Raw genomic sequence first — 54,685 nt, 5'->3', positions numbered from 1 at the left:
AATGCTGGAAGAACTCACACAATTAGCGGTAATTATGAGCATGTGCAACTCCTAGCAAGAATATACATAATTGCTCAGCTACAAGCATATTATTTATTTCACGCAAATGTCCACAGCTTACTAGTAGACATCTAAGGCTTACGAAGGCATCTGGTGGTAACATAAAGCATTGGTACGCTCTGTCTGGATGGCCAGCAAGGACATCAAGCACATATCGATGTCCAATATATGTACTATCAAACATTAGACGCCTAATTGGTAGTTCATCATCCGTGGAATAATTTTCTTAAAGAATAGATGGAGTGATCTTAGTAATAGCACCATCAACTTGAAGCTGTAAGTCTATCATGTCAAATAAAACATCAAGGAGTACTCCTCACAAGTAATTAGACATGATTGCATAATTACAGATATTTGAATTCATTAATAAATTTAAATTGGAACGACATAAATAATAACGCTTTAACAAAATAAAGCAAACTAAAACATACAACATAAAATAAACTATGTGAAGCAAAACAACTTAAATCAAACCTGCTTCAAGCAAACTCATACCGTTGTCGATAACCCAAATTTAGAAATAGTATGATAAGCTAAGCAAACTATAACCAAGCTTTTGTCACGTAAAAACATGGATGCGTGCTAACAACATATTATATCCATTCGACAAGAGCATTCCCTTCCCAAATCATGAGTATTGCTTTGTTATCATTATTTTCTTTAAGTGCGTCCTAAACAGTTAGGAGAGCTTGTGTTGTCAAGTTCTTTAATTGTCCTAACTTTGCCAAACAATCTGTCATGGTGTACAGATCATTGTGTTGAATTGTTTCTTTAAATAAAATTGCATTTTTATTTAACTCAACTAATAAGTGATTCAAATTTTATAAGTCTCTCTTCTTCTTGGGACATCTTGCTGACCTGGTTAATTTTTCACTATATCTTTTTAAACATAGCATATGACTTCCATTTATATCCACACTTGATGGTTCATCATCTACAACATCAGCTAGATTGTAGTAGGGAGTTCCTTTCATTTCAGAACTCACACCATTAGCAACTAGGAACTCATCTTCAAAGTGTGGGGTTTCATCATCGTCAAAGTTTATCATGGGTTGGGTCACCTTACTAGATATTGTACCAATTCATATTGCAATGTTCTCAACACAAATCTTCTTGAAAATGTTATATTGAGGAAAGTGTTGTCTTTGAAATCGAGTTAGCTTTTGGTTAATCTACAATTATAAATTTGGTTAAGTTAGGAATATGAAATTTCTAATTTACGTATATTATTAAATAGAAAAAAATAATGCTTGACCAATTTCCTCTCACAACTCATTTGTCGCTACAGGGATGTGTAACTCCTCATCCCAACCCAAACTACTATGATTTGTTAGTTGATAAAGTGTTCTAAAGTCAACTTTCATTCTTTTAAATCACATCATTACGAAAGATTTTGTATAGTTTGAGCCTATATAACGATATAACACAACCACTAAGCTTGCCCATTGTTCCTTGTGCATATTCCCATTAACATATTGTTCTAATAGCAGCTCTCATAGTACGACGTTATAATCTTCTAGACACTTAGGATTTCGAGTTGTGCTTTTAGTTTGGCTAGAGTAAATAGATATGTCATCACCATCACGATGTGGGTTACTAGAGTTAGCATGTCCAATACCTTTGCCTTCTAGAAAATTTTTGCATTTATGTTAAACATTAACGATAAAATTATTTCTATGAAGTTTAAAATATGTCAAACCAAGTGCATTAATTTTTAACTTTCTTTTAAGAACTTTTACCAACCTTATATAGATAGATATCATTTGATGACTCGTTGTTGCTCACACATGCTACATGCATATCGATAAAACCTACATTTATATTACAAGAACACTCATTTATTCACACAGTGATATGGCATATGATCAAGAAAACACTCAATTAACCACATAAAAAGTCAATAAAAAAATTATCCTAAGCCAAAAAAACTTAATCCTATGCCAAAAAATTAATAAGCAATTGCGAGCAAATGAGAGAGTTTTCCACTGGAATAAAAAAAAAACTGAAATAAAGGGCCATCATAGAGAGGCATTGCAAAACCAAATTAAAAAAGCTCTTAAAGCCCAAAAAAAGTTTATTAATGTAAGAAAAACCAATGAGCCTTCAATTTAAATCGTCTAACTCAACCCAAAAAAATAGTTGTTACAACAAAAAATTCACGAGCTAAACCAAGTATTTAGTTGCTTGATTTACCCCACCCTTAAACATGCATTTGAACATGCTTATATAAAGCAAGAAAGCAAGAATTCTAGCAAGACTCATAAAATGTCCTTCAACTTAAAATTATATTATTAATCAATTGAATAGTAAATAAACATGAGGGAAGATAAAAGAAGTTACTAAAAAATATACATAACAATTGGATATAATGGTGAATATTTTCATACTACATATCATAAAATTATGATATCAAATTATGAAAACAAGTGGCAGCATAGTACCAAGAGCTTAGTTTACCATTATTTTAGGTATCGTTGAGCACAAGAATATGAAAAAAAAAAAAAAACTTTCGGTGGTCGGGGCTACATGCGCGACATTTAGAGGGATCCAATGAGAATGCTTTCGAAGTGGGTAGGGCATGGAATGAGGGTGAAGCTGCATCTTCCATCCATATAAGGAGTTTGCACGAGCTTCGAGACACGGGTGCCATGGGAGAGAACTTTGAGCAACCATAAATTGTGTTAAATCTGTTGAAGCATGGGATTAGAATTTATCTGGATTTATCGGGATTTATGTCGTAAATTCGTAAATCCCAGATTTGTGGATTTGCGGGATTTATAGTCACGAGGAAACACATTTTGCTAGATTCATGTTAAATCTTACTTAAAACTGATGCCAAATCCGATGCCAAACACCCCCTAAGTCAGCCGACTAAGCATGGGACATTTATATTTTTGTGGGCTTAAAAATGATAAAACTATATGGTATTTTACAAAGAATTATGATATATTATTATAAATGTTTTAATTTTTTTCAAATTATCACATAATTATTTTATTTTATTTTTTGAGTGTTAAAATTTTGGGGAGACAAAAATCAATTTTTATGTATTAGCTTGCATGAAAATTCAACACAAAGATTTTTATTTACATGAAACAAAATGAATGCAAGATTTAGCCCAAATAATATTTATTATCTTGAATTTAAATTTACATAAGTTCAACCTTTTATGCAATCGAAGAATAAGGGAGTGTACTATTAAAAACTACATAGTTGGGAGTGTATTCTAAAATGGTGGTTGAGGGTGTTGGAGATGATAATGTTAATGAAGGATAACAAACATTAGTTGTCAATATTAATAAAGGGCAACAATGATAATAGTAAAATGCTTATAATGTCAATCAACTATGGATGTTGAGTGATGTTGGGTAACATGCGACCATTGTTGTGTCTTGAAGGGAGTTTATGTGTGAAATACCTTAAGAAAATAAAGTTAAATTTTTAAACATCGATGTATCTTTTTATGTGACACTTGATCCTGATATAAGTATTTTATGACGGGTGTTAAAAAGAGAGAGGTTTGTTCAGATTCTCCCTATCTATTACACTCTAGATTGACTTTAGGGGTTCAAAATGGAATTTGACAGGGAGATCACACGCCATCCTATTCAAAAAATATGAGAAGATACATGAAGTCCTGGTGCTTTCAAGTCTTCATCCAAAATTCCTCCAGAAGATAAAAAAGTTGTTTCTTCTTCCTCAAAGAAAATAAAAATAGATGACAAAGTGATTGCCAGGGTACAATGATATTTGTAGAGAAACTATACGTCCCTTGATGATCGATATTATTCATTTTGATTCAGATAGTGGGAGTCGACCCTTGAAGTTACCCATTCTTAAAAAGATATCGAAACATGTTTGCATCAAAGCGGTATCATGCTAATGAAATTGTGAGTTATCTTAATCTTCTTCTTTTCTCCTTTTTCATCATATTTATTAGCATACTTTTGTTTTTACCACAGATGATCCAAAAGGAAAACTTGGAATCCTGATTTGAATCAGTACTGGATGATTGAAATGTTGAAATTGTCAAAATTAAATATATAAAATGAGACTATGAGCGAATATTGAAGATGAATATTGAAGAAACATCGGGCTTGGAGAGCCATTTGGAGGAATAGAGAGCTGAGCTAGCGAGGATGTCCATCTCTCATTCTCTTCAAAATTGATAAGTTGATCTTTCGTGTCATGAGCTGATTGAAGCTTGTGCAAAAAAAATTTAACACAAAAAACTTTGAAGACTATTGCAGTAGAGAAGAGCATCGTTTAGGCTAACAAAGAAAATTTGAAGAAAGAGAATAAAAATTTACAATATCGCCTTTCAAAGAGGGAGATATCCATATCATATATAGAAGCTCGTATTAAAGCCATATCATTAAAGGCTATTAAAAAATTCAAGAAGCCTTCAGCTTACATTCGAGAAATCCAATATCACGTTAGAAAAGCTTATGATAAATTAGTTGACGTTAAGTGAAAGATCTAGAACATCAAAGTCTTGTGGAAGGTTTTGCTTGTGGTTTCCTGAAAGGAGTTCACTTGGTATAGTACACGACTAAGGTTTCTATTGAAGGGCTGACCCCTAAACAGACATCCAAGGATTCTCCTTCATATTTTTGTGATGATGGCCTTGAGAGTGATATGAGAAAAACAACTTCAAGTGATATTGAAGAAGTTGAGATTATAATTTTTTTGTTACGGAATACTTTTGATCATCTCTTATTATCTTAAAGATTTTTTTATGAGAATGATATATTCTTAAAGTATTGAATACTTATCTTTATATATGAACTCATTTCAAAGTTCTTTATGCATTGCTTAGATATGTTTTTTAATTTATTGTTTTAGAGAAATTTATTAAGCATTTAGCCTTATATGATTATGATATGTAAATCTTATGAAGCTTTTTAGCCTTATTAGATTTTTTCGATATTTGTACCTTTTGAGAATTTTAGTATTCTAAGATTTTTAAATGTACCTATACCTTTTGATACTTTAGCCTTTGAAGGTATTTAATATGCTGCGTCTTTTGAGACTTTTAACTTTCGAAGGTCTTTGAATGATGAGTGGTGATCACGTTAACCACTTACTTTCATGTAGTTTTTCTAGTGGGGACCATGTCAGCTACTAGCTCCCTTTGAGGCTACCTCATAGGCAGGCCTTCATGAGGTTATTTGATAAAGCATCTCTCACTTGTATTAAAAATATAAAGAAAATTCACAAAAGATATTTGATCTATTCAAGATTATTTTTTAGAGCTTGATCGATGACATTAACATGTGTAAAAGTGGTCAAAAGTATCCACCAAGGATATTTGATCTATCCATAGTTATTTGTTAGAGCGTTGCTCGATGATGTAAACCTATGTGGGAGAGATTGGAAGAATCCACCATGGATGTTTGAACTATCAAATACTATTTGTCAGAATATTGCTCGATGATGTTAATATGTGTGGAAGAGGCTAATTGAAACCTCTGATTGTTATTGACATTGAATATGGTGGGGGGGGGGGGGGTGGGGGGTAATTGTTGTGTGTTTATTAAATGTGTAGATTAGATATTTTGTTTTATAATGTTATTGCCTTTTCGAGGTCAAAATTGAGACCGTGCCCAAGAAGTCTAGCTAGGGACTGCATAGAGCTTGAAATTTACTTGAAGAATCATTGCATTTGTTGGGAGCTTTATGAAAAATGATTGTCAATAACATTGTCTTGGACATTGAAAATATTGGAGGAAATTTCCTTAACTGCAATCACATTAGAAGTTGCAGCTAAGGTTACCCCTAGTCCAAATTTTATTCCATGAAATTGATGCAACATTGATTGATGCTTGAGGGGTGATAGAAAATTGCATAAGATTGCCCCCCCAGCTAGGAATTATTTCCTACAGACGGCCTAAACTGTTACGACCAGGAATATTCATGACGATAGAGATATATAAAGTTTAGCGTCCTAGCTTTGTACGAAGATACATCACATAAATAAAAAAAAAGAGTGGGGTGTGATATTCATAAGACACACAAATATTTTTATGTGAGAAATCCTAAAAAGGGAAACAATAATGAGGCTTGACTAAGTTTGAATGATTATACTAGTGTTGATGGTTGATTACAATTAATATCCCTCCTTAGAGGAGAGTACTAAGTCAATATAGCAAATACACATTGTATAGAGTGCATTGCATGACATCACTTCTTAAGAAAGTGTTCAATTATTTATTTGGTAAGTATGGTCGTAGTCGACAGGCAATAGTGGTCAGAAAGACCATAGTCAACGTGTAATGGTGGTCAAAATGACTATAGTCGAAGGGAGAAGATGGTCATAAGGTCCATAGTGGGTAGGTGACGGTGATAAGAAGGATCGTAGTCAACGGGCGATGGTTGTCGGAAGAATTGCAGTCGGCGGGCTACGATGATCAGAAGGATTGTAGCCGGCAGGCGTTAGAAGGACTGTAGTTGATGGACGATGGCGATAAGAAGAACCGTAGTTTGCGGGTGACAATATTTGGGAGGAGATCTAGTGTTGGTAGCATCCGGGGCAAGTTCTAGCAATAGTTGGAGAACGAGCGAAAGTCTAGTTACAATCGGTGGTCAGAAAGAACTCTTACAATAACAATGTTAAATTGAGAATGAAAAAAGCTCTCGAGTTTTCTCTCACCTTATCCTTCTCCATGTGAAGAATGGATGACTATTTATAATTTTTTGGGAGTGACGCCTATATATTATGGAGAAAATCAAGGGCATGTTGGGCGTGTTTTATTGGATGGCTAAAATTAGTTTTATTGATTATAAATCATTTATTGAGCATTTGAGTGTTTTAATGATGTTAGAATTGAGTGATATTGGGCTCGTTGGATTTGTCTCTCTGAGCCGCTCGATTCAACTATAATTGTGTCATGTTTGAATATCAATTGGTCATTTAGTTAATGCTTTGAAGCTTCCAAGAATGCTTTAATCTTTTGATTTTAGGCTCGTTTGGGCTCAAATTAGAATGAATTTGGTATCATTAAGTTCATTTCGTTGGTATGTTTAATTTGACTATAAGTTTGATGATTCTAAATTTAATTTTCAAAGTTACAGATTCATATTTGCATCGAGATTCATGCCCGATCAAGATAATTTTTGGTGATATATCAATAGTAGACAAACAAAAAATCTAATAGTTTGATTATTATTTGGAGCATATGTTTTGTATATATATATTGAAATGTTAGATTTCAGAACATAAATTTTATGTAAGTGATAACAGATTCAAGAACTACAATAACAATATTCAAATATTTTCCTTCTAAATTAGGTAGCACTAGGAATTGATAATGATTAGGTGCAAGCTTGAACTTTTTTTTTTTGCTTCACGGGACAATTCACAGCCAAAATTTTTTTTAATTCAATGTCAAATTTGAAAAAGTATATGATAAATTTTAGGGTTTTCTAAAAAATGTAGATGAACTTTATATTTTTTTTACCAAAAAAAAAAAAAAAACTTTCTATTTTTTTTGATAAAAATTAAATTAGTTTTTCATAAAATATGAGTTTTATAAAATAAGTTATCTAAATACACATTAATAAAATAATAATAATAAAAAACAGAAAAAAAAAATGGTTGCGCAAAATTTACAGAAAACTGCCGCGACCAGGCGGGCTTCAAAGACTCCGGGCCACTCGCAGATCTCCGATAAAATTGGTCTCCTAACCTTCAAAACGCCCAAAGAAACCCTAGCTTCCCTCTCTTACCATTAATGCCTATCCCCATCTCCTCCTCTTTCTCTGCACCACATATAAATCCACCCTCCTTCAATGTCCGTCACCTCCTCGTCCGACGACGCCGACGATTGCACCACCGACTCGAACCTCGAACGCGTCGAAATCGTCCTCCCCAGCGGCGACTTCTATACCGGCCAATGGTCTGATGGCGTCCCCCATGGCCTCGGAAAGTACCTCTGGACCGACGGATGTATGTACGAAGGTGAGTGGTGGCACGGGCGCACCATGGGCCGCGGCAAATTCTCATGGCCGTCCGGCGCCACCTATGAAGGCTTGTTCAAATCCGGGTTCATGGACGGTTATGGTACGTACACTGGTGCCTGTGGCCAGACTTACCGCGGCTCTTGGTCGCTTAATCTTAAACACGGTCAAGGTCACATATCGTTTGCGAATGGAGATTCGTATGATGGGGAGTGGCGTGCGGGGGTACAGGAAGGGAGGGGAAGATATGTTTGGAAATCGGGGAGTGAATATGTTGGAACTTGGCATGGTGGAACATTTCATGGAGTAGGATTGCTTACTTGGACGTCGGGGAATCAGTATGATGGCCTATGGGAGGATGGTGCTCCTCATGGAAGAGGCAACTTCAGGTAAAGAACTTAGTTCAAGTGTCTTTTTAGATTTTGAATGATTTCAGGGGAAACGAGAGGATTTCTTTCAACTTTCGGTCAAAAATCAATAGTTATCACCCAAAATTTACAATTTTTGATTGAAACTTAGCTGAAACTTTCGAGCATAAGCGAAGTTTTTTTAGAATATTGTCACGGTGGTCCTACTAGATTTTATATGGTATAATTTGGGCCCCAATTAGATATGTTTTTGCATATATTACATATTATTAAAATATATAATAATAAAGAATAAGTGAAATTAAAACTAAAATTGAATTGCAAAATCAAAGAAACAATTGAAATAAAAACTGTTGTGACATCTAAACCGAAATTTATTTTTAATACCTTGAGTCACATTAAAGAATTGACGATGAGTACTCTGCAATTCTTCATAAAGGACAAGACCATTTATATGAACTATAATATGCTTATATAAAATTGCAAAATAATTCTTTGTTCCATATAAGCTAGAAGTTGATTCTATAAAAATTAAAATATAAGTTTTCTTGCATTATAAGACAACACTTAAATTATTATTTTTTTGTAAGAAAAAATTGACCCTCTTGTTAATTATGGAGAATTATCATATTTTTTGTGAATATTTGTATTGTATTTTTTATCATTATTTCTATGAAGAAAAAATTATATATGTATGATCCAATGAGTAACAAGAGATAGTAAAAGATAAAAAAGTTTGATGGTTGTTACTATTACATTATTATTTTTCCATTTCTCTATCTCTTTCTTGTTGCAGGAGAAAGTGTATTGTGTAGCACTTCATAAATATTTGTTCTTGAGGTATTGAGTCAATTCAGACCGTCCAAATGTGAGGGAGTGGTAGAGTTGTTATTTTGAAGAACAATTCAAATGTTTTTTTTAATATTGAGGGAGTTTAAATTTGCATAATTACTCAATACTCTTTTATAATGATTAGATTCTCTATAACTATCATAATGAATTTACCTTGTGTAGTGACCCATCCATGTCAACTAATGTATTTTGGATGATTGAGATTAATACTATCCAAAGTTTTAAAATTATTCTAGTTTTGAAAAAAAGTTAATCTTAAACATTCAAAGTGGATTCGATAATTAGAATGGATAATTGCACTATGGTAAATAAAGAGTATTTGAATCCCTTTTACAATAACTACTAATTTATTTATTTTTCTCTTTAGGTGGGCTGATGGAAGTTTTTATATTGGGATATGGACTGGCATTGGTGTTGGGCAGCAGAAGGGAGTTTACTTCCCCTCATTGTCAGTATCCACTCCAGTGGCCCGTGATCCTCGTGAGGCGATTGCCAATGAACTTGTCGAGTGTCATATTTCTCCAGTTGAAACAATTTCAATCCTCCCCTCTGAGAAGACACTCAACTGGATAGGGGTTGAGGCAGATTTCTTACAAAGGCAGGCATTATGGAGATCAACGATGCCCATTAAGGTGATGCCAGGGCAGTATGGATCAGTAGATGCGTCCACAACAACTATGATGACGAGACAATCAGATGGATATGCGATGATAAATAGGATGACAGGGTTTGATAGGATGCTACTTTGGGAATCTGATGATGATGGGAATGAGAGGATCATACCAACAAGACAATGTGAAGGAAAGGAGTTTTTATCAGATGCAAATAAGATGATGAGCAGAGGTGGAGAGACATCAGTGGCATCGAGAACGAATAAAATTCCTCAGAGGATTAGGTGGGTTGCTAAGGATATGAAGAAACAAGGGGAAACTATCTCGAGAGGGCACAAGAATTATGAGCTCATGCTCAATCTTCAGTTAGGGATCAGGTACGCTTCATAGAGTGATGTTTCATTTTTCAAATAGATTTATAATTAAAATAAAGCTACATTAATTGCCATTAATTGATTTTTAAATTATCTTTCTAAAATTTTTAAATAGGTAGATGATTTATTAAAACATATAAAGACTTGTTGAATATAAAATTTTATTAGATATATTATTTGTTCTCAAACTAAGATATTTTATCCAAATATATCTGTTTTAATCCATCCTTACTTGTATTTGATGCGAGATCTTTTTGCTCATGTACAAGATATTTTATAAGGTGTTTGATATCGTCATTAGATTTTTTATTTTATTTTAATTATGAATATTTTTTTATATCATTAATTGCTGTTCTAATACTTCATGATGGAGAGTATTTATAAAATTACAAGGATTCCTATGACCCATTAGCCACCTATTAACTACCTAATGCCCATAACTTACGTATGGAGTATCATACCCAGAATAACCTACTAACCCAATCATAAAGAATCTATTATTATTATTGACCCTATTAATTTATTTTGGGAGTATAACATTCATCTAGTTGTTATATATCAGTTTGACACGAGAACAATGGTACCTAATTTTGGAGCCTAGCTTTGATGCTTGTGTTTGTCGATGAAACAGAGTGTTACGGAACCGGCCTAGGAGGGGCCGGCTGAATCGGTCTAGTTGGGACTGGTTCAAGTGTATCGCAGGCAGACTCCAAGCGGGCGGAACCTGGAAGGGGGTGGGGGTCTCATGGGGCACAATTACTATTTTTAAACAGTAATTAGGAGAGAAATTTGAATGAGATCTAGGGTGTGATTTGGGGCTCTAAGCTTTGGCAGAGATTGTGGAGAGTTTTCCTTCCTCTCGAATTGAAGGAAATTGTATCTTGTTTTGTTTCTTCTTGTTGCTATTTGAATCAAAGAGTTTTCTTAATTGGTGTTTCTTCTCTCACTACGAAGGTTCTTGCATTGTTCTTGCTGATTTCTCCTTGAAATCAACCATTTTTCTCACTGTTTTTGTCGATTCTTGGTTGATTTGCTTTCGAATTCAAGTATTACCCTTGTGGTTACTTGCGAACTTAAGTACATCCAATCACCGAGTTTCAACCTAGAGGTCAATTTTTCATAATATTGATGCAATGCTGCCAAAAATATTATTCACAGAAAATTGAGGCATGAACTAAGTTTGAGATGATAATTCAATCAGTTGAGCTTTGATGTTTGAACATTGATTATTTTGTATTTTTTTCTGAGATTGTTATAATTTTATAACTTGCTTTGTTCTTTGATATGTGGACATAGATATGCTGTTGGTAAGCAAGCTATTGATACCTCACTTGATTTGAAAGCTGCGGCGTTTGATCCGAAGGAAAAGGTTTGGACAAGATTTCCACCTGAAGGATCGAAACACACACCTCCTCACCAATGCTGTGACTTTCGGTGGAAAGATTATTGCCCTTTGGTTTTCAGGTCAGGATATATTAATTTGTTTTTCTTTGAACAAATTTTGCTAAAGAGTATCAATTGTTAATGCTGAATATGCTCCATTATCTCTTGGTTGTTCAGGACCCTTCGCAAACTCTTTAATCTTGACCCTGGTGATTATATGATCTCTATTTGTGGGAATGATGCCCTAAGGGAATTATCTTCCCCTGGTAAAAGTGGAAGTTTCTTTTACTTGACCAATGATGATAAATACATGATCAAGACAATGAAGAAGTCTGAAGTTAAGGTTAGCTCATTTTTCCCTTCCCTCAACCACCTATCTTTTCACGTGAAGGCATTTCTTTTACTGCTTAATTAAATCAATTTATGGTCCACAGGTTCTCCTCAGAATGCTTCCCGCTTATTATAACCATGTTCGTACATTTGAGAATACTCTAGTGACCAAGTTCTTTGGTCTACACTGTGTCAAGTTAACTGGCGCCATTCAAAAAAAGGTAGGGGCTAAATAAAAATGCTATATTTGATAAGCCATACCACATTTGTGTGTCTACAATTACAAAACTTGTGATGAATCTTAGTGCTTTATACCTTATTAATGTACCACGTGATTAGGTTCGCTTTATTATAATGGGAAACCTCTTCTGCACTGAGTACTCCATTCATAAGAGATTTGATTTGAAAGGATCCTCCTTAGGGCGCACAATTGATAAGCCAGAGGAAGAAATTGATGAGGCGACAATATTAAAAGATCTAGATCTTAACTTTATCTTTCGCTTGCAACGATCGTGGTTTCAGGAGTTCTGCAGGTAGCCAAATATTGAATATAACATCCTTTCATTGTTCCCAAGAAATTTCTTTCTCATTCTCGACTTGAATATTGTATGATTTTTTTCTAAGTCTTACTAAGAATATAATTGACATTGGTTTTTATTCTTCGTATGTCTTTTTGGTAGGCAATTAGCTAGAGACTGTGACTTCCTTGAGCAGGAAAGGATCATGGACTACAGTCTTTTAATCGGTGTGCACTTTAGAGATGTATCAATATCTCAAGGTGCGCAGTGCCATCTTCATAGGGTTAATTTGAATTTGAATAATTTATATTCATTTTACTAGTAAATTTTATGATTTTCTGTAATTTGTTTCACCTTGTTTGTAGAAACTCAAGAGAGCAAGAAAGAAGCAACACCTAGACTTTCAAAAATTGACATGGATCAGTTTCTTTGTGATCCAACTCGGTACACTCCTATAACTGAAGCTCAATTTTCATTAATTTCATTAGACTGTAGTTTTGATCATTTCTTTTCACATATAACAAAAATTTTGCATAAACTTTTCTATGAATAATGTTGAAAAACATAGGAGAAGAATAGTTCATTTCTCATATTTCAATGAATAGAAAAAGGTATAATATTATACTAAATTGTAAGTCTAAAATAGAAAGAAAGCTAAGGAATAAAATTAGCTCATAAACATCCCAATATATAGGGAAAATTATGTGTCAAATTAACATAATTATATGTAATAACTTGAGGAGAATGCTCCAGATAATTCCTTTCCTAATTAAGAGGCAAGCTTTTAGGCAGCACACCCTTGTCGAGCTGGAAGGCTAGTGAAAGTAGTAATTGTTGACCTGTACAACTGGCGTATGTGCAAATAGCTACAACTGACATGCTACTGGCTGGCTGGTTTCTTAAAATCTTTCTGTTTGAGTTGTGCATGACAACAATTGAAAATAAGGGTCCTGAGCAACCAAGATATAAATGATGTAGCATACTCAGCATTAACAACTGATACTCTTTTGCAAAATTTATTCAAAGAAAAACAAATTAATATATCCTCACCTGAAAACCAAAGTGCAGTAATGTTTCCACCGAAAGTCACAACATGGATGAGGAGGTGTGTGTTACGATCCTTCAGGTGGAAACCTTGTCCAAACTTTTTTCTTCGGATCAAACGCCGCAACTTTCAAATCAAGTGAGGTATCAATAGCTTGCTTACCAACAGCATATCTATGTCCACATATCAAAGAACAAAGCAAGTTATAAAATTATAACAATCTCAGAAAAAAATACAAAATAATCAATGTTCAAACATCAAAGCTCAATTGATTGAATTAGCATCTCAAACTTAGTTCATGCCTCAGTTTTCTGTGAATAATATTTTTGGCAGCATTGCATCAATATTATGAAAAATTGGCCTCTAGGTTGAAACTCGGTGATAGGAAGTACTTGAGTTCGCAAGTAACCACAATGGTAATACTCGAGTTCACAAGCAAACCAATCAAGAATTGGCAAAAACAGTGAGAAAAATGGCTGATTCCAAGGAGAAATCAGCATGAACAATGCAAGAATTTTCGTAGATGAGAGAAGAAACACCAATGAAACTCTTTGATTCAAATAACAACAAAGAGAAACAAAGCAAGATACAATTTCCTTCAAATCGAGAGGAAGGAAAACTCTCCACAATCTCTAGCAAAGCTTAGATCCCCAAATCATACCCTAGATCTCAAGAATTTCAGCAAAATTTCAAGATGCCCTAACCCTAACCTCCCCAAGACTAATTAAAGCTAAAGGAAGTTTACAAATACCTAAACATCCCCTCTCATTTAAATTTCCCTCCTAATTACTATTTAAAAACAGCAATTGGGACCCATGAGACCCCCACCCCCCTTCTAGGTTCCGCACGCTTGGAGTTCGCCTGCGATACACTTGAACCAGTCCTTACTGAACCGGTTCAGCCGGCCCCTCCAAAACTAGGTACCATTGTTCTCGTTTCAAACTAATATATAACAACTAGATAAATGTCATACTCTCAAGATAAATTAATAGGGTCAATAATAATAATAATGGGTTCTTTAGGATTGGGTTAGTAGGTTATAATGAGTATGATACTCCATACGTAAGTAATGGGCATTAGATAGTTAATAGGTGACTAATGGGTCATAGGAATCCTTGTAATTTTATAAATGCTCTCCATCATGAAGTATTAAAATATCAATCAATGAAATAAAATAGCAAGTTCTCTTATAATCCTAGTTCTTTCTCCCCACTCCCAATTTTTTAAGTTGTAGGTATCCTCAAATCTGATATTTATCATGCATATCAATGGCACTCGTGTTCAACTTTCATGTGCTCGGCCTCATCTCCCTCCTAATTGATGCTAGATCCATCCACATCTTCCCCGCTCCATCTCTTCAGCCTATTCCAAATACTGCTTATAATAAAAAATAAAAAAATAAATAAATAAGATCTCAACCTCATTAATTTCATTGTATTGTTTCCATCTTATTCATGGACAAACCCTTCATAGGCGCTCTTAGGTCCAATCCACCACCAAACCATGTCCAAATTTCACGCTCGTCATAACTTTTGGCCTATCATGATCTCGTCTGCACTCCTAACTAATGCATCACTCCATGAGCACTGAAGCCTCACTGTCAGTTCCAATGTGACGAAACCCATATCTATCTTCCCCATCTTGGGGGCTTCATGATTTGCTCATCCTCGAGCTATTCTACAAACGACTTACTTGATTTTCCATGTCCTAGCCTCCACCTCGCCCCTAACCGTGTCGATGACCCAAATGTATAAACCCCAAGCCACAATTACATTAGTTGGCCACTTGCGCATCTCTCGCACTGAATCTCATGACTTTTACCTCCCATCCCTTTGTTGACGCCCTTTTAAGATTCAACCAAACCTAACAGCACTTCATTTATATATGGTTTATTCGAACTTAAGGGCAAGTTTGATTTTGAAGGGGCGCATAGTTATAAGGTTAATAATGGGTGACTTTTGATTGGGTAAGTCAATCATTATAGTCATGATAATTCGTAAGTAAATAGTGGTATTAGGTAATTAATAGGTGTTTCATGAGTTCAAAGAAGTCTTTCTAATTCTATAAAAACTCTATGTTAAGGAGTATCGAGCATCAATCAATGAAATAAAAAAGCCTCTTCTCGTAAGATTATAGTTCCTTATTCACCCCTCCTAAGTTTTGGAGTTGCAAGCTTCCTCAAATTTCATTTATTGTGATCCTTGCAATTTGTTTGTATGATAAATATACACACAAAAGTGGGACCACATTAACATTCATAAATGTGGTCAAATTAAAATTTGACAATTAATGATATAAAAAAAATTTTTCATAACTAAAAAAGAAATCTTATGCCGATATCAAACACCTTATAAAATATCTTGTACATGAGCTAAAAGATCTCGTATCAAATACAAGTAAGGATGGATCAAAACAGATATATTTGGATAAAAGATCTTAGTTTGAGAACAAATAATATATCTAATAAAATTTATATTCAATAAGTCTTTATATTTAAACAAAACATTTTTTGTTTGAATTAAATATCTTATTTTTTAATAAAACATCCACTTATTCTAAAGTTTTAGAGAGATAATTTAAAAATCACTTGATGGTAATTAATGTAGCTTTATTTTAATTATAAATCTATTTGAAGAATGAAACATCACTCTATGAAGCATACTTGATCCCTACCCTAACTGAAGATTGAGCATGAGCTCATAATTCTTGTGCCCTCTCGAGATAGTTTCCCCTTGTTTCTTCATATTCTTAGCAACCCACCTAATTCTCTGGGGACTTTTATTCGTTCTCGATGCCACCGATGTCTCTCCACCTATGCTCGTCATCTTATTTGCATCTGATAAAAACTCCCTTACCTCATATTTTCTTGTTGATATGATCCCCTCATTCCCATCATCATCAGATTCCCAAAGCAGCATCCTATCAAACCCTGCCATCCTATTCATCATCGCATGTCCATCTGGTTGCCTCGTCATCATCGTTGTTGTGGACGCATCTACTAATCTATACCTCCCTGGCATCACCTTAATGGGCATCGTTGATCTCCATAGTGCCTGCCTTTGTAAGAAATCTGCCTCAACCCCTATCCAGTTGAGTGTCTTCTCAGAGGGGAGGATTGAAATTGTTTCAACTGGGGAAATATGACACTCGACAAGTTCATTGGCAATCGACTCACGAGGATCACGGGCCACTGGAGTGGATACTGACACTGAGGAGAAGTTAACCCCCTTCTGCTGCCTAACACCAATGCTTGTCCATATCCCAATATATAAACTCCCATCAGCCCACCTGAAGAAAAAAAAATGAATTATTAGTTCTTGTAAAAGAGATTCAGATACTATTTATTTACCATAGTGCAATTATCCATTCTAATTATCGAATTCACTTTGGATGGTTAAGATTTTAACTTTTTTCAAAACTAGAGTAATTTTAAAACTTTGGATAGTATTAATCTCAATCATCCAAAGCACATTGGATGACATGGATGGTTCACTGCACAAGGTAAATTCATTATGATAGTTATAGAAAATCTAATTCTTATAAAAAAGTATTAAGTAATTATGCAAATTTCAACTCCCTCAATATAAAAAAACATTTGAATTGTTTTTCAAAATAGCAACTCTACCACTCCCTCACATTTGGACTGTCTGAATTGGACTCAATACCTCGAGAACAAATATTTATAAAGTGCTACACAATACCCTTTCTCCTACAACAAGAAAGAGATAGAGAAATAGAAAAACAATAATGTAATAGTGACAACCATCAAACTTTTTTATCTTTTACTCTCTCGTATTACTCATTGGATCATACATATATAATTTTTTCGTCATAGAAATAGTCATGAGAAATACAATATACCTATTCACAAAAAGCATAATATTTTTCCATAATTAATAAGAGGACCAATTTTTTCTTACAAAAATTAATAATTTAAGTGTTGTCTTATAATGCAAGAAAACTTATATTTTAATTTTTTTAGAATCAACTTCTAGGTTATATGGAACAATGAATTATCTTGCAATTTTATATAAGCATATTATAGTTCATATAAATTGTCTTGTCCTTTATGAAGAATTGCCGTGTACTCCTCATCAATTCTTTAATGTGACTCAAGGTATTAAAAATAAATTTCTGTTTAGATGTCACAACAATTTTTATTTCAATTGTTTCTTTGATTTTGCAATTCAATTTTGGATTTAATTTCACTTATTCTTTATTATTATATATTTCTAAAAATATGCAAAAACATATTTAATTGGGGCCTAAATTATACCATATAAAATCTAGTAGGACTACCGTGACAATATTCTAAAAAAGCTTCGCTTATGCTCGAAAGGTTTAGCTAAGTTTCAATAAAAAATTATAAATTTGGGGTGATAACTATTGATTTTTGACCGAAAGTTGAAAGAAATCCTCTCGTTTCCCTTGAAATCATTCAAAACCGAAAACGACACTTGGACTGAAGCTCAATTTTCATTAATTTCATTAGACTGTAGTTTTGATCATTTCTTTTCACATATAACAAAAATTCTGCATAAACGTTTCTATGAATAATGTTGAAAACCATAGGAGAAGAATAGTTCATTTCTCATTTTTCAATGAATAGAAAAAGATATAATATTATACTAAATTGTAAGTCTAAAATAGAAAGAAAGCTAAGGAATAAAATTAGCTCATAAACATCCCAATATATAAGGAAAATTAGGTGTCAAATTAACATAATTATATGTAATAACTTGAGGAGAATGCACCAGATAATTCCTTTCCTAATTAAGAGGCAAGCTTTAAGGCAGCACACCCTTGTCGAGCTGGAAGGCTGGTGAAAGTAGTAGTTGTTGACCTGTACAACTCGCGTATGTGCAAATAGCTGCAGCTGACATGCTACTCGCTGGCTGGTTTCTTGAAATTTTTTTGCTTGAATTGTGCAGGACAACAATTGAAAATATTTTTGGAATTAATGGTGTGTTGATTGTAATTTCCAAAGGTGCTTCCTAATTTCTTAGAGCGATAGTTGAAATTTTCATGGCTCTTAATATTGATTTCAAGATTTTCCCCCCTCCCCTGCAAGCTCGGAATACATGTTGATTGTTCAAAGCTCAGAAATAATATTACCGAATTAATATTGATTGGGAGTTTTAGTAAGGATATCAACAGTTTGTTGTTTTGTTGGAGTGTATGTGTAGCTAATTTGGATAAATTCTTATTCAAAATTTCCCTATAAAGTGTACATCAATTCCGGTGTCCTTAGTCAGATTATGGTGGAGATAATTATTAGCAATGCTAATAAAACATGATTGTTACAACTCAATATCATTTGTCATGTAGTGAAATTTTTTAAATCTTCCATGAGATGTTTAAGCCACATACATATACAAATTCTATGGCCCATGATGCCGAATTTCACCTAACCACTGCTTTGAGCAACAATAAGTTATTTTTTGCTTCTCCACGTGATTAAATTTGTCCACATAAATGAGTAATAACTAAATATAAATTTATGATTAATTACAAATTCTACCTAATTTGTGTTAGTGAAGATTTATATATTTGTGTTGGTCCTTGAAGAATAGCCCTTTTCCTAGTGTCCATTTAAGATACCTTAGTATCCTATATACATCATCCAAGAGCTATTTTGTGGGATTGTAAATAAACGAATTAACAATACTGACAAGAAAAGAAATATTAGGTCTAATTTGGGGTATGTAGTTAACTTACGTACTAACAATTGGTACCCATCTTTGTCGATAGGAATTGAATATGTTACGGCTACTGCCTCCAGAGAGCTTGACGAGCCGGTCCGGCTGGGTTTGGAACAAGAGGGGGGGACCAGGGAGGGGCGGCCAAATAGCTGGATTCGTCTCCCCTTGTGGGGCTCAGCAAGTATTTAATTCATTATATTAGGAGAGGAATTTGGGGGGGGGATTAATTAGGAAAATATTTCCTAATTGAATTCAAATTTGAGAGGGAGTTTTGTAAGGAAAGAAATATGTTTTCGGGGGAAATAGGAGAGCCTATTTATAGTTGATTATAGGACTTGTTTTGATTATTATGTGATTTGATTTTTGTTGTAGTTTTCTTTATTTGAGGGCTTCCTAGTGGCGTCTAGATTGAGTGGGAGAGACTATCTACCTCTCTAATTGTAGATCGTTGTATCTTGCTTTGGTATTGAAGAATTAATACAAGATTCATTCATGGAATCTCAATTTACTGCTGTTTTTATTATTGTTTCTTGCTGATTTCACATTCAAGGTGTATCAAATTAGTATCAAAGCTGTGTCCTAGACCAAAATTGCAGCTCTCCTTGCTGAAATCTGCTACATAATTCCTTCTCTTTGCTGATACAGGACCGTTCATCGCTGTATTTTGCTATTTTTTGTGATTTAGAACCTAGATCTGTGAATGAAAGCAAAGAAGATGGAGGTGTTGGAAGGAGAGATGGAACAATTCAAGGCTGAGATGGAGAAAAATATGCCAGAATGGATGGAAGGTTTACAACGGTGGAAGGAAGGCTATCATCCATAGAAACCCGAATGAAAAACCGATTGGAGAACATGGAAGGTATGATGAGGAAATTAATCAAGATGCAGCCAAAGGCTTCACGGACTAGTCTTAGGCATGATCCAAAAAGAAAGAGACTTTAGGAGGACAGTAATGAAGTAGAGATGATTTTTTCTCAAGAACCACCCCAAAGGGCTCCGATGGGAGGTGCATCAAGGTATCTCGAAAAAGGGGATGGATGGAGAGGGGAGGCCGAAGCCTTTTGGAGACCCACTTTGCCATGAGGAACGATGGGTCAGAGGAAGCAACGGTTTGGCCGAACTATGGGGTTCAAATCAGCCAAGGGAGGAAGATAGAGAATCATATCATCACTTCACGGGTGGAACTAATAGAGGAAGAAACCATTGGGGTATGGAGGCCATATCAAGGAAGTTAAAAATGTCGGTCTTTGAAAGGGAAGACACTCAGGATTAGGTGTATCTAGTAGAGCACTACTTTGCTATCAATTGGCTGACTGAAGGGGAGAAACTCATGGCGGTGGGTATATACTTGGAGGGGAAAACCCTAACTTAGTTTCAGTGGAGGGAGGCTATATAACCTATTTGATTTGTGGGGGGAATTGAAGGATTGCTTATTGGAACGTTTTCAAGCCATTCAGGAAGGAGACCTTCACGAGCAGTTCTATGACTTAACATAAAAGGGGACCGTTATGGAGTATCAGGAGAAACTTGAGCTACTGCCAGGAGGAATGAGGGGAATTCTGAGGAAGTGTTGGAAGGAAATTTCATGAAAGGTCTTAAGGAAGACATACGAGCAAAGCTCAGGCTGTTGAGGCCTAAAGGTTTGAGGGAGACGATGGAGCTGACACAAATAGTGGAGGAGAAATATCAGAGGGAGAAGACTAGCCGGAACAACACAATGGGAGAGTCTTACAAGAGTTCCTCTACGACCCTGATACCAAGGACCTAGACGGTATCATTTCAGAGAGAAGTCCTGAAGGGAAGAGCATTGTAATTCATCATGGAGTCAATTTCAAGTGCCTCATAGAAGCAGAGGTACATGATAGACGAGCAAAAGAGTTTAAGCTTCAGGTGTGATAAGAGATTTACACCGGGGCATAGGTGCAAGAATCGAGCCCTTCAGGTCTTGATGGTCTATGAAGGGGAGGAGGAGAGCAGGGACGAGCTTGAGGATGCCATTAAAGAGGCGGAGCAATTGTATTTAAATGTGGTGGAAATGTCCTTGAATCCTGTGGTGGGATTCACCCCAAATCACACCATGAAGGTAAGGTGTGGAGAAGTGTTCTTGAATTTTCCCTATATTTAATTTAGGAGATATTTAAAGATATTGAATAAATAAGTTATTACAATATAAATTCAATAGTAATTTCCATGATCTTTAAATTTAATACCAGAGATATTTAAAGATTTTGTCAATAATTTCAATTTAAAGATCTTGAATAAAAAATTCAAGCCATCGGTAGATTTAATTTAGAAGATATTTAAAGATCTTGTCAATTAAATTTGTACTTTGATTATCAATTTTCAAATAAAAAAGTCATACTACCATCAAATTTTGATTTTTTGCATTTTATCACGAATTTGACTGAGATCAGATTATTGTGAGTTTGTACAGAAGGTTATGGATATTAATTTATTATGATTATTATGATTTTATTATGTTTACAATAAGATGGTAAGTTTAAAGAAAGTCTTTAGCAAACAATTTGTATGGAGAAATTAAATCCTACGAAGTGCATTCTTTGTACTAAAATCTCTTGTAAGATGAAGATTAATAAGGGAAAAAAATTCTTTAGATATTGTTAGTAAAATGAATATGATGATGAATAAAATACTATTGGCTTTATATTGAGATAAATATTCTATGAATAAAATATTAAAAGTTGCATGTAACATTTATCACATTGCAAATTCATATATATATATAAACACCCTTAAAAATTTCATTTTGTTTATCATTTTTGTCCAAAAACAAAACATATTATACATAAAGAAAATTGAGTTATAAAATCTATGTTTTGTAATTAAATTGCATATATATAGAAATATGAATATAAATTAAATTAGCTTTAACTAAATAATTAATTAACAACACAACATTAACTATCTAACTAATTAGCATCACTTTAACCAATTCAATACCTCATTATTAAAATAATAAAAACTATTGAAAATATCACAAATTTTCTCAACTATATTTGAAAATCATCCGTATATTATTTTTCTAAATAATCTTTCTATAGCATTCAAAATGCATAACATCACCAACAACAATAAATTTTAACAAAAAAGTATCTAATTATTCTTTTAAATAATTGCTCAAAATTGTCCTACATGATTTTTATAATTTATCAAAAATATAAATCAATGTTAAATAAATTTACTAAATAGTATTTTAAAATCATTCTGCAAACTTATTTTTTTTGAAGTTAACATCGCTGGCCCTTATTTAAAAAAAGTTATTTAACTTACCTAAAAATAACATAAAAATAAAGTATAAGTCTAAATTATGAGAGCAAAATGAAAAGAAGTCTAACTATTTAAATAAGAAAATACGAAAAATAACAAGAATAAAGAGAAACTTTAAGAAGCGACACACGATCAGATGAAATAGACTTGCTGGTGATCGCTCGAGCTTCCAATATAAAAAAGGGGCTTTGGAGAACATTTTATTTTCATATAACATCTTGAATGCACTAAAGTGATAACTTTAATACTGAATCAACTGCCATTCATTGATAGCTTTAACTTCAATATTTGGCTTCCAATTTACTAGTATCTATAAAATGTCAAAGATTTTGACAATTAAATTTGTGCTTAGATAATCAATTTTCAAATAAAAAAGTTAAGCTATTATCAAAGTTTTGAATTTTTGCATTTGATCATGAATTTAACATATGTCATGTTATTGAAATAAAAAAAAATCTAGTTTAACTTCTATGTTAACAAAAAAAGTGCATGACATCCTAGGTTTGAAACACTTAAAATAAAATAAATAAAAAAATATAAAAGAATGAAACTTTCAATGAACTTGTAAGAGAATGTTACATGCTTTTTGAACTGAAATGTGCAAAGAAATGAATTAGGGCCGGGTTCCCTATTTATAACTTAGAAAATTAATCCCCTTGTTGGACTCATTGAACCAAACTTTAAGCATAAAATGACAAGGGAGGAGTCATGGGTGCACAATTGCCCTAGGTAGTGTACATGTCAGCTGTTAAAGTCAGGAGACTCGTATGTGCCCCATGAATATGTCGTACATCCCGTGAACATTGCCTTTAGAAAGAAACAAAACAGTACCCTATTACGTGTCACGGATTGTACGACCCTTCATTAAAGTGTGCGTGACGCGTCATGTCACCGAAGGGTGCTGCCTACGAGCCCCCTATTGTATAGTGCGCATGTATCAAAGACAAACAAATGCATTATACAAATAGATCAAATGACATGTACATATACTATCAATCATATAGGCACACTGCATAATATGTATGCATATTATTGATCATACAAATGCATCTTGCAAAGATAGCATGCATACATAATAAATCACATGCAGTCATACTATACGCACATACTAAATGGTATGCTAGTGCATCATATATATATACTGAAATATATATAAGTATGTTAGGTAAATGCATCAAATATTGTTCATGCACATAATGTAACATACCAATCATACAAATGCATTATTTAGTGTAGGTGCATTATGCAAATTTACATACAAATAATTACAAATATCCTACAAATACATCAATCATCATGAAAATGCATTATGTTTGCCATATAAATACATTATGTTCCATTTATACAGATGTGCCATGCCAATCCTCAAGGTGCATTCTGTTAATCATGCAAATACATTACGTCAATCATACAACATTCATATAAATACATAATGGAATATATATATATATATATATATATATATAATCAATAATATACATATATGTTCAAATTATGAAGCACACAAATATGTAATTGTGCATACACCAAATAACAATACAAATGCACATACAAATGTGCATTATGCAAAATGCACTCAAAAGCATGTTATCGCATGGACCTCGACGAGCGTGCCATATATGTGACGTTTGAGGATATTGTGCGGACTAAAAAAATTGTGAATGAAATTTCAAAAGTATAAAATATATTATATGAGTACGCTAACATACACATGCATATCTGATGGGGACATTGTTATCGCATGGACCTCGACGAGCGTGCCATATATGTGACGTTTGAGGATATTGTGCGGACTAAAAAAATTGTGAATGAAATTTCAAAAGTATAAAATATATTATATGAGTACGCTAACATTCACATCAATATCATTTAAATTGAAAATTTAAACCACTTGCATGGGCCCTGACGAGCGTGATTTATGTACACACGTGACATCTGAGGATGCTATGTCAATTAAAAGTGAATTTAAGTTCAAGTCTGATCTTCCTCTTTGAATGGACCGGAGTTGACACGACTTGAACCAACGTACAAATACACAATCGTAGTGTTGACCGGGGTATTTGATTTTATACATTCATATTAGACTTTCAAGCCTTTTACAAGAAATTTTCACCAAAATATAATCTTTCGGAACCAATTCTTGTTGAATTAATCAAAGTATTTAATTTTATACGTTCATATTATAATTTCAAAGTCTTTTATGAATAAAATTCATATATTAAAATATATGTTCTCTGTTATGTTATATTTATGATAACACAAATTCGGAGCTGAACCCGATCTTCTTTCGATAAAAAAAATAGAGTCGACGAGGTTCGACTAATGAAATAAAATTAGCCATAAATCTCGATGACGATTATTTTGAATGAAAATCTCAATTGGTGGGTTATCTATTTTTTAAATGCCCATAAGTCTTAAAATTTATCATTATTGGACTTTGATTTTAATAAAAATTTAAAGAAAAAAATCATAAAAATTATTATATTTAAGATGAAATAAAACTCCTAATAACTTAAAGCAAAATTTCATCTAGTCTTCGCAACGATTTATCAAGGCGGATAAATTTGGAAATCACTTCAACTCACAAAGAGCGAATGTTCAATCAAGAATATCGTTAGGATTTATTTTCAAATTATTTCTTGCTAGTAAGGATGTGTCACTTGTCTTATAACCGGTTGTTTTATTGCCAAATGACACCAAAGGTAAATGGTTATGCCCAGGGTCCTCTGATAGGGTGATTTTGCTGCCAAATGGTACCACTAAATTATTGTCATGGCCAGAGTCCATATGTTCCCCATTGACTCTAAAACTTTGAGTAATGAATCAATAAAATATAATTAATAGGGACAAATTCCTTGTTAGCTAATGTGGGCTCAAATATGTCCACTTTGGCAAGTATTCACCCAAAGTCTATTTGGTATCATCGGATGAAACAACTCATGATTACCGACAAGGATCCTTCGGTCAGTTTTGATCGACTATCTCCTCTGAATAAGTAGATTAGGGGCCGTGATGGCCCAGGACGATGTAACCATGGGATCTTGATAGGATTCATCATCACCCCCAGCATCCGCTTTTAAGTGCGTGGTGATAAATTTCAATTTTTAATATGTAATTCTTCTGTTCTTATACACTGTTTGCTACGTACTTGTTCAACGACTAGCCTTAATCTAAAGTTTTCTTTCATTATCGGGAGGGGTAATTAACTATAGGGGCTTGCACCTATAGGAAATCAGAACTTGGATAATAAAGTCATCGCAAAATGCGGGCGAAATCTCCGAGTAGTGTCTTATCTAGAAACTCAACCCGCCTTCTAAAAATTTATCACGTAACCTAAACTCATTAAAACTCTTCTTGCCGTCAACAAAAAAAGAAAGGGGTCGCAGAGACTGGGGCACGAATTTTCGGAGCTTACAGATTTCTGACATCTCTGCTGGGGATGTTTCTCTTTACATTTTTAGCTAATCATATATTTAAGCTATAGTAACAACAAAATTTAATGAGTGCATATTTAAATATCATTCATAAAATGAAAAAATATTTAATTGAACTCATTAAAAATTCTCTAAACAATTATTTCATTTTGTCGACTCCCTATGTTTTGAAAGTGTGGGGTAATATATGAAATTCTGATTAATAATCCAAATCTTTCATTTTGTGTAGAATGGACATCCAGAACACTTATTTCACCGTCCAATTGGGACGCGGTGCCAAAGCCAGCATTCAGCTGACAAATGCTGTCATTAACACCAGAGACTCTGGTACCACCATTTAATTTGGTGGGATGCAATTCTCTACCGCTATTATAAGGGATGTTGTTGTTCTTGTATACATCATTGATATTGAAGGGCTTGACAGTAGGCTTCACGCTGCTAACGTTGCTGCTCGTCGCATGCATCCGCCACCACAACCAGTTAGTTGTTATTGTCATTGAGTTTCCCCCATAAGAGGGTCTCAGTTTTCAAAAGGTTGTTAAATTTTGAAGCCCCGACAATAAGAAGGGTCAGGGCCGACAAAACAAATTTTTGTAGTGCCTGTCAACACCATTGCCTTGCCAAACAAGCCTTTTGCACCTGGAAGGATATGACGCTGAAGCTTCCTTATTTGGAGAAAAGTTATCAATGAGGCAGAGAAGGAAGAAGAATGAAGAGCTACGAGCTCAGGAATCACTACTCATCCGCCCATCAACGCTCCCAGCTTTGGAGCAGGAGGCTAACATTCCTACCCGAAATAAATACTCAAATTTAAAATGGGTGAAAAGAAACAACTCCATTAGTGAGCTGAAATAATCATTATGGGAGCTACAACCTCAAGCCCCAATTTCCCAGAAGAAAAAAGAGTCTAAGACTCTATTCGCCAGAGTCTACAGAATTTTGAAGGTTGTAATGAAAAAGAAGTTCCAAAGGTCATTGGTGATTTAGGCCAAGAAAACCCCACCAAGAGTGTTGCCGCCTTTGGTGACTCAAAGAAAAGTGAAGTTAGCTCCACAGGAAGAACATTAGGGCGTGACACTTGGACCGCTTGTCCAAGAATCTGTCGTCGAAAGGGCTCAGTGGAAGGGTAAGGAGATTTGCAAAGAGAATAACTACGAGTGTGACATCTGGTGCAGCCTCCCAGAAATCTGGCATCTCTAATAAAAGCCATCAGAAATGGGTCAAAAGAAGGTCCATGACGACAATCAGCTCGATGGTTGACACTCTGGAGAATTCTCCAGTGGATCCCATCGTTTATCAATCTCACATAAAGAAGAAGCTAGCTTATAGCACAACCCACGGATCGAAGAGTTTTTTTGTGCCAAGTAATGAACCGAAGATTAAGTGGCAGCGCCGCTAAAAGGTCCGAGCACGAGAAGATGACAAAGAGACCATGGAGGTTAAAGTGGTCTATATGGTGGGACATGATGATGAGCCACCACTTTTGCGAGTATACCAGCAGTAGTATGGGGTTGGATCCACCGCTAGTAGAGATGTCGATTCTTCAGAGAATTTGAAGAGAATCATTTGTTCGCTGACGCTAATATGTTAGGAGAAGCATAAAGGTAGATGCAACTTCATATGAAGGCGAATGATAAAGAAATAACTCAGTTAAATGCCAAAATGATCGAGTTGATGATGCAGAGAAATGTGGCTGCCAATCCTACACCTATACAACAAACAAATTATCAAGCGGCAAGTAGTGGTCTTGCTAATCCGCCATCTCATCTAGCACCCCAACTATTGGGAGTGCGATGTTCACATGAAGGAGGAATTGAGAATGACATTTGGTTTGCCAGCCGACTCCTCAAAATGTGGCAAACACGTCCGAGCCGCTGACAATGGCACAGTTGGAGATAATCATCAATGGGAATATTAAGGCTGTTATAACTTCAGATCAAGCATAAAAATTGGTGAACAAAGGCTGTTCAAAGGGGTGCAAATGAGTCGAGTCGAGCTTGAGTCAGGCCTAACTCGAGCTTGACTCGCGAGCCAAATATCGAGCTCAGAAGGCGAGCTTGAGCTCGATTCGTGCCATTGAAACGAGCTTGTCGAGTGACTCATTCAAGCTTCGTCATGCCCGCTTCTGAACTCCGCCCGTGCACGCTAGAGTATGAACTCCTTTTGCTCACGCTCACGTTCGAATTTCATCCGAGTTTGTCCCGCGTCTTGTGCCCGGAGTCCTGCAATCAAACCCTGTCCTGCATCACAAAATCAAGCTCGCGTTCTAGCACGCCTGTGATTTAGCATTCCCATATGGCGATCCCGCCTTTTTACACAATATTTCGTGATCCCGCCCACCTTTACGTTAGGCATCTGAGCTGGCATGAGAGTAATCGAGCCGAGTTTTGTTTGGATCAAACTCGAGCTCAATTATACAACGAGCTCAAAATTATGCTCGTGCTTGACTCGTGAGCTAGAAAAGCTCGCTCGTGAGCTTGTTAATGAGTTGAACCCGAGCCAGCTCGCGAGTCGACTTAACTTGGTTGCACCCTTAGTCGTTCATATCCTGCTGAATATGATCAGGTGCCGAACTCAATAGGGTATTTTGTTCTGAAGTTTAACACATTCAGTGGTAACGATAACCCCAAAGAGCACTTGACCCAATTTAAGGCCACCAGTGGTAATATAGGAGGTGTTGATGCTCCACTCTTTCGACAATTCATCAACAGTTTAACGTCGATTGGTTTCTAGTGGTATGTTGAGCTCCCAAATAATTTTGTCAAGACGTTTGCAGAATTAGAAACTTTGTTCGTGGAGAGATTTGCCACTATTATTGATCTTGCCTTGGAGAAGTGGAGAATAGACGAGTAAGTGACTAAATAAATAATTCACTGGCGTAATTTGAGCACAAAATATGAGCAACAATTAGAAGATGAGCATATTGCTCAACTGTTAATGAAAAACATCGATAATAAGATGTTACCATTCTTATATATGACTTTTATCATCACATTTTAGGACCTACTAATGACAAAGTTTGAAAAATTAAATATATCAAAATCTAAAGGCCACTTAGATAAATTCAAAAAAAGGTAGAACTCCAGACACTTGGAAGATTGAAGACCATTCCACGTTCTCTTTCAGTGTTGATAACAGAAAATAAATGGCATATAATGCTGATAAAGGAAAACAATCTGTTTATAAAGAAGACATAGGGAAACAACTAGCCAATCATAATCCTCAACCAAAGCTGATACTTGGAGGTGATGTCCATTCCACTCACCCAGTCGGTTCCCCCCCTCACTCATGATCACTCTCACTCACACAAGGAACTCGACCCCCCTCTCATGCGCCTCAACCGCCAACCACCACTCCAAGCCGCATGAAGGTAACCACCTCCTCCACCTCTTCTTTCTCTTCTCTTATCCTTCCATTCTCTCCTTTTTCTTCATCTTCTTCTTTCTCCATTTTCTCCTCCATTTCTCCCTTATTTCTTCTCTCCTTCACTTCTTCCTCTTCCAAAACCTAACATAACCCTAGTTGTTCAAATAATGAAGCACGCAAATATGTAATTGTGTAAACATACACAAAATAACAATACAAATGCATATACAAATGTGCATTATGCAAAATGCACTCTAATCCATGTTACCGTATGGGCCCCGACGCACGTGACTTATACATGACGTTTGAGGATGATGTGCAGACTAAAGAAATAATGAATGAATTTTCAAACGTACAAAATATATTGTATAAGTATGCTGACATACACACATATCATTTAAATTGAAAATTTAAACCACTCACATGGACCCCGACGAGCGTGATATATGTACACATGTGACGCTTGAGGATGTTGCGTGGGTCAAAAGTGAACTTATGTTCAAATTCGATCATCCTCTTTGTATGGACCAGAGTTGACATTATTTGATCCAACAAACAGATATACGATCATAGTGTCGACCAGAGTATTTGATTGTATACGTTCATATTAGACTTTCAAGGCTATTTACAAGAAAAATTCATCACCAAAATATAAACTTTTGAAATCAACGATTGTTGAATTAATCGAAGTATTTAATTTTATAAGTTCATATTAGACATTCAAGGTCTTTTATGAATAAAATTCATATATTAAGATATATACTCTCGGTTCCGATATATTTACGATAACACCGAAAATTTGGAAATGAACCCGATCTTCTGTTGGCAAACAAACATAGTCGACAAGGTTCGACTAATGAAATGAAATTATCTATAAACCCTGATGATGTTCGTTTTGACTGAAAATCTCAAACGGAGGTTCTCTATCTTTTCAATGCCCCTAAGTCTTAAAATTTATTATTATGGGGCTTTGATTTTAATAAAAGTTTAAAAAATAAAAAATCACAAAAATTAAGATATTTAAGATGAAATAAATCACCTAATAACTTAAAGAAAAAATTCATCCATTCTCCACAACGGTTTGTCAATGTGGATAATTTTAAAATCACTTTAGCTCACAAAGAGCGAGTGTTCAGTCGAAAATATCACTATGATTCATTCTCAAATCATCTATTCTCAGTAATGACGTGTCACATGTCCTATAATTAGTGGTTTCATCACCAAATGACATCAAAGGTAAACGATTATGACCGGAGCCCTCTGACTAGGTGTTTTTGTTGCCAAATAATACCACTAAATTATGGTCACGGCCAGAGCCTGAATGTTCCCCAATAGCTCTAAAAACTTGAGGAATGAATCAATAATATATAATTGATATGGTACAAATTCCTTTGTCAGCTAATAATTTATTATTATTATTATTATTATTTATTTTGTTATGATTATAAATCTAAAGTTGAATATATGGAGTGTAATAGTAATAATATCGGAAGTGCACGGAGACATAATAAGACAATTGAGTAAGTACGTCAATATAAAGATTAACGAGTCACAATTAATGATTTAAAGAGATCTCAATTGCAGAGTTGCTTAGGCATTGTTACAAACTCATTAGGCAAAACAATTTAAAACAATAACAAACATGCGAGTAATGACGAATGCACTTTAACAATAATCCGCGGGTTAATATTTAGAAAAGTCACCTTGAGTTTCCCTCACTCAAGCTCTCTTGCGGTTAGCAGAAGAAAGATGTCAGCAACACTAACGTGATCGCCACGAGGAAGAGGGAGCTTACAATACTATCCACGGGAAAGCTATTCGGAGAGGGAGGAGTTGATGAACAATGCAAGCGTGGCCACTCGAATGGACGGTAGTATTAGTCGTAGACAGCAACATGCAACCTCTAGCTTCCTTGGGACAGCAGTTTGATGATCTCTGGCGAGTGGGCAGCAAGTATCTTTGGACTGGTTTCTCTAAACAGCAAAATGAAGCTCTTGGGCAGCACACAAAGGCCTCCGGGTGGCCTGACAGCCGCCAAAACAGTCCGGAATTCCAGGGAAGAGGAGCCGGGTCAGGGGGGAGACGGTGGGCTGGCTGGGCCGGCGGCAGGCATGGCCGGCGGCAAGGAGGGGCGCGGGTGGGTGAGTCGGCGGGTTTTTTGGGGGCTTTTGGTGGGGACGGCTGCAGGGAGGCGGGATGAAGGGGAAAATATGGTCGGGTAGATGAGGGTTGATGAGGAAAGGGGAAAACAACAAAGAAAAATAGAAAATAAAACCAAGAGCTCACCAAGGTGGCTGTTGGGTACTTCGGGTGGAGCCTCTCCTAGGCTTTCCTCACTTGAGAACTCACAAAGAGAACTCTAGAACTCACAAAGAGATCCAAACATCAAATTTTCTTTTCAATATTCATCATCTCATACAATGCATGAGGCCTCCTATAAATAGGCCAAAATGAAACAAAACTAAAAATACATAAATGCCCTCGGGGCGAAAATATCAAAAGACAACCCATAAGGGTAAAACCGTAAAACTGAAAAATAAAATAAACTACTACATAAAATGACCCAAAAATAAAACTCCTAATCGTGGTCGTCAATCTCCGGCGTCTTCGATGGTACACGTGTCGAAATCGCTGACGATGTCCTCATCATTCTCCCCAGGTGGGAGAAAACTCGACCCCGTCGAGGAATCATCTGTAGAGCTCTCGTACCACTCTAGTAAGACGGGGTCCACTCACTGCAACTCCTCCTGATCAAACAACATGTCCTCTGTCTCCCCCAACTCCGATTTCCCTTTCCAATGAACTATGTACCTTTAGCACCCACCTTCTTTAGTGGAGATGATCAAGTATTGCTTCAATATTTCTGTATTGGGTAAATATGGCAAATTGAGGAGTGGAGGTAGGCTGGGGTTCTCACTGGGAAGGTTCACAAAAGGCTCATTATATAGTGGATTGATAGGGCTAAACTCTGGTCCCTCGAAGGCTACAAGATCTTCAATATTAAACGTAGGATTAATGTTGAAACCTTCAGAAAGGTCTAGCACATAGGCATTACTGTTTATTTTTGAAATTATTTTAAAAGGTCTCCTTGTTCACCCCACCGTCCTGTGATTTTCCAACAAAGCTGAGCACTTTGAAATTGCCTCCTCTAAATCTCGGGCACCAGCTACCTTCAGTAGGAGAGTCTTGAAAGACATCCGCAACCACACAACAACTATCTGAAGCTATCCTGGCAATGAAGGGGAACATCTCCTCCAGCTTAACACCATCACACCACCTATCGAACAAAATCTTGCTTCCATCTCCAAGACTAAAATCTGAGCCAACCCGGAGAATATTTGTAGCTTGCAAGATGCCTCTCCACAAAAAAAGAAATGTTGGAGCTGGTCCTGGGGGTAATGTCCCATACTCTCTCTCTCCTATAGTACTTCTGCTGGATAACATGTGTCCATAGTCCCTCCTCTTGAGCCGCAAGCTTCTATAGCCACTTACATAGTAAGGCCAAGTTGAAATCACTTCAGTTTTCTTAGTGTAGGGTGGCGACAATAACAAACTGGATCTTAAGCAGAGATTGTACTTGCTTCGCATGCAAGAAGCCATGAAGTCACATCTGAATTAGGGATGAATATAGATGTGATGGTTGATGATGAGGATCAAGTTTTGTTGTTATTTTTCCCCTCTTTTAAGCACTTCCGTGACACCATGTTGTATGGTAGGGATACCATTAGCTTAGAGGATGTTCAAAATTCACTTCTTTCATGATATCCGACGCCCGTGGAGACTCTTTCATTTCATAGAAGTTCTTCTTCTTCATTAAGAAGCAAATAGTAACTTAACGCTTCGAGCATGTAACTTAACGGCTCTTTGAGGAAATCGTTCTGGACGAATCCGCGCCATCACAAAATCACCAACTTTGTATTCTTTAAATATTTTCTCATGACCAGCATTAAGCTTATAATTAACATTTCTTAGCTCAATTTTCTTATTAATCTCATTGTGCAATTCCTGAATGAGAGATGCAAATGCTGATGCGACAAACCCGATGTGCATGATGAATGACAAGACTTGGGACTTACACCAAAGCTTTAAACAGAGACAAGCTTGACAGGAACCGAACATGCAAACACACAGACTCACAAGCACACATAGATAAGCATAACGATGGGTTAAACCTAAAATGAGGGGACTTAAAGTTTCCAAATTTAAGGGAATTGGTTTAGGGGGAGCAATAAAGACATCCTTAGCTACTAAGTCACTTCCATATAAAATTTCAGCTAGGGTCGAGGTTAGTCTCCTAGGGGTAGCAGTGTAATCTATCAAATTCATCCAACTAGGAGAGGGGAGGTCCTTAACAGGGGAGGACAAGACTAAAGAGAACATCTTGGAGGAGTCATGGATATGATAAGAAGATGGGTCCTGACTCAAAACCATAAGGGGATAATCCAAAGAGTCACCAGCAGGTATGAGACTCAAGAAATGGGGTAAGGTATTCCTATCAAAAGAGGGCACAACAGTTAGAGTGGTGACATTAAAGCATCGGCTAAGACTCTCTCTAACGTTATTGTCGGTACAAGGAATGGAGAGATAAGTCCAATCAAGAAAGACACACTCGTTAAATTGTAACTCTAGATGAGTCACTCCTAAACTAGACTTCAATAAATCAAAAGGAGATTTATTACTCAAATTCGGCTCAAAAATTTTCAGACCCAAATCAGTATCTTCTGAAGTCATAGTTCTATGCTCAATAGAATCAGGATAAATGGGTTTAGGGTCAATTAAATCGGGAATTAAATCAGGTAGAACGTGTCGTTGAGCCACTTTCGCCTCGAGACTATTACCATCATGATTCTCCAAAGTCAACTCAGTAGGTAATACGACTAAATCAGGATCTTCCGAATTTAAATTCAATGTGTTCAAGGCCAAATTGGCTTCTTTCAAGATCATATTCTTATCTTCCAGGCATACTCTGTCCATGGACTTATCCTCGAGGAGACTAGGATCGGGGTGGGTTAAGGTGTCGACGTTTACAGGTTCTAACTTTCCTAGCTCAGGGTTTAAGTCATTCTGGGAGTCTGATTCAATCTCTTTAGTTTCATCCTCAAAGAATTCTTCGTTATTAGTGATATCATTAGCATCCACAAAATGGATGCACTCAGTCTCGGGTTCAGGGGACCTCTTCTTCTTAATGCATTTCTTTATTAAACTTATACTCGCAGGGTCAGGGACTGGGGAGGCTAAAGGTTGACTGGGATTGCTAGAAGTGGGTCTCAATGGGGAGTCATAAGTGGTTGATCTATCAGAATACCCAATAGAGGATCGGCCATTAAGGTTAGGTGAAGACCTACAAGGTGGGGCAGCAATCCTGATGTTATTAAATGAAGGTTGGTTTCGACTATAGTGATGTCCAAGGTTTGTCCCAACAAAAGAGGTAGGGTGATGCTCTAGATGACGGTCGCTAGTAGAGGGTTGGTATTTCAAATTAAGCTCTCTTCTCATGTCTTTCCAAGTAAGGTACTCACCGCGAGACTCTCTATGATCTTCCAATTTCATCCAAAATTGAAGAGCTCGACCTTTGAGGTGATATTTAGCGATGCTAAGCTGGTGGGATTCAAGGATATGACATGATTCAAAATAGTCATCTAGTTGTCTCGCCCATTCCCTAAAGTGGTAAGGGTCCGAGGAACCATCAAAGGGTGGTAGACGGTAAGGTGACTCAAAGTGAGGTCGTTGTGGCTTAAACTCAGGTCTAGGTTGATAAGAAAAGTGGGGCATCCTCCGACTAACATGATTGACTGACTGGGGCATGTACCTAGAGTGGGGAGAGTCAACAAGTTCCTCATTGGTGGTTTTCGTTAGCGAGCCTACAAGATTAACTAGGTCGTCTAACCTCTTTTGAAATCCTATCGAGTTCATTGGAAAGTGCTAAGTGAAGCTTAAAGAAGAATGGGCGCATGATACATCACTTAGACACCAAGTTAGGCTCACTTAGACTCACTATTGGGTGCAGCAAATGTGTGGACAGCAAACCATAATAGTTGGTGAAGAAGTTTAGGTGTATAGGATGGATTTTGGGATGTGGGCAGCACCTAAACGCTAGGGTAAGATGGTCCTAAGGCCTCTATATGCTGTTGGAATGGGGTGGACAGCAACCTACACAATGGCGTAAGTTGTCAAAGTGTTTGGGGTTGAGTGTAGAGTGGGGGCAGCAACTTAACAAGGGTTTAAGGGCACCTAAAAGTCCCTAAATGGTGCAGGAAACGAGCTGGACAGCAAAGTTTTCAAATGTAGTTAGTGGCCTAAACACTTAGGTGAGTTGGAATGGCTAAGACAACACTTATGTAATGAACTATGCTTGCTTCGGGTTAATATTTAGAAAAGTCACCTTGAGTTTCCCTCACTCAAGCTCTCTTGCGGTTAGCAGAAGAAAGATGTCAGCAACACTAACGTGATCGCCATGAGGAAGAGGGAGCTTACAATACTATCCACGGGAAAGCTATTCGGAGAGGGAGGAGTTGATGAACAATGCAAGCGTGGCCACTCGGATGGACGGTAGTATTAGTCGTAGACAGCAACATGCAACCTCTAGCTTCCTTGGGACAGCAGTTTGATGATCTCTGGCGAGTGGGCAGCAAGTATCTTTGGACTGGTTTCTCTAAACAGCAAAATGAAGCTCTTGGGCAGCACACAAAGGCCTCCGGGTGGCCTGACAGCCGCCAAAACAGTCCGGAATTCCAGGGAAGAGGAGCCGGGTCAGGGGGGAGACGGTGGGCTGGCTGGGCCGGCGGCAGGCATGGCCGGCGGCAAGGAGGGGCGCGGGGGGGTGAGTCGGCGGGTTTTCTGGGGGCTTTTGGTGGGGACGGCTGCAGGGAGGCGGGATGAAGGGGAAAATATGGTCAGGTAGATGAGGGTTGATGAGGAAAGGGTAAAACAACAAAGAAAAATAGAAAATAAAACCAAGAGCTCACCAAGGTGGCTGTTGGGTACTTCGGGTGGAGCCTCTCCTAGGCTTTCCTCACTTGAGAACTCACAAAGAGAACTCTAGAACTCACAAAGAGATCCAAACATCAAATTTTCTTTTCAATATTCATCCTCTCATACAATGCATGAGGCCTCCTATAAATAGGCCAAAATGAAACAAAACTAAAAATACATAAATGCCCTCGGGGCGAAAATATCAAAAGACAACCCATAAGGGTAAAACCGTAAAACTGAAAAATAAAATAAACTACTACATAAAATGACCCAAAAATAAAACTCCTAATCGTGATCGTCAATCTCCGGCGTCTTCGATGGTACACGTGTCGAAATCGCTGATGATGTCCTCATCAGTTGGAGTAGCTCCAGTGGATGATAAGATTGGAGAGAGTCGTCTTAGATGGTTTGTTCACACAAAACAAGGGTCTTTTGATGACTCGGTTCGGAAAGTAGATGTATTAGATTTGCTTATGTTAAGAAAGGTAGCGGTAGATCTAAAATGACTTGGCTAGAAAATATTAGAAATGGCCTTTATTTATTAGATTTAAATGACAATTTAACTATTAACATGACACAATGGAGAAAAATGATTCATAGAGTTGACCCCACATAGTGGGATAAAGGCTTGATGTTGTTGTTGTTATGATTATAATAAGATGGTAAATTTGTACATAGGTGGTGGATGTTAATTTTTTTATTGTAAGGTTATGTACCACAATGCTTGATTAGTATGTATGTAAACTATATCAAGGGAACTAAGTCCTCACAAGTAATGCATCACAAGTTAATTTTGAAGTTGTAAATTCATTGTTAAGCAAACATGATTTTGATCTTTACGCAAATAAGTAATCCTTTTTTACAAGAATTATTCATACGATTTACGTTGAAGGATGGGAGGATAAAATATTACTTGGTTATACCTATACAAATTGATGTTCTTATCAGGGAATATTGTTGTTTTTATATTGATCCGGTTTTAACAAATCAGAAAACATTAATAATAGAATAATTTAGGTTAACCAAATCATTTAATCATTAAATTCCTAGTATTAGTGAAGTATAGTTGAAATCTTTAGGATATGTTGGATTGGTTTGTTTTGGAAGAATTTCAAGAATGTAAATGACAATGAAAATAGGAAAATCGACATAATAGAAGCTATAATGCCACTGTGGAGATCAGATGGCTAAATGCTAACAAGAATACGATATGTAAATTATAATTATTATAAATTTCTCCAAACTGAATTAATGAAATTTTTTTAAAAATTGCAAATGTTTGAAAGTAAGAAGAATTGAAAATTTCTAGATTGCAAGTGGCGTGAGCTTAACCGAAATGCAAGATTGAAACCAGGGTGAAGCTTAGAAGGACAGGTGAGAAACGTTAAGAAATAACAAAATACAAGAGTTAATTTATAAGAATTGTCGAAATAATGAGTATGAGAAGTTAACATTGCATAGATGATAGATCCAAGCACAATTTTTAGTATCTAAAACTATAAAATATTGTTTAAAATTTAAAATGGAGATGAGTGATATATAATTTATTTTGATTTAACTTACTTCGAATTTATCAGAGATTCAAATCGTTTCGAATTGCAAGATTTTTGAAAAGGCAAAGGGAAGTAAGGAAGCGAGAATGAGGTGAATATTAGGACATTCATTAAAAATATTTAATTATTTGAACTACTACTAAGAATGAAGCTTAGTCGAAATCCTTAAGATCCCTATGATTGGTTTGCTTTGTTGAAAATTTCAAGAAATGATATGATAATAAAAATGGTAAAATTGACATAATATAAACGACATTTTCATATTACTGTAAATCAGATGGCATAAAATAATGCTTCAATGCATTTGAAGTGAATGCTTTTATGGCTTTTATATGGATTGGTTATATGTCCAGTTATCTTATTATTTACCAAGTATATTTTTTTAATATTTCAAGAAACATTAGTATTACTGTATTATCAACATCCTGAAATTGATGTGAATCATAACTTCTGTAGTTCCAATTCTGATGATAATGTGAATGATGCCGGCCAGCATAACTTATCATACCTGATGCTATAAGCATTGTGATGGTTTAATATTATAGCAATACTTATTCATGGTGAAATGCCAAGTGCACAGTAAATATGCTATGAAAGTGATTATAGAAATATCGAATTAGCTAAATAATAAAAACTAGGCTTATATGAACTAAAAATGATTAGAGAGAAGGCTTAAACTACTATTTAGGTTTCCTTCCATTAAGATGCGAAGATCTCAGTTTCGAATCCCAAAATTTGCTTCTCTACATTTATCAGCCACTCAGACACGACATTGATTCCTGTTTCATGCATTTCATATGCATCCCTTTCATGAAGTGTAATGATCAAGTGGCCATGTTGACAACAGAATGTCCATGCATACATACACAATACAACTTTAGTAATTATAGATTTAGTTTGTGCATGAAAAAAAATGCAATAAAGTCAATTAGTTCCAGGTTATATCCCGTCATTGGTGAGAGTTTCTATTATTAGAACAATAAAACTTGTTGAGGTGAAAGCACGGTGTACCGGGTAGGTCATACAATAGAGTTTAGTTATTTCTGTAGAGGTTGCAAAGATTTGGACATCAACACAAGCTTTAATACAATTTTTCAGGTTACAAAGATTTGGAGACCTTGTCTTGATAAATTATAAAAACCTTGACTTGAAGTCATTGTCCTTAAAGCTAGAGCTTTTTATTAAGTTTAGTAGAAAAGGATGGTCTGCAAGAGAAGAGGGTGTCTTAAGGGGGAAGATGGATCAACTTTAACAATTCAGGCAAACTCAGTTTAACATATTTCTTCTTTTTTTAAAAAAAACGGAAGGAGAGGCAGTTTGAGCAGTAACAGGAAAGGTGGCAACATTAGTGAAGTATCATGACGAAAAAGTATAGGACTGCTTTATGCCTGGATTGCAAATATTTGAGCATGGTTTGTTCGGAGATCATTTTTATGCAACTATGGTTATGACTGCTGATGTTTGGTTGTGGCAACCTTGCTTATTGCGATTAGTTTAAAGATTACTAAAACAAAGCAATAAGCTAAAATATGGGTTAATGGTGTTTCTTTTGTTAAAATGGAGAAGGCTTCAAAGAAAGTAGTGTGAGGATTAGATTGGACATGTACTTTTGGGTCAAATTAAAGTTTAGGTTTATTATTATTATTATTTTATTTTTACAATTAAAGTACTTATATGGCTAAGGTTGTGCTTTGTAATAATTATGGCCACTGTGAACATGAATACATGTTGTGAATGGAGAGCGTTAATTCTTTTACTCTTACAAGGAACAAAAGGGAGTAAAGATGGCCAATAAATTTCCATAGTCCCCTCTTTTTGATAAAAGTTGATATTTATAAGCATATTTCAAACTTCATACAAACATGTTTAAGGAAATACTATGAAATTTCTTGTAAATTTAGTTAAAGATTTCGTTTAAATACTTGAAATATACATAGTGTTTGCTTACATCTTTTTATACTAAAAGTACTGAGCATTCTGTACACAATAATGGACAAAGATAGCACTTGAATATTCTTCCTTTTCCACTATTTTGACAGACAAAAAAAAAAAAAAAAAACAATTTACTTGTCAAGGATCATTAGCTTCATTCAGTTTTCTTCTAAAAAACATCATTAAAATTTTTTACACATATAATGGTTTGGTCACATAAAACTGCAGCCTTCCGATAACCCGGTTATGAAAATAGATGCATTAGATTTGACTTATGTTAAGAAAGATAGAATTAGACCTAAAAAAACTTGATTATAAAATATTAGAAATGACATTTCTTTATTAGATTTAAATGAGAATTTAACTTTTAATAGAACATAATGAAGAAAAATGATTCATGTAACTGACCCCACATAATGAGATAAAGGCTTGACGTTTGTTGTTGTATATCATAGAGTAGACAACAATTTTAAATTGCTTCCATATTAAAAAAGCCGAATGATTTGTTATTGAGTATCTTATTCTCCTAAATGGTTTTAGGCTGGCTGCAATCAAACTTGGGGCTAATATGCCAGCTAGAGTAGAACTGATAGTTAGAAACCCTGAAGGAGAGTCTCCTCTAATTGGGGAACCCACAGGAGAGTTCTATGATGTAATCCTCTTCTTTGGCATAATTGACATCCTTCAGGATTATGATCTCACCAAGAAGCTTGAGCACGCTTACAAATCAATCCAGTATGATCCCACCTCCATATCTGCTGTAGATCCAAAGCAATACTCGAAGCGTTTCAAAGAGGGGACTATGGAAATTTATTGGCCATTTTTGCTCCCTTTTGTTCCTTGTAAGAGTAAAAGAATTAGCGCTCTCCATTCACAACGTTTATTCATGTTCACAGTGCCTAAATGTCCAATCTCCAAAGAAATTGTGGCCATAATTATTACAAAGCACAACCTTAGCCATATAAGCACTTTAATTGTAAAAATAAAATAATAATCATAATAAAGTTAAGCTTTAATTTGACCGAAAAGTACATGTCCAATCTAATCCTCACACTACTTTCTTTGCAGCCTTCTCAATTTTAACAAAAGAAACACCGATAACCCATATTTTAGATGATTTTGTTTTGTTTTGTTTTAGTAATCTTTAAACTAATCGCGATCAGCAAGGTTGACACAACCAAACATCAGCAGTCATAACCATAGTTGCATAAAAATGATCTCCGAACAAACCATGCTCAAATATTTGCAATGCAGGTATAAAGCAGTCCTATACTTTTTCATCATGTACAGGTCAACAACTACTACTTTCACCAACCTTCCAGCTTGACAAGGGTGTGCTGCCTAAAAGCTTGCCTCTTAATTAGGAAAGGAATTATCTGGTGCATTCTCCTCAAGTTATTACATATAATTATGTTAATTTGACACCTAATTTTCCCTATATATTGGGATGTTTATGAGCTAATTTTATTCCTTAGCTTTCTTTCTATTTTAGACTTACAATTTAGTATAATATTATACCTTTTTCTATTCATTGAAATATGAGAAATGAACTATTCTTCTCCTATGTTTTTCAACATTATTCATAAAAAAAGTTTATGCATAATTTTTGTTATATGTGCAAAGAAATTCTTATATAAAATTGCAAGATAATTCTTTGTTCCAAATAAGGTAGAAGTTGATTCTATAAAAATTAAAATATAAGATTTCTTGCATTATAAGACAACACTTAAATTATTATTTCTTTGAAATAAAAAATTGGCCCTCTTGTTAATTATGGAGAATTATTATGCTTTTTGTGAATAGGTGTATTGTATTTCTTATCACTATTTCTATAACGAAAAAATTATATATGTATGATCCAATGAGTAACAAGAGTTAGTAAAAGATAAAAAAGTTTGATTGTTGTCACTATTACATTATTGTTTTTCCATTTCTTTATCTCTTTCTTGTTGCAAGAGAAAGGGTATTGTGTAGCACTTCATAATTATTTGTTCTCGAGTTATTGAGTCCAATTCATACCGTCCAAATGTGAGGGAGTGGTAGAGTTGTTATTTTGAAAAACAATTCAAATATTTTTTTTATATTGAGGGAGTTTAAATTTACATAATTATTAATACTATTTTATAAAAATTAGATTCTCTATAACTATTATAATGAATTTATCTTGTGTAGTGACCCATCCTTGCCATCCAATGTATTTTGGATGATTGAGATTAATACTATTCAAAATTTTAAAATTACTCTAGTTTTGAAAAAAGTTAATCTTAACCATTCAAAGTGGATTCGATAATTAGAATGGATAATTGCACTATGGTAAATAAAGAGTATTTGAACCCCTTTTACAAGAACTACTAATTTATTTATTTTTCTCTTCAGATGGGCTGATGGAAGTTTCTATATTGGGATATGGACTGGCATTGGTGTTGGGCAACAGAAGGGGGTTTACTTCCCCTCATTGTCAGTATCCATTCCAGTGGCCCGTGATCCTCGTGAGGCGATTGCCAATGAACTTGTCGAGTGTCATATTTCTCTAGTTGAAACAATTTCAATCCTCCCCTCTGAGAAGACACTGAACTGGATAGGGGTTGAGGCAAATTTCTTACAAAGGTAGGCATTATGGATATCAACGATGCCCATTAAGGTGATGCCAAGGCAGTTTGGATCAGTAGATGCGTCCACAACATCATCATCATCGTTGTTGTGGATGCATCTACTAATCCATACCGCCCTGGCATCACCTTAATGGGCATCGTTGATCTCTATAGTGCTTGCCTTTGTAAGAAATCTGCCTCAACCCCTATCCAGTTGAGTGTCTTCTCAGAGGGGAGGATTGAAATTATTTCAACTGGGAAAGTATGACACTTGACAAGTTCATTGGCAATCGCCTCACGAGGATCACGGGCCACTGGAGTTGATACTGACACTGAGGAAAAGTAAACCCCCTTATACTGCCTAATACCAATGCCAGTCCATACCCCAATATATAAACTCCCATCAGCCCACCTGAAGAAAAAAATAAATAAATTATTAGTTCTTGTAAAAGGGATTCAGATACTCTTTATTTACCATAGTACAATTATCCATTCTAATTATCGAATCCACTTTGGATGGTTAAGATTAACTTTTTTCAAAACTAGAGTAATTTTAAAACCTTGGATTGTATTAATCTCAATCATCCAAAGTACATTGGATGACATGGATGGGTCACTGCACAAGATAAATTCATTATGATAGTTACAGAGAATCTAATCCTTATAAAATAGTATTAATAATTATGCAAATTTCAACTCCCTCAATATAAAAAAATATTTGAATTGTTCTTCAAAATAACAACTCTACCACTCCCTCACATTTGGACGGTCTGAATTGGACTCAATATCTCGAAAATAAATATTTATGAAGTGCTACATAATACCCTTTCTCCTGTAACAAGAAAGAGATAGAGAAATGGAAAAACAATAATGTAATAGTGACAACCATCAAACTTTTTTATCTTTTTCTCCCTCTTGTTACTCATTGGATCATACATATATAATTTTTTCGTTATAGAAATAGTGATAAGAAATACAATACACCTATTCACAAAAAGCATAATAATTCTCCATAATTAACAAGAGGGCCAATTTTTTATTTCAAAGAAATAATAATTTAAGTGTTGTCTTATAATGCAAGAAATCTTATATTTTAATTTTTATAGAATCAACTTCTACCTTATTTGGAACAAAGAATTATCTTGCAATTTTATATAAGAATTTCTTTGCACATATAACAAAAATTATGCATAAACTTTTTTTATGAATAATGTTGAAAAACATAGGAGAAGAATAGTTCATTTCTCATATTTCAATGAATAGAAAAAGGTATAATATTATACTAAATTGTAAGTCTAAAATAGAAAGAAAGCTAAGGAATAAAATTAGCTCATAAACATCCCAATATATAGGGAAAATTAGGTGTCAAATTAACATAATTATATGTAATAACTTGAGGAGAATGCACCAGATAATTCCTTTCCTAATTAAGAGGCAAGCTTTTAGGCAGCACACCCTTGTCAAGCTGGAAGGTTGGTGAAAGTAGTAGTTGTTGACCTGTACATGATGAAAAAGTATAGGACTGCTTTATACCTGCATTGCAAATATTTGAGCATGGTTTGTTCGGAGATCATTTTTATGCAACTATGGTTATGACTGCTGATGTTTGGTTGTGTCAACCTTGCTGATCGCGATTAGTTTAAAGATTACTAAAACAAAACAAAACAAAATCATCTAAAATATGGGTTATCGGTGTTTCTTTTGTTAAAATTGAGAAGGCTGCAAAGAAAGTAGTGTGAGGATTAGATTGGACATGTACTTTTCGGTCAAATTAAAGCTTAACTTTATTATGATTATTATTTTATTTTTACAATTAAAGTGCTTATATGGCTAAGGTTGTGCTTTGTAATAATTATGGCCACAATTTCTTTGGAGATTGGACATTTAGGCACTGTGAACATGAATAAACGTTGTGAATGGAGAGCGCTAATTCTTTTACTCTTACAAGGAACAAAAGGGAGCAAAAATGGCCAATAAATTTCCATAGTCCCCTCTTTTTGATAAAAGTTGATATTTATAAGCATATTTCAAACTTCATTATAAGCATGTTTAAGGAAATACTATGAAGTTTCTTTGTAAATTTAGTTAAAGATTTCATCAAAATACTTGACATATGCGTAGTGTGTACATCTTTATATACTGAAAGTATTGAGTATTCTGTACACAATAATGGACAAAAATAACACTTGAATATTCTTCCTTCTCCATTATTTTGACAAAATAAAAAAATTTACTTGTCAATGGTCATTAGCTTCATTCAGTCAAGCATGGTTAAACCCACCCTGAATTTTCTTCTAAAAAACATCATTAAAATCTTTTACACATATAATGGTTTGGTCACATAAAATGGTAGAATTGACTTATGTTAAGAAAGATAGAGCAAGATCTAAAAAGACTTGATTGGAAAATATTAGAAATGACTTTTTTTTATTAGATTTAAATCAGAATTTAACTTTTAACAGAGAAAAAGGATTTATGTAGCCGACCCCACATAATGAGATAAAGACTTGACGTTTTTTGTTGTATATCATGGAGTAGACATATAGTAATTTTTAATTGCTTCAATATTAAAAAAGCCGAATGATTTGTTATTGAATATCTTATTCTCCTAAATGGTTTTAGGCGTGCTGCAATCAAACTTGGGGCTAATATGCCAGCTAGAGTAGAACTGATAGTTAGAAACCCTGAAAGCGAGTCTTCTCTAATTGGGGAACCCACAGGAGAGTTCTATGATGTAATCCTCTTCTTTGGCATAATTGACATCCTTCAGGATTATGATCTCACCAAGAAGCTTGAGCACGCTTACAAATCAATCCAGTATGATCCCACCTCCATATCTGCTGTAGATCCAAAGCAATACTCGAAGCGTTTCAGGGATTTCATATATCGAGCTTTTGTAGAAGATGCTTAAATTACTAGCAAGTCATTACACCACAGCTTTTAAAAGCTTAGTTAGAATCTTTATTGGGCAGTTTTTTCACAACTTTTTAATTTTTTGGTAAGCTGCCACAAATTTTTTTGCCACAGCTTTCTTGCGTTTTTTTTTTTTTTGAAAATGTCAGTGATGAGAAATCACTTCTTACAATCATATATGTTAGAAGGTGATAGCTGTACAAAAGCTATTGCTTGATTTTTTTAAACAAGGAATAAAGTTATATTGCCCTTAACTATATTCAAAGCATGTACTAATCTACAACTATGTTTTACAAAGAAAGCTTTTGTTTGCCCCAAATGGACCCTTGGTCTCAAATTTGTTCCGAAAGTTTTAATTTCCACCATTTTGGTAGTTCTTTTAGGCTTTGTTTAGGCTTTGTTTGTGATGGCTTTTTTACTGCTTCTTAAAGTAGTTTTTCAGGAAAAAAAATTAATTTTTATACTAAATAACTGTTTTAAGAATCAATAAGAAAGCCATCCCAAATGAAGCCTTAACTTTTACATTTAGGTTTCGTTTGGGATTGTTTTCTAAATTTAATTTTTAAAAAGTTGTTTTAAAAAGCAGTATGAAAGCTTGTCTCAAATGAAACCTTTAGCTTTGATCACACCATAGAATATGGTCATCTCCATGACTTTCAATAGGGGCTTCTGTTTATATTGGTGTATTTGTTTTGCTTGATGGTGTATGTGTAAACTGTTAGGAATTGAAGAGCTTACTTGTAAATGTTAATTTCAAAGGGCAGTACTCATAATCTGTACGTTTTTTTAACATATATGTAGTATATAATTATATGTTTGTGTGAATTTTATCTAAGGAGTTTTGGGCAGTGGATATAAATGTTAGGCCGACATCATGTGAAATGAGTCATTGATGATTTCAAATGACCATTTATCCTTGTTAACATAATGGACAAGCTCGAGCTCAGCTTGTGAGCTTGATTAGCTCGGCTCGTGAGCTCATCAATGAGTAGAGCTCGATCTGGCTTGCATGCCGGCATGGCTCACTTAAACCCCTACTTATGGGTGGTAGCCTGGTAGGTCTTGTTGGTGGTAGCAATGTTAGAGAAAAATTAAAGTGTATTTGAAAATTGATCAAATCTAATGATTTTCAAATACATCATAATTCAACTAGAAAATGAATTATAAATACATTATAATATTACTCTATTTTATTTTACTTTAGATCAAATATCAATATTTTGAAAACCCTTATATTTAGAATATTTTATACCAATTTATTTCAAATCAAATAGTCCATAAGTTAAATATTCAAGACTCTAATTACAAAACTCTCTAAGAAATGCTTTTATGATATATATAATTTTGAATGATTAACATTTAAAATATCTTTTTTGGTTGATATTTTAAGTGTTTGGGATCACTGCAACATTTTATAAAGATTATTAAGTTGATATAGGAACAATAACATAGATATTCTGGTTTTAACAAATAAATTTTCATTTTTTTTAAAAAGGCAATATGAAAATAACAAAAAAATAATTTGTTAAAAGAAATTATAATTGTTTTGTGGAAAAGAAAAAACAGTGAAAAAATTATTCATATATGCATAAATTATTCATTTTTTAAGCAACTCATAAGAAAAGGATGGATACCTACATTAATAATTAAGTGGGGGAGCTATTGAAATAAGTTTGTATAGTGATTGATGGAACATTGGAAGATATTCAGAATCTATGTATTTAAAGCTTGAACAACTTGGAGGGTTTGAGAGATTTGTGATTTTCTTCACTACAAATTGTGTTAAAATTTTATATGCTTTGAGCAATGATTCATTATTAAGCATTGTCAACGAGAAAACTATTTTGCTTTTATTTTAACAATGATCTCAATTGAAGTTAGTATCTCCTCAACTTTTTCAATTGAGTTTTGAAGTCTTAGGGAGTTTTTATAAAAACTATAAAATTAGGCCTAATATATTTATAAATAAATATAAAATTATTTCAACATCAACAACAACATCAAATCTTTATCCCATTACGTGTGGCAGCTGCATGAATACTTTTTCTCTATTATGTCCTATTAAGAGTCGAATTCTCATTTAAATCTAATAAAGAAAAGTCATTTATAATATTTTCTAATCAAGTCTTTTTAGGTCTACCTTTACCTTTCTTAACATAGGTCAAATCTAATACATCTACTCTCCTAACAGGGTCATCGGAAGGCTGCCGTTTTACATGCCCAAACCATCTAAGGTACTCCAACCTTTTCACGGATATGCTAGTTTTGTATCATGTCTCTAAGAGTAAATCCACTCATTCACTTGAGCATCCTCATCTCAACAACACTCAACTTATATTATGCTTCTATTTTAATGGCCAACATGTTGCGCCATAAAACATGGCAGGTCTCATTACCATCATATAAAATTTTCCCTTAAGTTTAAGTGGTACGTTTCTATCACACAACAATCTCGAAACGTTCCTCTACCTCAACCATCCAACTTGAATTCTACTAATAATATTCCCATCTATTTCACAATCACTCTGAATAATAGACCCAATATATCTAAAATGAGTAAACTTATTAATGTCTTGATTGCTCAAATTTACAAACCCCCCACTAGATCTATTACTACTAAAATTACACCCAATGTATTCGATTTTAGATCCAATCAAACTAAAACTTTTAGACTCTAAGATTAACCTCCATAATTCGAGTTTACCTTCATCTCCCTCTCTAGTATTATCAACAAGAAGAATTCATCAGCAGAAAGTATACACCATTGTACATCCTTTTGCAAATGTCTAGTGAGAACATCCATGAATAAAGCAAAGAGGTGTGGGCTTAAGGATGATCTTTGATGTAATCCATACTTGCTCAAACCACCTTGTGCTTGAATACAAGTAACAACTCCTGCATACATATAACTAATGACTTGAATATAAGCATTATTAACCACTTTTTTCTAAAACTCTCCATAGCACTTCTCCTGAAACTTTATCATATGCTTTCTCTAAATCAATAAAAATCATATGTTGATCCTCCTTATTCTCTCTAAACTTCTCCATCAACCCTCTAGATAAATGAATAACTTTCATCGTAGACCTACCCGGCATGAATCCAAATTGATTTTGAGAAAGTCAAAACCTATGCTCCATAACTCTTCCAAAGTCTTAAAGTATGACACAAAAACTTAATTCCACTATTATTTGAACAATCATGTGCATCACCTTTATTCTTAAAAATAAGAATTAATACACTCATTATCTAAAGCCTCTCTAACTTTAGTTTTACTAATATGCCGATAAAAAAAAATCTCTATTTTCTATTTTGTGCAAGTCTCTGTACTTTGAAAGTGTGGAGTGATGTAACAGAGTTTGATTACTAACCCTTATCTTTCATTCGTGCATTTGGATCTACAAAATACTCTAATGACTGTTCAACTGGGACAAGGCGCTAGGATCCAATTGGCAAATACTATCATTGAGACAATCATTGGAGTGTTCTATAGAACCATTTGAAAGGCCTGCTAAGATCTACCATCCAATTTGGTAGCCTCAACTTCCCTGCAGTCGTTGTAAGGATTGCCGTCATTCCTGTGAATGGCGTGAGTACTGAAAGGCCTACTAGAAGGCCCCATTATATTCAAGTTGTTATATGCCAGATGTATCTGCTAGCATCACGGGCTAATAATGCCATTGAATATCCTCGTAAGAGGGTTTCTAGGTTCGAAAGGTTATCGTAACCTAAAGCCCCACATACTAAGAGGGTCATACCCGAAGGAAGAATATTAGTGGTGAATGCCAACACCACTACCATATCAATCAGGTTATCTACACCTAAAAATATAATACTGAAGCCTCCTCGTATGGAGGAAGGCTTACAAGGAGGTAAAGGATAAAGAAGAACGCTGAGCTATAAGCCAGTAATAATTGCTGCCAATGCACCGATCCAATATGTCAGCCCAGGAGCCAGAAGCAACCATTCCTATGCGAAATGGATTCGTGAATTTAAAATGGGTGAAGAGAAATAGCTCCACTGGTGAGCTGAAGAAATCCTTATGAGAGCAACGATGCGACGTCCTAGCCCCTCCAAAGAGAAATGAACCTGAGACCTTATTATCCTGAGTGTTTTAAGATAACTGTATTTAAAAAATTAATTAAAATTTTATTTTATAGTATTCATCTCAAATCAACTGCTAAAAAAATTTTATATGAATATCTTAAGGCTTCATTTCAGACGGTTTTCTTATTATTTTCTAAAGCAAATTTTTTAAAATAAAAAGTTTTAGTTTAAAAATTTTTTATTAAAAAATCACTTTGAAAGACAGTAAGAAAGATGTCTCAAACGAACCTAACTTAATCTTTTTTTTATTAAAATAATTATTTTTTTAAACATAATTTTAAAGAAGCTTGACTACAATTTCTAAATTTAGCAAGCCCTACCCATTTTTTTTTAAATTATGACCAAAGAGCAATGTTATATGTTGGGAGAATCCACCTTGGATACTTGACCTATCCAAGACTATTTAATAGAATATTGCTCGATGATGTTAACATGTGTGAAAGAGCCTAATATGAATCCCCTTGTGATTGATTATACCTTAATCGGGAGGGGGGAAAATGTTGTGTGTATTCCGAATCAAATATGAAGATTGATCTTTCTTTAGAATGTTATTCCCTTTTTGAGATTGAAATTGAGACCGTGCCCAAGGAATAGAAGTCCAGCTAGGAATTGCATAGAGCTTGAAATTTACTTGAAGCATCATTGAATTTGTTGGGAGCTTTATGAAAAAATGATTATCAATAACATTGTCTTGGACATTGAAAATATTGGAGTAAATTTTCTTAACTACAATCGCATTGAAAGTTACATCCAAGGTTGCGCCCCCCCTCCCCCAAGTATCAAATATTTATCTTCATGAAATTGATGCAACATTGATTGATGCACTATTACAGACTAGAATATTTATGACGATAGAGATATATAAAGTTTAGCGTCCTTACTTTGTATAAAGATCCATCACATAAACAAATAAAAGAGTTGGGTGTGATATTTATAAGAGGCACCAATATTTATTTTTATGTGAAAAACCTTAAAAAGTGAAAAAAATCATGAGACATGACCAAGTTTGAATGATTCCACTAGTATTGATGGTTGATTATAAATAATATCCCTCCTTGGAGGAGAGTACTAACTCAATATAGAAAATACACATTTGTATATATAGAGTGCATTGCATGACATCAATTCTTAAGAAAGCGTTCAAATATTTATTTGGTCAGTAAGGTTGTAGTCGACATGCGACATTGGTTGGAAGGACCATAATCAGAGTGTGACATTGGTCAAAATGACCATAGTCGGAGGGCGAAGATGGTCGGAAGGTCCATAGTGGGTAGGTGACGGTGATAAGAAGGATCATAGTTAATAGACGATTGTTGTCGGAAGAGCTGTAGTCGACGGGCGACGATGATCCGAAAGATTGTAGTTAACGGGGCATCAGAAAGACTGCAGTTGATGGACGATGGTGATAAGAAGAATTGTAGTCTGCGAGAGGCAATATTTGGGAGGAGATCTAGCGTTGGTAGCATATGAGACAAGTTCTAGCAATAGTCTAAGAACGAGTGGAAGTCTAGTTGTGACGGCTGTCAGAAAGAACTCCGACGGTAACAGTGTTAAATTAAGAACGAAAAGAGCTCTCCAGTCTTCTCTCCTCTTTCTTCTCCTCCATGTGAAGAATTGATGGCTATTTATAGTTTTTTGATGTTGTTGTATGACTATATATTATGAAGAAAATCAAGGGCATGTTAGGCGTGTTTTATTGAATGACTAAAATTAGTTTTATTGATTATAAAGCATTTATTGAGCATTTGAGTGCTTTAATGATGTTAGAATTTAGTGATCTTGGGCTTGTTGGATTTGTCTCTCTGAGCCGCTCGATTCAACTATAAGTGTGTCATATTTGAATATCATTTGGTCATTTACTTAATACTTTGAAGCTTCCAAGAATGCTTTAATCTTTTGATTTTAGGCTCGTTTGGGCTCAAATCAGAATGAATTTGGTATCATTAAGTTCATTTCCTTGGTATGTCTAATTTGACTATAAGTTTGATGATTCTAAATTTAATTTTCAAAGTTACAGATTCATATTTACATCGAGATTCACTCCCGATCAAGATAATTTTTGGTGATATATCAATAGTAGACAAACAAAAAATCTAATAGTTTGATTATTATTTGGAGCATATGTTTTGTATATATATTGAAATCTTTGATCTCAAAACATTAATTTTATGTAAGTGATAACCAAGGCTTTGAAAACCGGACCGGTCAATGAACCGGAAAAAGAAGATGTTATTGGTTTTATGGTTCGATCGGGGTCGAACCAGATGATGTAATAAATTTTTATTATATTTTAATATTACAATAATGACATAATTATTTATAAATATATAACAAAAGTTGAACATAATTATAATATAAAGTCATAAAGCATAAAATGTAAATATTATATAAAGTAAAAAAGAAAAACATGTTGCCCATGAACAACCAATATCCCATATATTGTTGAGTCTTGTGGTTGGCAGAATCGTCAGTGAATTGTTATTCCATTCCTCCAACATGGCATATTGGCATCACACAACATCATGTTAGGCTGGAATTTCTTAATTTAATTTGTTAGTTAAGATGAGTAAAAATTACAGAAAATTATTTAAAAAGAAGTAGCTTCAAGCAAAACAACTAAAAGAAGTAGTAAGCATCAACTAATCCTACAATAACAGCTAATGATCAGCGTTAAACATCTTAATTAATCTCCTAAAGCCTCCAACGGCAACAACAGCTTTCAGGTTACAACTTTTAATCAAGGCATTGCATCTATAAAACATACGGCCAAATGCCAATCTCCATAATGCAACCATTCAAACTTTGAGTAAATGTAAACAATACACATATAAAAACAGCAAAATTGGATAATGCAACCATTCAATCTCACCAAAGCCGGTAATGCATACTCACCGGAGAAGATGACGCCGCAAGCAAGCAGAAGATTATATTTCTTGAAATCTCAGCCGTTCGGAGCCGGAGTCGATGACGCCGCAAGCAAGCAGAAGATTTTATTTCTTGAAATCTCAGCCGTTCGGAGCCGGAGAAGATGACGCCGCAGCCGCGAGAAGTTGACGCCAAGGCGGCAGAGCGATGCCCGCGATACGAATACATAATAAGGTTTTTTTTTTCTCCGTGTGCCTTTGGATACCTCCGTAACTATCGCTCGTCCGCTACGCCACTCAGATGGCATCTGAGCCGTCGCTTTTCCTTTTTAGCGAACCGAACGATTAAATGAAACCGGCGCCGGTTCGACGGTTCTACGGTCGGACCGCCGGCTCGAGCGGTTCCGAGCCGATTTTCTGCAGAAACGGTTTTATACAAAACTGTAACCGGCCGACCAGCCGATTCCCGGTTCAACCGGTTGAACCGGCCGGGCCGATCCGGTCCGATTTTAAAAGCCTTGGTGATAACGGATTCAAGAACTACAATAACAATATTCAACTATTTTCTTGCTAAATTAGGTAGCACTATCATTTTGTTGTCACTAGGAATTGACAATGATTAGGTGCAAGCTTGAAATTTTTTTTTGCTTCACGGGACAATTCAGTGCAGATTTTTTTTATATTTTTATTTTTTTTAATTCAATGCCAAATTTGAAAAAAATATATGATAAATTTTAGGGTTTTCTAAAAATGTAGATGAACTTTATATTTTTTTTTACCTATATATATATATATATATATATATAATAAATTATTTTTTTTCATAAAATATGAGTTTTATAAAATAAATTATCGAAATACACATTAATAAAATAATAATAATAAAACACCGAGAAAAAAAAAATAGTTGCGAAAAATTTACTGAAAACTGCCGCGACCAGGCCGGCTTCAAAGCCTCCGGGGCGCTCGCAGATCTCCGATAAAATTGGTCTCCTAAGCTTCAAAACGCCCAAAGAAACCCTAGCTTCCCTCTCTTACCATTAATGCCTATCCCCATCTCCTCGTCTGTCTCTGCACCACATATAAATCCACCCTCCTTCAATGTCCGTCACCTCCTTGTCCGACGACGCCGACGATTGCACCACCGACTCCAACCTCGAACGCGTCCGAATCGTCCTCCCCAGCGGCGACTTCTATACCGGCCAATGGTCTGATGGCGTCCCCAATGGCCTCGGAAAGTACCTCTTGACCGACGGATGTATGTACGAAGGTGAGTGGTGGCACGGGCGCACCATGGGCCGCGGCAAATTCTCATGGCCGTCCGGCGCCACCTATGAAGGCTTGTTCAAATCCGGGTTCATGGACGGTTATGGTACGTACACTGGTGCCTGTGGCCAGACTTACCGCGGCTCTTGGTCGCTTAATCTTAAACAAGGTCAAGGTCACATATCGTTTGCGAATGGTGATTCGTATGATGGGGAGTGGCGTGCGGGGGTACAGGAAGGGAGGGGAAGATATGTTTGGAAATCGGGGAGTGAATATGTTGGAACTTGGCATGGTGGAACATTTCGTGGAGTAGGATTGCTTACTTGGACGTCGGGGAATCAGTATGATGGCCTATGGGAGGGCAAATTATTGGGTCAGGTGATCGAAGCCATCTCTCCGTTCGGTCGCCAATAAAAATGCGACATCTGTTAGGCATTTTTTTAATTTAATATTAACGCTTTATGTCTTTTCAGAGTTAGCGACCCGACCCGATAACGCCTTTCATTTGAATTCCGAAAAATAAAGAATGGAAACGCCGCGCGACCTCTTCACTGTTTCTCCAGCTCCAGCTCGCGCTCTCGGATTCCTCCATTTCCTTCGGTTCTGCATTAGCTTATTCCTGCCGGAAGTAGACGACGAACTTGTAGAAGATCATAAATCAGGAAGAGGTATGGTTGCGCCTAACTTGCGCTTGACTTGCGCTTTCGTTGCGTTTAAGTTAACCGTTAAATTTTAGGGTTTAGGGTTTGGTTATAATTTTTTCATTATTTGTTTAATGTAATGTACTGTTCAAATGTTTATTTTCTGATTTTTCACGCTTCTTCTCTTCGTAAATGGATGATACGAAAGGTTTACGCTATCTTCTAACTTTTATGGTTTAGTAATAGTTGTATAACTAGCATATATGTTCAATGAGGTGTTAAATTTTTGTTTTTTTTTTCGGAATTTGAAACTTCTTGAAGCTCAATAATTAAGAAATGTAAAGTTGCGCTATGGTTGCGCTATGGTTGCGCTATGGTTGCGCTATGGTTGCGCTATGGTTGCGCTATGGTTGCGCTATGGTTGCGCTATGGTTGCGCTATGGTTGCGCTATGGTTGCGCTATGGTTGCGCTATGGTTGCGCTATGGTTGCGCTATGGTTGCGCTATGGTTGCGCTATGGTTGCGCTATGGTTGCGCTATGGTTGCGCTATGGTTG

General features: G+C 35.2%; 1 protein-coding gene across 2 annotated transcripts; it reads left to right on the top strand.

The window, feature by feature from the left end:
• The first annotated feature begins 7,650 nt into the window (after positions 1-7,650).
• LOC110101634 (phosphatidylinositol 4-phosphate 5-kinase 6) lies at positions 7,651-45,508 on the top strand. Of its 2 annotated transcripts, XM_028697599.1 has the most exons (10): positions 7,651-8,408; positions 9,607-10,227; positions 11,521-11,688; positions 11,785-11,950; positions 12,042-12,158; positions 12,277-12,470; positions 12,618-12,715; positions 12,821-12,899; positions 40,288-40,502; positions 45,176-45,508. In XM_028697599.1, exons 1-10 carry the CDS (start codon positions 7,852-7,854, stop codon positions 45,247-45,249), a joined length of 2,289 nt encoding a protein of 762 aa, XP_028553432.1. In that variant the 5' UTR covers positions 7,651-7,851; the 3' UTR covers positions 45,250-45,508. The 2 variants fall into 2 exon arrangements, with proteins under 2 accessions (XP_028553432.1, XP_020685268.2); XM_020829609.2 differs by lacking the exon at positions 40,288-40,502 and having other exon boundaries at positions 44,961-45,508.
• Positions 45,509-54,685: the final 9,177 nt, after the last annotated feature.

Source organism: Dendrobium catenatum, unplaced genomic scaffold (genome assembly GCF_001605985.2).
Source record: "Dendrobium catenatum unplaced genomic scaffold, ASM160598v2 fragScaff_scaffold_976, whole genome shotgun sequence".
NCBI classification, from domain to species: domain Eukaryota; kingdom Viridiplantae; phylum Streptophyta; class Magnoliopsida; order Asparagales; family Orchidaceae; genus Dendrobium; species Dendrobium catenatum.
Note: the sequence above shows the minus strand (reverse complement) of the source record. Positions and strands in the feature narration are given on the sequence as shown.

Bases quoted from the DNA above. Each gene is read 5' to 3' on its own strand.
- LOC110101634 (XM_020829609.2), top strand. From the start codon at position 7,852: ATGTCCGTCACCTCCTCGTCCGACGACGCCGACGATTGCACCACCGAC. The intron at 8,409-9,606 runs GTAAAGAACTTA...TTTTCTCTTTAG, and splicing joins CATGGAAGAGGCAACTTCAG to GTGGGCTGATGGAAGTTTTT. The intron at 12,900-44,960 runs GTACACTCCTAT...AAATGGTTTTAG, and splicing joins TTTCTTTGTGATCCAACTCG to GCGTGCTGCAATCAAACTTG.